The 64,783-nt window shown below is 42.7% G+C and overlaps 1 protein-coding gene across 1 annotated transcript; it reads right to left on the bottom strand.

Annotated features, from left to right (window-relative positions):
• Positions 1–22,220: 22,220 nt before the first annotated feature.
• Positions 22,221–50,962, bottom strand: LOC139763716 (uncharacterized). Its single transcript, XM_071690040.1, has 4 exons — positions 50,881–50,962; positions 25,403–25,569; positions 23,462–23,709; positions 22,221–22,410 (listed from the first exon to the last, which is right to left on the bottom strand). Exons 1-4 carry the CDS (start codon positions 50,960–50,962, stop codon positions 22,221–22,223), a joined length of 687 nt encoding a protein of 228 aa, XP_071546141.1.
• Between the last annotated feature and the right edge of the window lie 13,821 nt (positions 50,963–64,783).

Here is a 64,783-nt window from a genome sequence, read left to right as displayed (position 1 = left end):
GAGAAGAGAGAGGCATTTGGACGATTTTTGCAGGGAAAAAATGCAAATGAGTGGGAGATGTATAAAAGAAAGAGGCAGGAGGTCAAGAGAAAGGTGCAAGAGGTGAAAAAGAGGGCAAATGAGAGTTGGCGTGAGAGAGTATCATTAAATTTTAGGGGGAATAAAAAGATGTTTTGGAAGGAGGTAAATAAAGTGCGTAAGACAAGGGACCAAATGGAAATTTCAATGAAAGGGGGCTAATGGGGAGGGGATAACAAGTGGTGGTGATGTGAGAAGGAGATGGAGTGAGTATTTTGAAGGTTTGTTGAATGTGTTTGATGATAGAGTGGCAGATACAGGGTGTTTTGGTCGAGGTGGTGTGCGAAGTGAGAGGGTTAGGGAAAATGGTTTGGTAAACATAGAAGAAGTAGTAAAAGCTTTGCGGAAGATGAAAGCCGGCAAGGCAGCAGGTTTGGATGGTATTGCAGTGGAATTTATTAAAAAAGGGGGTGACTGTATTGTTGACTGGTTGGTAAGGTTACTTAATGTATGTATGATTCATGGTGAGGTGACTGAGGATTGGCGGAATGCTTGCATAGTCCCATTGTACAAAGGCAAAGGGAATAAGAGTGAGTACTCAAATTACAGAGGTATAAGTTTGTTCAGTATTCCTGGGAAATTATATGGGAGGGTATTGATTGAGAGGGTGAAGGCATGTACAGAGCATCAGATTGGGGAAGAGCAGTGTGGTTTCAGAAGTGGTAGAGGATGTTTCGATCAGGTGTTTGCTTTGAAGATTGTATGTGAGAAATACTTAGAAAAGCAAATGGATTTGTATGTAGCATTTATGGATCTGGAGAAGGCATATGATAGAGTTGATAGAGATGCTCTGTGGAAGGTATTAAGAATATATGGTGTGGGAGGGAAGTTGTTAGAAGCAGTGAAAAGTTTTTATCGAGGATGTAAGGTATGTGTACATGTAGGAGGAGAGGAAAGTGATTGGTTCTCAGTGAATGTGGGTTTGCTTCACGGGTGTATGATGTTTCCATGGTTGTTTAATTTGTTTTTGGATGGGATTGTTAGGGAGGTGAATGCAAGAGTTTTTGAAAGAGGGGCAAGTATGCAGTCTGTTGTGGATGAGAGAGCTTGGGAAGTGTGTCACTTGTTGTTCGCTGATGATACAGCGCTGGTGGCTGATTCATGTGAGAAACTGCAGAAGCTGGTGACTGAGTTTGGTAAAGTGTGTGAAAGAAGAAATTTAAGCGTAAATGTGAATAAGACCAAGGTTATTAGGTACAGTAGGGTTGAGGGTCAAGTCAATTGGGAGGTAAGTTTGAATGGAGAAAAACTGGAGGAAGGAAAGTATTTTAGGTATCTGTGAGTGGATCTGTCAGCGGATGGAACCATGGAAGCGGAAATTCCCTCTAAAGCCCAGTCCTCTGTTCATAACGCTACCTCGCTAATGCGGGAAATGGCGAATAGTACGAAAGAAAAAAAAAGAATATACCAGTTTGCATCAGCCTTCACTCCTGCCTGCAGTAGCATGCTTTCTGACATGTTTCATGAGCTCCTCTTCGCCAGCGGAACTACCTTGGCCCACCAGTGATGCTACTACGTTTGTGAATCAAGAACCATTGCAACACAAACCTCGCCAGGTGGTAGAGTGTCCCGCAGTGTATCGAGACAGACTTCCCCAGAACTTTTTTTAAAGGGGAAGTAAATGTTTATAGTTGTGTTACTGGAGTGATAGTTTTCATAAATGGTGCTTTGACAAGAAAATAGTGAAATTGGAAAAAATGTAGCTTAGACATTGAAGCTTATTGATACAGTGGTTAAATTGATGAGAACTACTATTGACGTTTGTGTAAATAAATTAAACATTTCCTTTTTCCATAGCCAGAGGTTGAACCATTATGTGACATTCATTTTTTCATTTCATTTCAACCTAGAAGTTTCAGTTTTCTAAATTGTTTCTTACATTTTTCATATGTATATATATGTATGTGTGTGTGTGTGTGTATGTGCGTGTGTGTGTGTATGTGTGTGTATGTGTATATATATATATGTATATTATCCCTGGGGATAGGGGTGAAAGAATACTTCCCACGCATTCCTCGCGTGTCGTAGCAAGCGACTAGAGGGGACGGGAACGGGGGGCCAGAAATCCTCCCCTTCTTGTATTTTTTTAACTTTCTAAAATGGGAAACAGAAGAAGTAGTCACGCGGGGAGTGCTCATCCTCCTCGAAGGCTCAGATAGGGGTGCCTAAATGTGTGTGGATGTAACCAAGATGTGAAAAAAGGAGAGATAGGTAGTATGTTTGAGGAAAGGAACCTGGATGTTTTGGCTCTGAGTGAAACGAAGCTCAAGGGTAAAGGGGAAGAGTGGTTTGGGAATGTCTTGGGAGTAAAGTCAGGGGTTAGTGAGAGGACAAGAGCAAGGGAAGGAGTAGCAGTACTCCTGAAACAGGAGTTGTGGAAGTATGTGATAGAATGTAAGAAAGTAAATTCTCGATTAATATGGGTAAAACTGAAAGTTGATGGAGAGAGATGGGTGATTATTGGTGCATATGCACCTGGGCATGAGAAGAAAGATCATGAGAGGCAAGTGTTTTGGGAGCAGCTGAATGAGTGTGTTAGTGGTTTTGATGCACGAGACCGGGTTATAGTGCTGGGTGATTTGAATGCAAAGGTGAGTAATGTGGCAGTTGAGGGAATAATTGGTATACATGGGGTGTTCAGTGTTGTAAATGGAAATGGTGAAGAGCTTGTAGATTTATGTGCGGAAAAATGACTGATGATTGGGAATACCTGGTTTAAAAAGCGAGATATACATAAGTATACTTATGTAAGTAGGAGAGATGGCCAGAGAGCGTTATTGGATTACGTGTTAATTGACAGGCGTGCGAAAGAGAGACTTTTGGATGTTAATGTGCTGAGAGGTGCAACTGGAGGGATGTCTGATCATTATCTTGTGGAGGCTAAGGTGAAGATTTGTATGGGTTTTCAGAAAAGAAGAGTGAATGTTGGGGTGAAGAGGGTGGTGAGAGTAAGTGAGCTTGGGAAGGAGACTTGTGTGAGGAAGTACCAGGAGAGACTGAGTACAGAATGGAAAAAGGTGAGAACAATGGAAGTAGGGGGAGTGGGGGAGGAATGGGATGTATTTAGGGAATCAGTGATGGATTGCGCAAAAGATGCTTGTGGCATGAGAAGAGTGGGAGGTGGGTTGATTAGAAAGGGTAGTGAGTGGTGGGATGAAGAAGTAAGAGTATTAGTGAAAGAGAAGAGAGAGGCATTTGGACGATTTTTGCAGGGAAAAAAATGCAGTTGAGTGGGAGACGTATAAAAGAAAGAGACAGGAGGTCAAGAGAAAGGTGCAAGAGGTGAAAAAAAGGGCAAATGAGAGTTGGGGTGAGAGAGTATCATTAAATTTTAGGGAGAATAAAAAGATGTTCTGGAAGGAGGTAAATAAAGTGCGTAAGACAAGGGAGCAAATGGGAACTTCAGTGAGGAGCGCAAATGGGGAGGTGATAACAAGTAGTGGTGATGTGAGAAGGAGATGGAGTGAGTATTTTGAAGGTTTGTTGAATGTGTTTGATGATAGAGTGGCAGATATAGGGTGTTTTCGAGGTGGTGTGCAAAGTGCGAGGGTTAGGGAAAATGATTTGGTAAACAGAGAAGAGGTAGTAAAAGCTTTGCGGAAGATGAAAGCCGGCAAGGCAGCAGGTTTGGATGGTATTGCAGTGGAATTTATCAAAAAAGGGGGTGACTGTATTGTTGACTGGTTGGTAAGGTTATTTAATGTATGTATGACTCATGGTGAGGTGCCTGAGGATTGGCGGAATGCGTGCATAGTGCCATTGTACAAAGGCAAAGGGGATAAGAGTGAGTGCTCAAATTACAGAGGTATAAGTTTGTTGAGTATTCCTGGCAAATTATATGGGAGGGTATTGATTGAGAGGGTGAAGGCATGTAGAGAGCATCAGATTGGGGAAGAGCAGTGTGGTTTCAGAAGTGGTAGAGGATGTGTGGATCAGGTGTTTGCTTTGAAGAATGTAAGTGAGAAATACTTAGAAAAGCAAATGGATTCGTATGTAGCATTTATGGATCTGGAGAAGGCATATGATAGACTTGATAGAGATGCTCTGTGGAAGGTATTAAGACTATATGGTGTGGGAGGCAAGTTGTTAGAAGCAGTGAAAAGGATGTAAGGCATGTGTACGTGTAGGAAGAGAGGAAAGTGATTGGTTCTCAGTGAATGTAGGTTTGCGGCAGGGGTGTGTGATATCCCCATGGTTGTTTTATTTGTTTATGGATGGGGTTGTTAGGGAGGTGAATGCAAGAGTTTTGGAAAGAGGGGCAAGTATGAAGTCTGTTGTGGATGAGAGAGCTTGGGAAGTGAGTCAGTTGTTGTTCGCTGATGATACACCGCTGGTGGCTGATTCATGTGAGAAACTGCAGAAGCTGGTGACTGAGTTTGGTAAAGTGTGTGAAAGAAGAAAGTTAAGAGTAAATGTGAATAAGAGCAAGGTTATTAGGTACAGTAGGGTTGAGGGTCAAGTCAATTGGGAGGTGAGTTTGAATGGAGAAAAACTGGAGGAAGTGAAGTGTTTTAGATATCTGGGAGTGGATCTGGCAGCGGATGGAACCATGGAAGTGGAAGTGGATCATAGGGTGGGGGAGGGAGCGAAAATTCTGGGAGCCTTGAAGAATGTGTGGAAGTCGAGAACATTATCTTGGAAAGCAAAAATGGGTATGTTTGAAGGAATAGTGGTTCCAACAATGTTGTATGGTTGCGAGGCGTGGACTCTGGATAGAGTTGTGCGCAGGAGGATGGATGTGCTGGAAATGAGATGTTTGAGGACAATGTGTGGTGTGAGGTGGTTTGATCGAGTAAGTAACGTAAGGGTAAGAGAGATGTGTGGAAATAAAAAGAGCGTGGTTGAGAGAGCAGAAGAGGGTGTTTTGAAATTGTTTGGTCACATGGAGAGAATGAGTGAGGAAAGATTGACCAAGAGGATATATGTGTCGGAGGTGGAGGGAACGAGGAGAAGAGGGAGACCAAATTGGAGGTGGAAAGATGGAGTGAAAAAGATTTTGTGTGATCGGGGCCTGAACATGCAGGAGGGTGAAAGGAGGGCAAGGAATAGAGTGAATTGGAGCGATGTGGTATACCGGGGTTGACGTGCTGTCACTGGATTGAATCAAGGCATGTGAAGCGTCTGGGGTAAACCATGGAAAGCTGTGTAGGTATGTGTATTTGCGTGTGTGTGGACGTATGTATATACATGTGTATGGGGGTGGGTTGGGCCATTTCTTTCGTCTGTTTCCTTGCGCTACCTCGCAAACGCGGGAGACAGCGACAAAGAAAATATATATATATATATATATATATATATATATATATATATATATATATATATATATATATATATATATATATATATATATTCGTATGAGTTCACGGGGAAATGATACCCTTTGAATACCAGCAAGAAAAAAGTTGGTTTTGAAATATTAGCAGAAGTTTGTGTTTTCGGCAGTGGGAGGTGCAGGGTAGGGTGGCTCTGTACACTGGCGATGAGCCATGCCATCAGGCGGGGCAGCTCTAGCAGCGGGAGGGTGGGGGAAGGGCAGTCACCCTTGGTGCTGAGTGCAGGTCTGTGGCCCGCACCAGGAGGCGGGCTTCCTGGATGGGCGGCACCTCGGGGCCACCCAACTTGGTGTTGTCTGTGTAGGAGTTGAGGAGGCGGCAGCCAGCCTCCGCCCAGCGGACACTACCTCCAGCCACTGACCTCGACCGTCTCCTGCAGAATCCGGTGACCAACGTTATTACCTCATGATATTAGGTACACATCTGTGTAAAGAAAACAGAAAAATGTATCTAAAAACTGAAGACGTTTCAGAAGACACAAGTTACTCTGACCCGGATATGAGGGCTCATGTCTCCTGTAGTTGAGGAATCATGTTACAAGAAAACTAGACATGGAAGACTGTGGAGTGGACATAGAAGGCCTCAACAAGAACTCCTGGTCCTCTAAAGTTGCTTCGGGGAAGAACCAACGTAACTTATTGCCATTAGGAGACTTCAGGTTGTATACATGAGGCTCCAGAAGGCCACACACTGAGAGGCCCCCAGGAAGGATCTGTGCAGCCCTGGTAGTGGCACTAGCACCTCAGACTGACGAAGCCTCGGCCAGGACGTAGGCACTGCAACTCTTGTGTGCAGGTTACCAAACTGCAACTCTTGTGTGCAGGTTACCAAACTGCAACTCTCGTGTGCAGTTTACCAAACTGCAACTCTCGTGTGCAGTTTACCAAACTGCAACTCTCGTGTGCAGTTTACCAAACTGCAACTCTCGTGGGCAGGTTACCAAACTGCAACTCTTGTGTGCAGGTTACCAAACTGCAACTCTCGTGTGCAGTTTACCAAACTGCAACTCTCGTGTGCAGTTTACCAAACTGCAACTCTCGTGTGCAGTTTACCAAACTGCAACTCTCGTGGGCAGGTTACCAAACTGCAACTCTCGTGGGCAGGTTACCAAACTGCAACTCTCGTGGGCAGGTTACCAAACTGCAACTCTCGTGGGCAGGTTACCAAACTGCAACTCTCGTGGGCAGGTTACCAACTGATTCAGGCATCACAGACGCTACCATAATGCCTCTGATTCATGCAAACAAGACGCCACCAGAATGCCTCTGATTCATACACCCCAGACGCTACCATAATGCCTCTGATTCATGCAAACAAGACGCCACCAGAATGCCTCTGATTCATACACCCCAGACGCTACCATAATGCCTCTGATTCATGCAAACAAGACGCCACCAGAATGCCTCTGATTCATACACCCCAGACGCTACCATAATGCCTCTGATTCATGCAAACAAGACGCCACCAGAATGCCTCTGATTCATACACCCCAGACGCTACCATAATGCCTCTGATTCATGCAAACAAGACGCCACCAGAATGCCTCTAATTCATACACCCCCAGACGCTACCAGAATGCCTCTGATTCATACATCTCAGACGCTACCAGAATGCCTCTGATTCATGCAAAAAAGATGCCACTATAATGTCTGATTTATGCACCCCAGAGGCCACGAGAATGTCTCTAGTTCATACACTCTAGACGCCACAAGAATGTCTCTGACTCATGCAAACAAGACGCCACCATAATGTCTCTGATTTATGCACCTCAGATGCCACCAGAATGTCTCTGATTCAAGCACCCCAGACACCACCAGAATGTCTCTGATTCATGCAAACAAAACGCCACCATAATGTCTCTGATTTATGCGCCTCAGACACCACCAGAATGGCTCTGATTCAAGCACCCCAGACACCACCAGAATGTCTCTGATTCATGTAAACAAGACGCCACCAGAATGCCTCTGATTCATGCAAAAAAGACGCCACTATAAAGTCTCTGATTTATGCACCCTAGAGGCCACGAGAATGTCTCCGATTCATTCATCCCAGACACCACCAGAAAGTCTCTGATTCATGCACCCCAGACACCACCAGAAAGTCTCTGATTCATGCACACCAGACACCACCAGAACGCGTCTGATTCATGCAAACAAGACGCCGCCATAATATCTCTGATTTATGCACCCCAGAGGCCACGAGAATTTCTCTGATTCATGCACCCCAGACACCACCAGAATATCTCTGATGCATGCACCCCAGAGGCCACGAGAATGTCTCTGATTCATGCACCCCAGACACCACCCGAATGCCTCTGATTCAGGTACCCTAGATGCCACCAGAATGCCTCTGATGCATGCACCTCAGAGGCCACCAGAATGCCTCTGATTCATGCACCACAGACACGACCAGAATGCCTAATTCATGCACTCCAGACGCCACCAGAATGCTTCTGATGAATGCACACCAGACGCCACCAGAATGCCTCTGAATCATTCACCCGAGACGCCAACAGAATATCTCTGATTCATGCAATCCAAACGCCACCAGAATGTCTGATTCCTGCATCTCAAAGGCCACCAGAATGCCTCTGATTTATACACCCCAGACACCATCAGAATGCCACTGAATCATGCAACCGAGACACTAACAGAATATCTCTGATTCATGCAACCCAGACATCATCAGAATGCCTCTGAATCATGCGCCACAGACGCCAACAGAATGTCTCTGATTCAAACACCCTAGACGCCACCATAATGTTTCTGATTCAAGAACCCCTCACGCAACCAGATTGTCTCTGATTCATTCACCCCAAACGCCACCAGAATGCCTCTGGTTCATGCAACCCAGAGGCTACCAGAATGTTTCTGATTCATGCACCTCAGACGCCAACAGAATGTATCTGATTCCTGCATCCCAAAGGCCACCAGAATGTCTCTGATTCATGCACTCAAGAGGCAACCAGAATGCCTCTGATTCATGCATTCCAGACGCCACCAGAATGCTTCTGAATCATACATCCCAGACACCACCAGATTGTTGCTGATTCATGCACCCAAGAGGCTACCAGAATGTCTGATTCATGCACCACAGAGGCCACCAGAATGTTTCTGATTTGTGCACCTCAGACGTCAACAGAATTTCTCTGATTCATGCATCCGGGACGCCACCAGAATCTCTGCTTCATGCACCCCACACACCACAAGATTGTCTCTGATTCATTCACCCAAAACGCCACCAGAATGTCTCTGATTCATGCACCCCAGAGGCTGCCAGAATGTTTCTGATTCATGCACCTCAGACGCCAACAGAATGTCTCTGATTCCTGCATCCCAGAGGCCTCCAGAATGTCTCTGACTCATGCACTCAAGAGGCAACCAGAAGGTCTCTGATTCATGCACTTTAGACGCCACCAGAAGGTCTCTGATTCATGCACCCAAGAAGCAACCAGAATGCCTCTGATTCATGCAATCCAGACGCCACCAGAATGCTTCTGAATCATACATCCCAGACACCACCAGAATGTTTCTGATAAAAGCACCCCAGTAGGCACCAGAGTCTGATACATGCACCTAGTACGCCACCAGAATGTCTGATTCATGCACCCCAGACGCCACCAGAATGCCGCTCATTCATGCACCTCAGACGCCATCAGAATGTCTCAGATTCATGCAACCCATACGCCACCAGAATGTCTCTGAATCATGCACCTACACGCCAACATAATGTCTGATTCATGTACCCTAGACGTCATGAAAATGTCTCTGACTCATACACTCCAGTCACCCCCAGAATGTCTGATTCATATACCCGAGATACCGCCAGAATGGATCTGATAGATGTACTCAAGTTACCCCCAGAATATCTCTGATTCATGCACCACAAACGCCACCAGAATGCCACTCATTCATGCACTTCAGACGCCATCAGAATGTCTCTGATTCATGCACCCCAAACGCCACAAGAATGTCTCTGAATCATGCGCTCCAGAGGTAAACAGAATGTGTTTGATTCATGAACCCCAGATGCCACTAGAATGTCTCTGCTTTATACGTCCCAGACGCCAGCAGAATGCCTCTGATTCATGCACCTCAGACGCTACCATTATGTCTCTAATTCATGCACACCAAAGGCCATAAGAATGTCTCTGATTCATGCACCTTATACGCCACGAGAATATCTCTGATTCATGCACCCCAAACACCATCAGAATGACTCTGATTCATGACACCCCAGAGGCCAACAGAATGTCTCTGATTCATGCACCCCAGATGCCACCAGAATGTGTCTGATTCACGCATTCTGGGCGCCACCAGAATGTCTCTGATTCATGCACCCGAGACGCCGCCAGAATGCCTCTGATTCATGCAGCCAAGACGCCACCAGAGTGACTCTGATTCATGCACCCAAGAGGCCATAAGAATGTCTCTTGCACCCGAAACGCCACCAGAATGCCTCTGATTCATGCACCCAAGAGGCCACCAGAATGCCTCTGATCCATGCACCCCAGAGCCACCAGAACGTTTCTGATTCATGCATCCTAGAAGCCACCAGAATGCTCTGATTCATACACCCAAATGCCACCAGAATGTCTCTGATTCATGCACCCTTGACGCCACGAGAATGCCTCTCACTCATACACCCCAACCGCCATCAGAATGCCTCTGATTCAAGCAACCTAGGCGCCAGTAGAATATCTTTGATTCATGCACACCAGGTTACCAAAATGTCTAATTCATGCACTCGAGACGCCAACAGAATGTCTCTAATTCATGCACCCCAGACGCTACCTGGAGGCCACCAGAATTCCTCTGATTCATGCTTCCCAGATGCCATCACAATGTCTCTGAATTATGCACCCAGAAGTCATCACAATGTCTCCGATTCATGAACCCTCGATGTCATCAAAATGTCTGATTCATGCCCCTCAGACGCCACCAGAATATTTAACATCCAAGTATCCCAGATATCACCAGAATGTCTCTGATTCATGCACCTCAGTCGACACCAGTATGCCTATGATTCATCCCTCTTAGGCAGCACCAGAATGTGTTTGATTCATGAACTCAGATGCCCCGAAAATGTCTCTGATTCATGCATCCCGGACGCCAGCAGAATGCTCTGATTCATGCACCCCAAATGGTGACAGAATGCCTCTGATTCATTCACCCCAGAGGTCACCAGAATGCCTCTGAATCATGCATCCCAGACACTACCAGAATGTCTATGATTCATGAACTCCGGATGCCATCATAATGTCTCTGATTCATGCAGCCCAACGGACACCAGAATGTCTGATTCTTGCACCCAAGAAGCCAACATAATGTCTTTGACTCAGGCACCCAAGAGGCCACCAGAATGCCTCTGAATCATGCACAACATAGGCCACGAGAATGCCTCTGATTCATGCACTCTAGAGGCCATCAGAATACCTCTGATTCAAGCAAGCCAGACGCCACTAGAATGCCTCTGATTCATGCACCCCAAACGCCAACAGAATGTCTCTGATTCATGCACCCCAGACGCCGCCAAAATGTCTCTGCTTCATGCACCCGAGATGCGACCAGAATATCTCTGATTCACGCACCCACAGACGCCACCATTATGTCTCTGATTCATGCGCCCCAGACGCCACCAAAATGCCTCTTATTTCTTCACCGCAAACACCACCAGAATGTTTTCGATTCATGCACCCCAGACGCCACCATAATGTCTCTGATTCATGCACACCAGACGCCACCAGAATGTCTCTGATTCATGCACCCCAGACGTCATCAGAATGTCTCTGATTCATGCACACCAGACGCCACCAGAATGTCTCTGATTCATGCACCCCAGACGTCATCAGAATGTCTCTGATTCATGCACCCTAGACGCCACCAGAATGTCTCTGATTCATGCATCCAAGTGGCCACCAGAATGCCTCTGATTCATGCACCCCAGACTCCATCAAAATATAGCCGGTTCACGCAACCCAGAGGACACCACACTGACTCTGATTCATGCACCCCAAACGCCAGCAGAATGCCACTGATTCATGTACCCCAGACGCCACCAAAATATCTCTGAATCATGCACGCCAGAGGCCACCAGATTGTCTCTGATTCATGCACCCCAGACGCTACCACAATGTCTCTGACTAATGCGCTCAAGACGCCACTTGAATGCCTATGGTTCATGCAACTTAGACGCTACCAGAATGTTTGATTCATGCACCTCAGACGCCACTAGAATGTCTGATTCATGCGCTCCAGACGTCACCAGAATGTGTCTGCTTCACACATCCAAGACGCCCCAGATAGTCTCTGATTCATGCAACCTAGATGGCATCACAATATCTCTGATTCATGCGCCCCAGACGCCAACAGAATGACTGATTTGTGCAGCCCAGACGCCACCAGAATGTCTCTGGTTCATGCACCCCAGACGCCACCCGAATGTCTCTTATTCATACACTCCAGACACAACGAGAATGTCTCTGATACAAGCACCCTAGACGCCAGTAGAGTATCTTTGATTCATGGAAACATGAGGCCACCAATATGTCTGATTCATGCATCTTAGACGCCACTAGAATGTTTCTGGTTCATTTACCTCAAAGGCCACCAGAATGCCTCTGATTCATGCACTCCAGACGCCACCAGAATGCCTCTGATTCATGCACCAAATTGCCAGAAGAATGTCTCTGATTCATGCACACTAGACACCCCAAAATGTCACTGATTCATACACCCGACAGGCCACGAGAATGCCTCCGATTCATGCACCCCAGAGGCCACATGAATGTCTTTGATTCATGCACTTCAGACACTACTATGTCTCTGATTCCTGCACCCCAGACGCCACCAGAATGACTGATTTGTACAACCCAGACGCCACCAGAACGTCTCTGATTCATGCACCCCAGAGGCCAACAGAAAGTCTCTGATTCATTCACCCCAGACGCAAACAGAATTTCTCTGATTTATGCACCCCAGATACCATTAGAATGCCTCTGATTCGTGCACCGTAGACGACATCAGAATGAGTCTGGTTCATGCACCCCAGAGGCCACAAGAATGCCTCTGACTTATGCACCCCAGATGCCACCAGAATGTCTCCGATTCATGCACCCTAGTCGCCAGTAGAAAGTCTGTTTGATGCACACCAGATTGCCTCTGATTCATGCTCCCAGACACCAAGAAAAAGTCTTAGTATCAAGCACCTTAGATGCCGGTAGAATGTCTGACTAATGCACACCAGAGGCCACCAGAATGTCTTTGATTTATGCACCCCAGATACCACCAGAATGCCTCTGATTCCTGCACCACAGACGCAATCAGAATGTCTCTGGCTCATGCAACCCTGAAGCCACAAGAATGTAACTGTTTCATGTGCTCTATACACCACGAGAATGTCTCAGATTCAAGCACCCTAGACGCTAGTAGAATGTCTCTGATTCATGCTCACCAGAGGCAACCATAATGTCTGATTCATGCTCACCAGAGGCAACCATAATGTCTGATTCATGCCCCCGAGACTCCATCAGTGTCTCTGATTCATACACCCCAGACGCTATTAGTATGCCACTGATTTATGCACCCCAAACGCCAAAAGAAGGTTTCCAATTCATGCACCCCGGATGCCATCATAATGTCTCTCATTTATGCACACCAGAGGCCACTAAAATAACCATGATTCATGCACCACAGACGCCACCAGAATGTCTCTGATTCATCCATTCAAGAGGCCACTAAAATGCCTCTGATTCATGCACCCTAGACCCCACCATAATGTCTCTGAATCATGCACTCCAGAGGCCATCAGAATGTCTCTGATTCATGCAACCTAGACGCCACCAGGATGTCTCTGATTCATGCACCCTAGAGGCCACAAGAATGCCTTTGATTACTGCACCCCAGATGCCGCCAGAACATTTCTGATTCATGCATCCCACACGATAGTAAAATGACTGATTTGTGCATCCCAGACGGTACCAGAATGTCTCTGGTTCATGCACCACAGAGGCCAGAAGAATACCTCTGATTCATGCACCCCAGACTTCACCAGAATGTCTCTGATTCAACCACCCTAGACGCCACGAGAATGTCTCGTTAATGCACGCCATATTGCCTCTGATTCATGCACCTCATACGCCACAAGATTGTCTCTGATTCATGCACCGCCAGACGCCACCATAATGTCTCTTATTTATGTACCCGGAGACCATCAGAATGTCTCTGATTCATGCACCAGAGACGTCACCAAAATGTCTCTGAGTCAAACACTCCAGATGCCACCAGATTGTCTGTGATTCATGCACCCCAGATGCTACTGCAAAGTCTCTAATTAATGCGCTCAAGACGCCACTTGACTGCCTCTGATTCATGCAACTCAGACGCTACCAGAATGCCTGATTCATGCACCCCAGACCCCACCAGAATGTCTCTGATTCATGCACTCCAGACGCCACCAGAATGTGTCTGCTTCATACATCCAAGACGCCCCCAGATAATCTCTGATTCATGCACCCAAGATGGCACCACAATATCTCTGATTCATGCGCCCCAGACGCCAACAGAATGACTGATTTGTGCAGCCCAGACGCCACCAGAATGTCTCTTATTCATACACTCCAGACACAACGAGAATGTCTCCGATACAAGCACCCTAGACGCCGGTAGAGTATCTTTGATTCATGGAAACATGAGGCCACCAATATGTCTGATTCATGCATCTTAGACGCCACTAGAATGTTTCTGGTTTGTTCATTTACCTCAAAGGCCACCAGAATGCCTCTGATTCATGCACTCCGGACGCTACCAGAATGCCTCTGATTCATGCATCGAATTGCCAGAGGAATGTCTCTGATTCATGCACTCCAAACGCCACCAAAATGTCACTGATTCATGCACCCGACAGGCCACGAGAATGCCTCTGATACATGCACCCCAGAAGCCACAAGAATGTCTTTGATTCATGCACTTCAGACACTACTATGTCTCTGATTCATGCCACCCAGACGCCATCAGAATTTGTCTGATTCATGCATCCGAGATGCCACCAGAATATCTCTAACTCATACACCCCAGACGCCAATAGCGCCTCTGATTCATGCACCCCAGAGGCCAACAGAAAGTCTCTGATTCATTCACCCAGACACCACCAGAATGTCTCTGATTTATGCTCCCCAGATACCACCAGAATTACTCTGATTCGTGCACCGTAGACGCCATCAGAATGAGTCTGGTTCATGCATCCAAGAGGCCACAAGAATGCCTCTGACTCATGCACCCCAGATGCCACAAGAATGTCTTTGATTCATGCACCCTAGTCGTCGGTAGAATGCCTGTTTGATGCACACCAGATTGCCTTTGATTCATGCTCCCAGACAGCAAGAAAAAGTCTTAGTATCAAGCACCTTAGATGCTGGTAGAATGTCTGATTAATGCACACCAGAGGCCACCAGAATGTCTCTGATTTATGCACCCCAGATACCACCAGAATTACTCTGATTCGTGCACCACAGACGCCATCAGAATGTCTCTGGTTCATGCAACCCAGAGGCCACAAGAATGTTTCATGTACCCCATACACTACGAGAATGTCCCAGATTCAAGCACAGTAGACGTTAGTAGAATGTCTCTGACTCATGCTCACCAGAGGCAACCATAATGTCTGATTCATGCACCCGAGATGCCATCAGTGTCTCTGATTCATACACCCCAGACGCCATTAGTATGCCACTGATTTATGCACCCCAAACGCCTAAAGAAGGTCTCCAATTCATGCATCCCGGATACCATTATAATGTCTCTTATTCATGCACACCAGAGGCCACTAGAATAACCATGATTCATGCACCACAGACGCCACCAGAATGTCTCTGATTCATCCATCCAAGAGGCCACTAGAATGCCTCTGATTCATATATCTTAGACCCCTACCATATTGTCTCTGAATCATGCACTCCAGAGGCCACAAAAATGTCTCTGATTCATGCAACCTAGACGCCACCAGGATATCTCTGATTCATGCACCCCAGACGCCAACAGAATGTCTATGATTCATGCACCTCACACGCCACCAGAATGTCTCCGATTCATGCAACCCGGACGCCACCAGAATATCTGTGATTCATGCACGCGAGACGCCACGAGAATGACTCTGATTCATGCACCTCCAGACACCACCATAATGTCTCTGATTTATGTAACCCGGAGGCCATCAGAATATCTCTGATTCATGCACCACAGACGTCACTAGTATGCCTGTGATTCATGCACCCCAAACGCCAACAGAATGCCTTTGATTCATGTACCCCAGACGCCAACAGAATGTCTCTGATTCATGCACCCCAGATGCCACCAGAATGTCTGATTCATGCACCCCAACGGCACCAGTATGTTCCTGATTCATCCATACAAGAGGCCACTAGAATGCCTCTGATTCAGGCACCCTAGACCCCACCATAATGTCTTTGAATCATGCACTCCAGAGGCCACCAGAATGTCTGATTCATGCAACCTAAACGCTAACAGGATGTCTCTGATTCATACACCCCAGATGCCAACAGAATATCTCCGATTCATGCACCCCAGAGGCCACTAGAATGCCTCTGATTCATGCACCCCAGATGCCACCAGAACATCTCTGATCCATGCACCCCACACGATAGCAAAATGACTGATTTGTGCACCACAGACGCCACCAGAATGTCTCTGGTTCATGCACCACAGAGGCCAGAAGAATACCTCTGATTCATGTAGTCCAGACTCCACCAAAATGTCTCTGGTTCATGTACTCTAGACGCCAGTAGAATGTCTTGTTGATGCACACCAGATTCCCTCTGATTCATGAATCTCATACACCACCAGAATGCCTATAATTCATGCACCCGAAACGCCGCTAGAATGTCTCTTATCCATGCACTGCAGACGCCACCAGAATGACTCTGATTCATTCACCTCAAATGCCTGCAGAATGTCTCTGATCCATGCACCCCAGACGCCATCAGAATGTCTCTGATTTATGCATTCCAGTCATCACTGGAATGCCTCTGATTCATGCACACCAATGGCCACAAGAATGCCTATGAATCATGAACCCCAGATGCCAACAGAATGCCTGTGATTCATGCACCTCAGACACCATCAGAATGTCTTTGATTCATGTACCCCAGACGCCACCAGAATTTCTCTGATTCATGCACCTAAACGCCACTAGAATGTCTCCGATTGATGCACCACAGACGCCACTAAAATGCCTTTGATTTATGCACCCCAAAAGCCATCAGAGTGCCTGTGATTCAAGCATCCTACACGCCATCAGAATGTCTCTGATTCATGCTTACCAGAGGCCACCAGAATGTCTGATTTATGCACACAAGACGTCACCAGTGTATCTCTGGTTCAAGCACCTTAGACGCCACCAGAATGTCTCCGATTCATGCACCCCAGAAATCAACAGAATACCTCTTATTCATGTACCCCAGAGACCACCAGAATACCTCTGATTCATGCACCCCAGACGCCACCAGAATGTCTCTGTTTCATGCACCTAAGATACCACCAGAATGTCTCTGATTCATGCGCCCCAGATACCACCATAATGCCTCTTATTCATGCACCACAGACACAACTAGAATTTTTTCTGAATCATGCACTCAGACGCCACTATAATGTTTCTGATTCATGCACAACAAAGGACACCTGATTGTCTCTGATTAATGCACCCTAGACGCCACCAGAATGTCTCTGTTTCATGCATCTCAGATGCCACCAGAATGTCTCTGATTCATGCACCCCAGACGCCAACAGAATGTCTCTAATTTATGCACCCCAGATACCACCAGAATGCCTCTGATTCGTGCACCACAGACGCCATCAGAGTGTCTCTGGTTTTTGCAACCCAGAGGTCGCAAGAAAGTCTCAGATTCAAGCACCCTTGACGCTAGTAGAATGTCTCCGATTCATGCTCACCAGAGGCATCCATAATATCTGATTCATGCACCCGAGACGCCATCAGTGTCTTTGATTCATACACCCCAGACGCTATTAGTATGCCACTGATTTATGCACCCCAAACGCCAAAAGAAGGTCTCCGATTCATGCACCCTGGATACCATCATAATGTCTCTCATTCATGCACACCAGAGGCCACTAGAATAACTCTGATTCATGCACCACAGACGCCACCAGAATGTCTCTGATCCATCCATCCAAGAGGCCACTAGAATGCCTCTGATTCATGCACCTTAGACCCCAACATAATGTCTCTGAATCATGCACTCCAGAGGCAACCAGAATGTCTCTGATTCATACAACTTAGACACCAACAGGATGTCTGATTCATGCACCCCAGACGCCAACAGAACGTCTCTGATTCATGCACCCCAGAGGCCACCAGAATGTCTCTGATTCATGTACCACTGATGCCACCAGAACATCTGATTCATGCATCCCACACGATAGCAAAATGAGTAATTCATGTACCCCAGACGCCACCAGAATGTCTCTGGTTCATGCATCACAGAGGCCAGAAGAATACCTCTGATTCATGCAGTCTAGACTCCACCAGAATGTTTCTGATTCATGCACCCTAAACGCCGGTAGAATGTCTCGTTAATGCACACCAGATTGCCTCTCATTCATGCACCTCATACGCCAACAGAATGTCTATGATTCATGCATCCCAGACGCCACCAGAATATCTGTGATTCATGCACGCGAGACACCACGAGAATGCCTCTGATTCATGCACCTCCAGACGTCACCATAATGTCTCTGATTTATGTAACTCGGAGGCCATCAGAATGTCTCTGATTCATGCGCCCCAAACGCCACCAGAATGTCTTTTATCCATGCACTCCAGACGCCACTAGAATGACTCTGATTCATTCATCTCAAATTCCTGCAGAATGTCTCTGATCCATGCACCCCAGACTCCACTAGAATGCCTCTGATTCATGCACACCAGAGGCCACAAGAATGCCTATGAATCATGAACCCCAGATGCCAACAGAATGCCTGTGATTCATGCATCTCAGACACCATCAGAATGTCTTTGACTCATGCACCCCAGACGCTACCAGAATGTCTCTGATTCATGCACCCCAGACGCCACCAGAATGTCTCTGATTCATGCACCCCAGACGCCACCAGAATGTCTCTGATTCATGCACCCAAGACGCCACCAGAATGCTCCAGATTCATGCACCTAAACGCCACTAGAATGTCTCCGATTGATGCACCACAGACGCCACTAAAATGCCTTTGATTTATGCACCCCAAAAGCCACCAGAGTGCCTGTGATTCAAGCATCCTATACGCCATCAGAATGTTCTCTGATTCATGCATACCAGAGACCACCAGAATGTCTGATTCATGCACCCAAGACGCCACCAGAGTGTCTCTGAAAGCACCCTAGACGCCACCAGCATGTCTCTGATTCATGCACCCCAGAGACCACCAGAATACCTCTTATTTATGCACCCCAGAGACCACCAGAATACCTCTGATTCATGCACCCCAGACGCCACCAAAATGTCTCTGTTTCATGCGCCTAAGATGCCACCATAATGTTTCTGATTCATGCACAACAAAGGACACCAGAATGTCTCTGATTAATGCACCCCAGACATCGCCAGAATGTCTCTGTTTCATGCACCTCAGATGCCACCAGAATTTCTCTGATTCATGCACTCTAGACGCCAGCAGAATGATTCTGATTCATGCACCACAGACGCCACTAGAAAGTCTCTCGTTCATGCACTCCAGAGGCCAGAAGAATTCCTCTGTTTTTTTTCACCCCAGACGCCACCAGAGTGTTCTTGGTTCATGCACCCCAGACGCCCCCAGAATGTCTCTGATTCATATTACCCCAGAGGCCACCAGATTGTCTCTGATTCATGCACCCAAGAAACCACGAAAATGTCTCTGATTCAAGCACCCCAGACACAAGTGGAATATTTATGTATTTATGCACACCAGCGGCCACCAGAATGTCTGATTCATGCATCTCAGACACCACCAAAATGTCTCTGATTCATGGATCCCAGACGCCACCTGAATGCCTCCTGGCTCATGCATTCAAACGCTACAAGAATGTCTCTGATTCATCCACCCCAGACACCACCAAAATATCTGATCCATACACCCAAGAGGCCACCAGGTTGCTTTTGAATCATGCACCTCAGAGGCCACCGGAATGTCTCTGATTCATGCACCCCAGTCACCGCCAATATGTCTCTGATTCATGCACCCCAGAGGCCACCAGAATGCTTTTGATTCATGCACCCCAGACGCCACCAGAATGTCTCTGATTCATGCACCCCAGACGCAACCATAATGTTCTTGATTCATGCACCCTAGACGCCCTCAGAATGTCTCTGATTCATGCACACCAGAGACCAGGAAAGTGTCTGATTCATGCACCCTAGACGCCAACAGAATGCCTCTGAATCAAGCAATTCAGAGGCTACCAGAATGTCTCTTATTAATGCAACCCAGACGCCTCCAGGATGTCTCTGATTCATGCACCCAAGACTCCACTAGAATGTCTCTGATTCATGCAACCCAGATGCCACCAGATTGTCTATGATCCATGCACCCCAGACGCCATGACAATGTCTCTGATTCATGCACCCCAGACGCCACCAGAATGTCTTTGCTTCATACATCGCAGACGCCTCCAGAATGCCTCCGGTTCATGCACACCAAAGACCACAAGAATGTCTGATTCATGCACGCCAGAGGCTACCAGAAAGTCTCTGATTAATGGACCCCAGAGGCCACCAGATTGCCTCTAATTCATGCACCTTAGACGCCACCAGAATGCCTCTGATTCATGCACCCCAAACGCCAGTAGAATGTCTCTGATTCATGCACCCTAGACGCCAGTAGAATGTCTCTGATTCATGCACCCTAGACGCCACCAGAATATCTCTGATTTATGCACCCCAGAGACCAACAGAATGTCTCTGATTCATGCACACCAGAGACCACCAGAATACCTCTGATTCGTGCACCACAGACGCCACCATAATGTGTCTGATTCATGCACTCCAGACGCCCTCAGAATGTCTTTGATTCATGGAATCCAGACGCCACCAGAATGTCTCTGATTCATGCACCCCAGACGCCGCTAGAATGTCTCTGATTCATGCACCCAGACGCCACCAGAATGTCTCTGATTCATGCACCCCAGACACCACCAGAATGTGTCTGATTCACGCACCCCAGACGCCACCAGAATGTCTCTGATTCATTCACCCCAGACGCCATCAGAATGTCTCTGATTCATGCACTCCAGACGCCACCAGAATGCCTCTGGTTCATGCACCGAAGACGCCACCAGAATCTCTCTCGTTCATGCACCCCAGAGGCCACCAGAATGCCTCTTATTCATGCAACCCAGACGTCAACAGAATTTCTCTGAGTCATTACTCAGACGCCACCATAATGTTTCTGGTTAATACACCCCAGAGGATACCGGAATGCCTTTGACTGCAGCACCCCAGACGCCGCCAGAATGTCTGTGATTCATGCCCCTAGATGCCATCAGAAAGTCTCTGATTAATGCACCCCAGACGCCAGCAGAATTACTCTGATTCATGTATTCCAGACGCCATCAGAATGTCTCTGGTTCATGCACCCCAGATTACCTCTGATTCATGCACCCAACAAACGACGAGCATATCTCTGATTCAAGCACCCTAGACGCCAGTGGAATATCTCTGATTTATGCACCCTAGACGCCACCAAAATGTCTGATTCATGTACCCCAGACGCCACCAAAATGTCTCATTCATGTACCCCAGACGCCACCAAAATGCCTCTGATCCATATATTCAAACACCGCAAGGATGTCTCTGATTCATGCACCCCAGACACCACCAAAATGTCTCTGATTAATGCACCACAGAGGTCACCAGAATGCTTTTGATTCATGCATCCCAGACGCCACCATAATGTCTCTGATTTATACACTCCAGACGCCACCAGAATGTCTGATTCCTGAACCCCCTCCCCCCCCCCCAGCCGCCAAAAGAATGTCTCTGATTCATGCACTCCAGTCGCCACCAGAATGTCTCTGGTTCATACAATCCAGAGACCACCAGAATGCCTCTGATTCATGCATCTCAGAGGTCACCAGATTGTCTGCCCAAACGCCAGCAAAATGTCTCTGATCTATGCAAACTAGACTCCACCAGATTACCTCTGAATTATGCACCACAGATGCCACCAGGAGGTCTCTATTTGAAGCTCCCACGAGAAGGCCTCTGAATCATGTACTCAGAGGCCACCAGAATGCCTCTGATTCATGTACCCTAAGGCATCAGAAGGCCCCTGAATCATGTACCCAGAGGCCACCAGAATGCCTCTGATTCATGTACCCTAAGGCATCAGAAGGCCTCTGAATCATGTACCCAGAGGCCACCAGAATGCCTCTGAATCATGTACCCAGAGGCCACCAGAATGCCTCTGATTCATGTACCCTAAGGCATCAGAAGGCCTCTGAATCATGTACCCAGACGCCACCAGAATGCCTCTGATTCATGTACCCTAAGGCATCAGAAGGCCTCTGAATCATGTACCCAGAGGCCACCAGAATGCCTCTGAATCATGTACCCAGAGGCCACCAGAATGCCTCTGATTCATGTACCCTAAGGCATCAGAGGGCCTCTGAATCAATGCTCTGCAGAGGCCACCAGAAGGCCTGGGATTCATGCCACCAGATGGCAAGAGAAGGTTCCTGATTCATTTATCCTAAAGACCACCAGGCCTTTGAATCATGGACTGGAGAGGCCACCAGAAGGCCTATGATTTATGCACCCCAGAGGCCACGAGAAAGCCTCTGATTCATATGCCTCAGAGGCCACCAAAAGGTCTCTAGGTCATAACCTAAGAGGCCACCAGAAGCCCTATGATTCATGTATCTTAGAGGCCACCAGAAGGCCTCCGGTCCATGCATACTAGAATCCACGAGAAGGCCTCTGATTCCATCATCACAGGGGCTATAAGAATATGTGATTTATGCACCACAGAGGCCACTAGAACGTTTCTCATTCCTTCATCCCAGAGGCCATCAGACCTTTGATTCATGCACTCCATGCGCCACCAGGAGGACTCTCATTTATGCACTCCAGAGGCTATCAGACGGCCTCTGAATCATGCATCCATGAGGCCAACAGGAGGCTTCTGATTCATGCACCCCAGAGGCCACCGGAGGGTTTTTGATTCACTCATCCCAGGGGCCACCAGAGGGTCTCTTATTCATGCACCCCAGAAGCTACCAGTACACCTGTGATTCATGCACACCAAAGGCCACCAGAAAGCCTCTGAATCATGCACTAGAAGGCCTCAGGAAAGACTCCTCAACCCTAACCCATCCGGCGGGGCCTGACATTTTATGCACCCAACATTTACTGAAGATTTGAGAGAAACTCTTTGTGCCCCTGGAAGGATTCATATGGAAGGATTCCTATTCTCATAGAAATCATAAAAATAAGAAATGAATAGGAAGATTTTTGGTACCTTCAGAAGTGGAGCAGAGCTTCAAGATGGAATCATGTATTTCTATATTCATGATGAGTAAGCCTCAGAAGGACATATGTAGACCAGGAACTCCTGCCATGGGAAAAGTTTCAAGATGGATTTTTGTTTGCTCTAAATTCATTATTTTGAGAAATTCTGAAGAAGGATTCTCAAAATATGCCATATTAAAGTCTCGGGAAGAACCAGTTGCCCACAGCTCGGCGGGCTGTGACCACAAACAAACACTGAGGCAGCACAGAACATAGTATCTTGCTGGAAGTCTCCACAAACTTGCCCTCTCACATCTCGTCTCAAGAGTGACTCCTGCTGCCCTTCGTGTATAAGGAAACATTAAGGATTTGTACTCCGCTAGACGTGTCAGGATTTAGAAAACGTCACTAAAGAAATATACAGTCCCAGATCTTACAAGGTTCAGTCTTGTAGGAATAGATGCGGAACTTAACCGTACGTTCCTGGAGGCTAGTGGACTGCTAACATCTCAAGAAGTACTAATATACTATCATAACTCACTCCCGAGGTTGCTGATGGTGGAGGTTGATAGTAAGGTGTGACACAGTGACGGGAGCTGATGACTGAGCCAGCGCCGCATCTGTCATTCCTAAGGACACAAAGTACTGTCGAAGGAGAGCCCGCAGGTGCCGTCCCTCCTTCCGCAAGGCCTCGCCTTCGCTTCGAAGGGCCAAGCGTTCCAGCTGTACGTGGTGGTACTTACGCCAGAAGTTGTGCAGATCATCGTGGGTCTTGAGCACAGCATCTGCCTGTTACAGAGAGGAAAGCTTGAGTTAAAGTGGCAGGTCAAAGATAAAGTGGAAAGGCAAAGCTAAAGTGGAAGGTCAAGTTGGTGAAGTGAAAGGTAAGAGCTGACTGTTAGGTCAAGGATAAGGAGGAAGCCTTAGTTAAAGTGGCAGGTTGAAAATATAGTAGAAGGCTAGAGTCAGTGGTGGGTCAAATGGGTAAAGTGGAAGGCAAGAGATAAAGAGGTAGGTCAAGTGAGTAAAATGGAAGGCCAGAGTTAGAATAGTGGGTGTAAGGTAAAGAGCATGACCAAAGTTAAAGAAGTAGATCAAGAGTAAAGTGGAAGGCCAGATTTAAAGTGGTAGGTCATGTGGGTAAAGTGGAAGGCCAGAGTTAAAGTGGTAGATAATGGGTAAAGTTGATGGCCAGGTTTAAAGTGGTAGGTCATGTGGGTAAAGTGGAAGGCCAGAGTTAAAGTGGTAGATAATGGGTAAAGTTGATGGCCAGGTTTAAAGTGGTAGGTCATGAGTAAATTAGATGCCAGAAGTCAAGTGGTAGGTTAAGGGTAGAGTGGAAGGCAAGAGTTAAAGTGGTAGGTCATGAGTAATTTGGAAGGTCAGAGTTAAGGTGGTAGGTCAAGGGGAAAGTGGAAAGTTAGAGATGAAATGGTAGGTCAAGTGGGTAAAGTGGAAAGTTAAAGATGAAATGGTAGGTCAAGTGGGTAAAGTGGAAAGTTAAAGATGAAATGGTAGGTCAAGTGGGTAAAGTGGAAAGTTAAAGATGAAATGGTAGGTCAAGTGGGTAAAGTGGAAAGCCAGAGTGATAGTGGTAGGACAAGAGCAAAGAACCCGGGTAGGGTTAAAGTGGCAGGTCAAAGGTAAAGGGAAAGGCCAAGGTTAAAGTGGTAGGACAAGTGGGTAGAATAGAGGACTGAAGATAAAGTGGTAGGACAAGTGGGTAGACTAGAAGACTGAAGATAAAGTGGTAGGTCAAGGTTAAAATGGAAGGCCAGAGTTAAAGTGGTACGTCAAGGGTAAAGTAGATGACCAGGGTTAAGGTGGTAGGTCAGGGGTAAAGTAGATGACCAGGGTTAAGGTAAGTAGGTCAGGGGTGAAGTAGATGACCAGGGTTAAGGTGGTAGGTCAGGGGTGAGGTAGATGACCAGGGTTAAGGTGGTAGGTCAGGGGTAAAGTAGATGACCAGGGTTAAGGTAAGTAGGTCAGGGGTAAAGTAGATGACCAGGGTTAAGGTAAGTAGGTCAGAGGTGAAGTAGATGACCAGGGTTAAGGTGGTAGGTCAAATGAGTAAAGTTGAAGACCAGACTTAAAGTGGTGGGGTAAAATAAAGTGGAAGGCCAGAGTTACAGTGGTAGGTCAGGTCAGGGAGAAACTGAAAGACTACAGTTGAAGTGGTATATAAGATGGTAAAGTAGAAGACTGAAGTGGTAAGTCAAGTGGGTAAAGAGGAAGGCCAGATTTAAAGTGGTGGGAGAAATGGGTGAAGTAGAAGGCCAGAGTTGAAGTTGTATGTTATAAACCAATGGGAGGCCAGAGTAGGTAAATGGAAGACAAAGGTTAACAAGGGTGAACTGAACTACCAGGATTACGGTGCAGTTAACAAGAGTGAACTGAACTACCAGGATTACGGTGCAGTTAACAAGAGTGAACTGAACTACCAGACAGTGAGAGCGGGTTGCAGATGGTATGGGAACTTTACCTCCTGCAGAACGAAGTCAGGTAACGGCTCCAGCGTGTCATGTAGACCCAGGGTGTGGGCGGCCTCGTGGGCGGCTTCCTCATGATTAAGAAGTTCGCTAATCCTTGATAACTGATCTCGACCAATCGTCGCTCCACCACTGCTGGTGCGTCGGCCTGACAGACATTCTGCAACGTGCCAGCACGATCGTTAAGATAGTGGTGAACAAGATAACAAGGCACAGTGGTTATAAGATAGTGGTGAATAAGATAACAAACAACGGATAGTGGTTATAAGATAGTGGTGAACAAGATAACAAACAAGGGACAGTGGTTATAAGATAGTGGTGAATAAGATAACAAACAACGGATAGTGGTTATAAGATAGTGGTGAACAAGATAACAAACAACGGACAGTGGTTTTAAGATAGTGGTGAACAAGATAACAAACAACGGATAGTGGTTATAAGATAGTGGTGAACAAGATAACAAACAAGGGACAGTGGTTATAAGATAGTGGTGAATAAGATAACAAACAACGGATAGTGGTTATAAGATAGTGGTGAACAAGATAACAAACAACGGACAGTGGTTTTAAGATAGTGGTGAACAAGATAACAAACAAGGGACAGTGGTTATAAGATAGTGGTGAACAAGATAACAAACAACGGATAGTGGTTTTAAGATAGTGGTGAACAAGATAACAAACAAGGGACAGTGGTTATAAGATAGTGGTGAATAAGATAACAAACAACGGATAGTGGTTTTAAGATAGTGGTGAACAAGATAACAAACAACGGACAGTGGTTATAAGATAGTGGTGAACAAGATAACAAACAAGGGACAGTGGTTATAAGATAGTGGTGAATAAGATAACAAACAACGGATAGTGGTTATAAGATAGTGGTGAACAAGATAACAAACAACGGACAGTGGTTTTAAGATAGTGGTGAACAAGATAACAAACAACGGACAGTGGTTATAAGATAGTGGTGAACAAGATAACAAACAACGGACAGTGGTTATAAGATAGTGGTGAACAAGATAACAAACAAGGGACAGTGGTTATAAGATAGTGGTGAACAAGATAACAAGCAAGGAACAGCGGTTATAAACTAGTGGTGAACAAGATAACAAGCATGGAAAAGTGTTTATAAGATAGTGGTGAACAAGATAACAAGCAAGGGACAGTGGTTATAAGATAGTGGTGAGCAAGATAACAAGCATGGGACAGTGGTTATAAGATAGTGGTGAGCAAGATAACAAGCATGGGACAGTGGTTATAAGATAGTGGTGAGCAAGATAACAAGCATGGGACAGTGGTTATAAGATAGTGGTGAGCAAGATAACAAGCATGGGACAGTGGTTATAAGATAGTGGTGAGCAAGATAACAAGCATGGGACAGTGGTTATAAGATAGTGGTGAGCAAGATAACAAGCATGGGACAGTGGTTATAAGATAGTGGTGAGCAAGATAACAAGCATGGGACAGTGGTTATAAGATAGTGGTGAGCAAGATAACAAGCATGAGCAGTGGATTATAGATAGTGGTGAGCAATATAACAAGCATGGGACATTGATTATAAGATAGTGGTGAGCAAGATAACAAGCATGGGACAATGGTTATAAGATAGTGGTGAGCAAGATACAAGCAGGGACCAGTGGTTATAAGTAGTGGATGAGCAAGATAACAAGCATGAGCAGAGGATTATAGATAGTGGTGAGCAATATATACAAGCATGGGACATTGGTTATAAGATAGTGGGTGAGCAAGATAACAAGCATGGGACAGTGGGTTATAAGATAGTGGGAGAGCAAGATAACAAGCATGGGACAGTGGTTATAAGATAGTGGTGAGGCAAGATAACTAGCAGTGGGACAGTGGTTATAAGATAGTGGTGAACAAGATAACAAGAATGAGAGAGTGGCTATAAGATTATGGTGAACAATGAAACAATCATATGATGCTGGTTATAAGATAGTGGTGAACAAGATAAAAAGCAAGTACATCGGATAAACGATAGTGGTGAACAAGATAACAAAAATAGGACAGTGGGTATAAGACAGTGATGAACAAGATAACAAGGATGGAACAGTGGTTATAAGATAGTGGTGAGCAAGATAACAAGCATGGGATACTGGTTATAAGATAATGGTGAACAAGGCAACAAGCATGGGACAATGGTTAAAAGATAGTGATGAACAAGATAATGAGCATGGGATAATTCTTATAAGATAGTGGTGAGCAAGATAACAAGCAAGTGACAGTGGTTATAAGATAGTGATCAAAAAGATAACATGCATGGGACAATGTTATAAGATAGTGGTGGGCAAGATTACAAGCATGGGATACTGGTTAAGATAGTGGTGAAAAGATAACAAGCATGGGACAGTGGTTGTAAGATATCGGTGAACAGATAACAAGCATGGGACAGTGATTATAAGATAGTGGTGAGCAAGATAACAAGCATGTGACACTGGTTATAAGATTGTGGTGAACAATATAACAATCATGGGATACTGGTTATAAGATAGTGGTGAACAACATAACAAGCAAGGGACAGTGGTTATAAAATAGTAGTGAACAAGATATCAAGCATGGGATAGTGGTTATAAGATAGTGGTGAGCAAGATAACAAGCATTGGAGACTAGTTGCAAGATAGTGGTCAACAAGATAACAAGCATGGGACAGTGATTAAAAGATAGTGGCGAGCAAGATAACAAGGGTGGGGCAGTGGATATAAGAGAGTGGTGAACAAGATAGCAAGCCTAGGACAGTGGTTATATGCTTGTGGTGAACAAGATAACAATCAGGGGACAGTGATTAGAAGATAGTGCTGAACTAGATAACAAGATTGGAAAAGTGGTTATAAGATTATGGTGAACAATGAAACAATCATATGATGCTGGTTATAAGATAGTGGTGAACAAGATAAAAAGCAAGGTACATCGGATAAACGATAGTGGTGAACAAGATAACAAAAATAGGACAGTGGGTATAAGACAGTGATGAACAAGATAACAAGGATGGAACAGTGGTTATAAGATAGTGGTGAGCAAGAAAACAAGCATGGGATACTGGTTATAAGATAGTGGTGAACAAGATAACAAGCAAGGGACAGTGGTTATAAGATAGTGATGAACAAGATAATGAGCATGGGATAATTCTTATAAGATAGTGGTGAGCAAGATAACAAGCAAGTGACAGTGGTTATAAGATAGTGATCAAAAAGATAACATGCATGGGACAATGTTATAAGATAGTGGTGGGCAAGATTACAAGCATGGGATACTGGTTAAGATAGTGGTGAAAAGATAACAAGCATGGGACAGTGGTTATAAGATATCGGTGAACAGGATAACAAGCATGGGAATGTGGTTTTAAGATAGTGGTGAACAATATAACAAGCAAGGGACACTGGTTATAAGATAGTGATGAACAAGCTAACAAGCAAGGGATACTGTTTATAAGGTATTGGTGAACAAGATAACATGCATAGGACATTGTTTTTAAGATCGTGGTGAAGATAACAAGCACAGTACAGTTTTTATAAGATAGTGGTGAGCAAGATAACAAGCATGGGACAGTAGTTATATGATGGTGATCAACAAGATCACATGCATGGAAGAGTGGTTATAAGATAGCGGTGAAGAAGATAACAAGCATGAGAGAGTGGTTATACGATAGCGGTAAGCAAGAGAACAAGCATGGGACAGTTGTTTTAAGATAGTGAAGAGATTTATAGAAAGCATGGGACAGTGGCTATAAGATAGTGGTGAACAAAATAACAAGCATGAGAGAGTGGTTATAAGATAGGGGTGAGCAAGACCACAAAAAATGGAAAATGTTTATAAGATAGTGATGAGCAGATAACAAGCATGAGACAGTGATTATAAGATAGTGATGAGCAGATAACAAGCATGAGACAGTGATTATAAGATAGTGATGAGCAGATAACAAGCATGAGACAGTGGTTATAAGATAGTGATGAGCAGATAACAAGCATGAGACAGTGGTTATAAGATAGTGATGAGCAGATAACAAGCATGAGACAGTGATTATAGAATAGTGGTGAGCAAGATAACAGGAAGGGGACAGTGATTACAGGATAGAGTTGAGGAAGATAACAAAAAGGCGACAGTGGTTATAAGATAGTGGTGAGGAAGATAAGAGGCATGGGACAATGGTGAAAAGATAGTTGTGATGAAGATAACATCCTTGGGTCAGTAGTTTTAAGAGAGTCATGAGTAAGATAAAAACCATGGGACAGTGGTTATGAGATAGTGGTAAGCAAGATAAGAAACTTGGTACACTTGTTATAATAAAGCGATGAGTAAGATAGCAAGAATGGGAGAGCGGCTATCAGATAGTGGTGAGCAAGATAACAAGCAGGGGAGAGTCTTTATAAGACAGTGGCGAGAAAAATAACAAGCATGAGAGAGTGGTTATAAGATAGCTGTGGGCAAGATAACAAGTAGGGGAGAGTGGTTATAAGATAGTTGATGAGCACGATAACAAGCATGGAACAGTGGTTATAAGATAGTGGTGAGCCAGATAACAAGCAGGGAACAGTACTTATAAGATAGTGGTGAGCAAGATAACAAGCATGGGACAGTGGTTATAAGATAGTGGTGAGCCAGATAACAAGCAGGGAACAGTACTTATAAGATAGTGGTGAGCAGGATAACAAGCATGGGACAGTGGTTATAAGATAGTAGTGGGTAAGATAACAATTATAGGACAGTGGTAATAACACAGTGTGAGGAAGATAACATGCTTGAGACAGTGGTTATAAGAATGTGGTGAGCAAGATAACAAGCATGGGATAGTGGTTATGATACAGTGGTGACCAAGATAACAAGCATGGGACAGTGGTTATAAGATAGTGGTGAGCAAGATTGCAAGAAGAAGATAAGCGGATAGTGGTTATAAGCTAGTGGTGTGCAAGAAAGCAAGCATGGGACAGTGGTCATAAGATAGTCGTGAGCAAGATGACAAACATGGGACAGTGGTGATATGATAGTGGTGAGGAAGATAACAAGCATGGGACAGTAGTTATGAGACAGTTGTAAACAAGATAACAAGTAAGGGACACTGATTATATGATAGTGGCGAGCAAGATAAGAAGGGGACAGTGGTTATAAGATAGTGATGGGTAAGAAAACAAGCATGGGATACTGGTTATAAGATATTGGTGAGCAAGGTGAAAAGAAGGGGACATTGATTATAAGATAGTGTCGAGCAAGACAACAAACAGGGGATGGTGGTTATGAAATAGTGGTGAGCAAGATAAGCATGGTCAATGGTGATACGGTAGTAATGAGCAAGATAACAAGCATGGGACAGTAGGTTATCAAATAGTGGTGAACAAGATAGCAAGCTGGGGACAGTGACTCTGAGATAGTGGTTAGCAAGATAATAAGCAGGGACTGTGGTTATAAGATAAATGTGAGCAAGATAGGCGATGGTTATCAAATAGTGGTGAGGAAAGTAACAACTATGGGACAGGGGTTATAAGACAGTGGTGAGCAAGATGACAAGCATGGGAAAGTGGTTATTAGATAGTAGTGATGAAGATAACAACCTTGGCTCAGTGGTTATAAGATAGTGGTGAGGCAGATAAAAACCATGGAATAGTGGATATAAGATAGTGGCGATCACGATAGCAAACAAGATAACAAACTTGGTACAATTGTTATAAGATAGCGGTGAGCAAGATAACAAGCATGGAACAGTAGCCATAAGAAAGTGATGAGTAAGATAACAAGCATGGGACAGTGGTCATAAGATAGTGGTGAGCAAGAAAACAAGCAGGAAACAGTGGTTATAAGATGGGGTGAACAAGATAACAAACATAGGATAGTGGTTATAAGATAGTGGCGATGAAGATGAAAAGCGTAGGACAGTGGTTATAAGATAGTGTTCATGAAGATAACTACCATGGGATAGTGGCTATAAGGCAGAGAGAGCAAGATTAAAAACATGGCACAGTGGTTATAAGGTAGTGGTGAGTAAGATGACAAACATGAGACACTTGCTATAAGATAGTGGTGAGCAAGATAACAAGCATGGGACAGTGGTTATAAGATAGTGGTGGGAAAGATAACAAGCATTGGACACTGGTTATAAGTTTGTGGTGAGTAAGAAACAAGTAAAGGACTGTGGTAAACAAGATAACAAGCATGGGACAGTGGTTATAAGATAGTGGTGAGCAAGATAACAACCATGGGAAAATGGTTATAAGGTAATGGTGAGCAAGAGAGTAAGCATTGGACAGTCGTTATAAGATAGTGTTGAGCAAGATAAGCATAGGATAATAGTTATAAGATAGTGGTGAGGACGATAACATGCATAGGAGAGTGGTTATAAGATTATGTTCAGCAACATAGCAAGCATGTAACAGTGGTTATATGATACTGTTGAGCAAGATAACAAGCATAGGACAGTGGTTATAAGATAGTGGTGAGGAAGATAATAAGCAATGGACAGTAGTTATAAGATAATGGTGAACAAGATAACAAGCATGAACAGTGCTTATAACGTAACAGTAGCATTCAGAGTTGACCTCAACAACAAAGTAATAATAATGATGATAATAATAATGATGATAATAATAATGATGATAATAATAATGATGATAATAATAATAATGAGAGTTGGGGTGAGAGAGTATCATTAAATTTTAGGGAGAATAAAAAGATGTTCTGGAAGGAGGTAAATAAAGTGCGTGAGACAAGGGAGCAAATGGGAACTTCAGTGAAGGGCGCAAATGGGGAGGTGATAACAAGTAGTGGTGATGTGAGAAGGAGATGGAGTGAGTATTTTGAAGGTTTGTTGAATGTGTTTGATGATAGAGTGGCAGATATAGGGTGTTTTGGTCGAGGTGGTGTGGCAAAGTGAGAGGGTTAGGGAAAATGATTTGGCAAACAGAGAAGAGGTAGTAAAAGCTTTGCGGAAGATGAAAGCCGGCAAGACAGCAGGTTTGGATGGTATTGCAGTGGAATTTATTAAAAGAGGGGGTGACTGTATTATTGACTGGTTGGTAAGGTTATTTAATGTATGTATGACTCATGGTGAGGTGCCTGAGGATTGGCGGAATGCGTGCATAGTGCCATTGTACAAAGGCAAAGGGGATAAGAGTGAGTGCTCAAATTTCAGAGGTATAAGTTTGTTGAGTATTCCTGGTAAATTATATGGGAGGGTATTGATTGAGAGGGTGAAGGCATGTACAGAGCATCAGATTGGGGAAGAGCAGTGTGGTTTCAGAAGTGGTAGAGGATGTGTGGATCAGGTGTTTGCTTTGAAGAATATATGTGAGAAATACTTAGAAAAGCAAATGGATTTGTATGTAGCATTTATGGATCTGGAGAAGGCATATGATAGAGTTGATAGAGATGCTCTGTGGAAGGTATTAAGAATATATGGTGTGGGAGGCAAGTTGTTAGAAGCAGTGAAAAGTTTTTATCGAGGATGTAAGGCATGTGTACGTGTAGGAAGAGAGGAAAGTGATTGGTTCTCAGAGAATGTAGTTTTGCGGCAGGGGTGTGTGATGTCTCCATGGTTGTTTAATTTGTTTATGGCTGTGTTTGTTAGGAAGGTGAATGCAAGAGTTTTGGAAAGAGGGTAAGTATGAAGTCTGTTGTGGATGAGAGAGCTTGGGAAGTGAGTCAGTTGTTGTTCGCTGATGATACAGCGCTGGTGGCTGATTCATGTGAGAAACTGCAGAAGCTGGTGACTGAGTCTGGTAAAGTGTGTGAAAGAAGAAAGTTAAGAGTAAATGTGAATAAGAGCAAGGTTATTAGGTACAGTAGGGTTGAGGGTCAAGTCAATTGGGAGGTAAGTTTGAATGGAGAAAAACTGGAGGAAGTAAAGTGTTTTAGATATCTGGGAGTGGATCTGGCAGCGGATGGAACCATGGAAGCGGAAGTGGATCATAGGGTGGGGGAGGGGGCGAAAATCCTGGGAGCCTTGAAGAATGTGTGGAAGTCGAGAACATTATCTCGGAAAGCAAAAACGGGTATGTTTGAAGGAATAGTGGTTCCAACAATGTTGTATGGTTGCGAGGCGTGGGCTATGGATAGAGTTGTGCGCAGGAGGATGGATGTGCTGGAAATGAGATGTTTGAGGACAATGTGTGGTGTGAGGTGGTTTGATCGAGTAAGTAACGTAAGGGTAAGAGAGATGTGTGGAAATAAAAAGAGCGTGGTTGAGAGAGCAGAAGAGGGTGTTTTGAAATGGTTTGGGCACATGGATAAATGAGTGAGGAAAGATTGACCAAGAGGATATATGTGTCGGAGGTGGAGGGAACGAGGAGAAGTGGGAGACCAAATTGGAGGTGGAAAGATGGAGTGAAAAAGATTTTGTGTGATCGGGGCCTGAACATGCAGGAGGGTAAAAGGAGGGCAAGGAATAGAGTGAATTGGATCGATGTGGTATACCGGGGTTGACGTGCTGTCAGTGGATTGAATCAGGGCATGTGAAGCGTCTGGGGTAAACCATTGAAAGCTGTGTAGGTATGTATATTTGCGTGTGTGGACGTGTATGTATATACAAACTGGGAGGTAAGTTTAAATGGAGAAAAAGCTGGAGGAAGTGAAGTGTTTTAGATATCTGGGAGTGGATTTGGCAGCGGATAGAACCATGGAAGCGGAAATGAGTCACAGGCTGGGGAAGGGGGCGAAGGTTCTAGAAGCGTTGAAGAATGTGTGGAAGGCGAGAACGTTATCTTGGAGAGCAAAAATGGGTACGTTCGAAGGTATAGTGGTTCCAACAATGTTATATGGTTGCGAGGCGTGGGCTATAGATAGGGGTTGTGCGGAGGAGGGTGTATGTGTTGGAAGTAAGATGTTTCAGGACAGTATGTGGTGTTAGGTGGTTTGATCGAGTAAGTAATGAAAGGATAAGAGAGAAGTGTGGAAATAAAAATTGTGGTTGAGAGAGCAGAAGAGGGTGTATTGAAATGGTTTGGTCACATGGAGAGAATGTGTGTGGAAAGATTGACAAAGAGGATATATGTGTCAATGGTGGAGGGAACGAGAAGTGGGAGACCAAACTGGAGGTGGAAAGATGGAGTGAAAAAGATTTTGAGCGATCGGGGCATGAACATACAGGAGAGTGAAAGGCGTGCAAGAAGTGGAGAGAATTAAAGCGATGCGGTATTCCGGGGTTGACGTGCTGTCAATGGATTGAACCAGGGCATGTGAAGCGTCTGGGATAAACCATGGAAAGTTTTGTGGGGCCTGGATGTGTAAAGGGAGCTGTGGTTTCGGTGCATTATTCATGACAGCTAGAGACTGAGTGTGAACGAATGTGGCGCGGAGGGAAGGGGTGGTGCTCTTTCATGTGCATCGGGGTGGCGGCGAGAATGGAAGAAGGCAGGAAGTATGAATATGTGCATATGCATACATGTATGTGTCTGTTTATGTATATGTACGTATACTTTGAAATGTATAGGTATGTATATGTGCGTGTGTGGGCGTTTATGTATATATATGTGTACGTGGGTGGGTTGGGCCATTCTTTCGTCTGTTTCCTTCCGCTACCTCACTAACGGGGGAGACAGCTACTACGTTTAATAAAAAAAAAGAAAAAATTAATCATGATGATGATAATGATAGTAAGAATAATAATGATAATGATAGCAATTATCATTATTATTAATATCATTATTATTATTATTATCATTATTATTATTATTATTATTATTATTATTATTATTATTATTATTATTATTATTATTATCAATATCATTATTATCATTATTATTATTATTATCATTATCATTATTATTATTATTATTATTATTATTATTATTATTATTATTATTACAATTATCATTATTATCATTATTATTATTATTATTACTATTATCATTATTATCATTATTGTTATTATCATCATTTTTTTTTTTTTTGTCGCTGTCTCCCGCGTTTGCGAGGTAGCGCAAGGAAACAGACGAAAGAAAAGGCCCAACCCACCCCCATACACATGTATATACATACGTCCACACACGCAAATATACATACCTACACAGCTTTCCATGGTTTACCCCAGACGCTTCACATGCCTTGATTCAATCCACTGACAGCACGTCAACCCCGGTATACCACATCGCTCCAATTCACTCTATTCCTTGCCCTCCTTTCACCCTCCTGCATGTTCAGGCCCCGATCACTCAAAATCTTTTTCACTCCATCTTTCCACCTCCAATTTGGTCTCCCTCTTCTCCTCGTTCCCTCCACCTCCGGCACATATATTCTCTTGGTCAATCTTTCCTCACTCATTCTCTCCATGTGCCCGAACCATTTCAAAACACCCTCTTCTGCTCTCTCAACCACGCTCTTTTTATTTCCACACATCTCTCTTACCCTTACGTTACTTACTCGATCAAACCACCTCACACCACACATTGTCCTCAAACATCTCATTTCCAGCACATCCATCCTCCTGCGCACAACTCTATCCATAGCCCACGCCTCGCAACCATACAACATTGTTGGAACCACTATTCCTTCAAACATACCCATTTTTGCTTTCCGAGATAATGTTCTCGACTTCCACATATTCTTCAAGGCTCCCGGAATTTTCGCCCCCTCCCCCACCCTATGATCCACTTCCGCTTCCATGGTTCCATCCGCTGCCAGATCCACTCCCAGATATCTAAAACACTTCACTTCCTCCAGTTTTTCTCCATTCAAACTCACCTCCCAATTGACTTGACCCTCAACCCTACTGTACCTAATAACCTTGCTCTTATTCACATTTACTCTTAACTTTCTTCTTTCACACACTTTACCAAACTCAGTCACCAGCTTCTGCAGTTTCTCACATGAATCAGCCACCAGCGCTGTATCATCAGCGAACAACAACTGACTCACTTCCCAAGCTCTCTCATCCCCAACAGACTTCATACTTGCCCCTCTTTCCAAAACTCTTGCATTCACCTCCCTAACAACCCCATCCATAAACAAATTATCATCATTGCTATTATTATTATTATTATCACAATTGTTATAATAATGATAATAATAATAATAATGATAATAATAATAATAATAATAATAATAATAATAATAATAATAATAATAATAATAATAATAATAATAATAATAATATAATAATGATAATAATAATAATAATAATAATAATAATAATAATAATAATAATAATAATAATAATAATAATAATAATAATAATGATAATAATAATAATAATAATAATTATTATTATTATTATTATTATTATTATCATTATTATTATTATTATTATTATTATTATTATTATTATTAGTATTATTATTATCATTATTATTATCATTATTATCATTATCATTGTTAATATTGATATTATCAATATTATTATCATTATTACCATATATATATATATATATATATATATATATATATATATATATATATATATATATATATATATATATATATATGAAAGCCGGCAAGGCAGCAGGTTTGGATGGTATTGCAGTGGAATTTATTAAAAAAGGGGGTGACTGTATTGTTGACTGGTTGGTAAGGTTATTTAATGTATGTATGACTCATGGTGAGGTGCCTGAGGATTGGCGGAATGCGTGCATAGTGCCATTGTACAAAGGCAAAGGGGATAAGAGTGAGTGCTCAAATTACAGAGGTATAAGTTTGTTGAGTATTCCTGGTAAGTTATATGGGAGGGTATTGATTGAGAGGGTGAAGGCATGTACAGAGCATCAGATTGGGGAAGAGCAGTGTGGTTTCAGAAGTGGTAGAGGATGTGTGGATCAGGTGTTTGCTTTGAAGAATGTATGTGAGAAATACTTAGAAAAGCAAATGGATTTGTATGTAGCATTTATGGATCTGGAGAAGGCATATGATATAGTTGATAGAGATGCTCTGTGGAAGGTATTAAGAATATATGGTGTGGGAGGCAAGTTGTTAGAAGCAGTGAAAAGTTTTTATCGAGGATGTAAGGCATGTGTACGTGTAGGAAGAGAGGAAAGTGATTGATTCTCAGTGAATGTAGTTTTGCGGCAGGGGTGTGTGATGTCTCCATGGTTGTTTAATTTGTTTATGGATGGGGTTGTTAGGGAGGTAAATGCAAGAGTCTTGGAAAGAGGGGCAAGTATGAAGTCTGTTGGGGATGAGAGAGCTTGGGAAGTGAGTCAGTTGTTGTTCGCTGATGATACAGCGCTGGTGGCGGATTCATGTGAGAAACTGCAGAAGCTGGTGACGGAGTTTGGTAAAGTGTGTGGAAGAAGAAAGTTAAGAGTAAATGTGAATAAGAGCAAGGTTATTAGGTACAGTAGGGTTGAGGGTCAAGTCAATTGGGAGGTGAGTTTGAATGGAGAAAAACTGGAGGAAGTGAAGTGTTTTAGATATCTGGGAGTGGATCTGTCAGCGGATGGAACCATGGAAGCGGAAGTGGATCATAGGGTGGGGGAGGGGGCGAAAATTTTGGGAGCCTTGAAAAATGTGTGGAAGTCGAGAACATTATCCCGGAAAGCAAAAATGGGTATGTTTGAAGGAATAGTAGTTCCAACAATGTTGTATGGTTGCGAGGCGTGGGCTATGGATAGAGTTGTGCGCAGGAGGATGGATGTGCTGGAAATGAGATGTTTGAGGACAATGTGTGGTGTGAGGTGGTTTGATCGAGTAAGTAACGTAAGGGTAAGAGAGATGTGTGGAAATAAAAAGAGCGTGGTTCAGAGAGCAGAAGAGGGTGTTTTGAAATGGTTTGGGCACATGGAGAGAATGAGTGAGGAAAGATTGACCAAGAGGATATATGTGTCGGAGGTGGAGGGAACGAGGAGAAGAGGGAGACCAAATTGGAGGTGGAAAGATGGAGTGAAAAGGATTTTGTGTGATCGGGGCCTGAACATGCAGGAGGGTGAAAGGAGGGCAAGGAATAGAGTGAATTGGAGCGATGTGGTATACAGGGGTTGACGTGCTGTCAGTGGATTGAATCAAGGCATGTGAAGCGTCCGGGGTAAACCATGGAAAGCTGTGTAGGTATGTATATTTCCGTGTGTGGACGTGTGTATGTACATGTGTATGGGGGGGGTTGGGCCATTTCTTTCGTCTGTTTCCTTGCGCTACCTCGCAAACGCGGGAGACAGCGACAAAGTATAAAAAAAAAAATATATATATATATATATATATATATATATATATATATATATATATATATATATATATATATATATATATATATATATATATATATATATATATATTATTATTATTTTGCTTTGTCGCTGTCTCCCGCGTTAGCGAGGTAGCGCAAGGAAACAGACGAAAGAATGGCCCAACCCGCCCACATACACATGTATATACATACATATCCACCCATGCACAATATACATACCTATACATCTCAATGTACACATATATATATATACACACACAGACATATACATATACACACATGTACATAATTCATACTGTCTGCTTTTATTTGTTCCCATCGCCACCTCGCCACACATGGAACAACAATCCCCTCCCCCCTCATGTGTGCGAGGTAGCGCTAGGAAAAACACCAACGGCCCCATTCGTTCAAACTCAGTCTCTAGCTGTCATGTAATAATGCACCGAAACCACAGCTCCCTTTCCACATCCAGGCCCCACGCACTTTGCATGGTTTACCCCAGACGCTTCACATGCCCTGGTTCAATCCACTGACAGCACGTCGACCCAGGTATACCACATCGTTCCAATTCACTCTATTCCTTGCACGCCTTTCACCCTCCTGCATGTTCAGGCCCCGATCACACAAAATCTTTTTCACTCCATCTTTCCACCTCCAATTTGGTCTCCCACTTCTCCTCGTTCCCTCCACCTCTGACATATATATCCTCTTGGTCAATCTTTCCCCACTCATTCTCTCCATGTGACCAAACCATTTCAAAACACCCTCTTCTGCTCTCCCAACCACACTCTTTTTATTTCCACACATCTCTCTCACCCTTACATTACTTACTCTATCAAACCACCTCACACCACATATTGTCCTCAAACATCTCATTTCCAGCACATCCACCCTCCTGCGCACAACTCTGTCCATAGCCCACGCCTCGCAACTATACAACATTGTTGGAACCACTATTCCTTCAAACATACCCATTTTCGCTATATATATATATATATATATATATATATATATATATATATATATATATATATATATATATATATATATATATATATATATATATATATATATTTTTTTTTTTTTTTTTTCATACTATTCGCCATTTCCCGCGATAGCGAGGTAGCTTTAAGAACAGAGGACTGGGCCTTTGAGGGAATATCCTCACCTGGCCCTCTTCTCTGTTCCTTCTTTTGGAAAATTAAAAAAAAAAAAACGAGAGGGGAGGATTTCCAGCCCCTCGCTCCCTTCCCTTTTAGTCGCCTTTTACGACACGCAGGGAATACGTGGGAAGTATTCTTTCTCCCCTATCCCCAGGGAAAATATATATATATATATTTTTTTTTTTTTTTTTTTTTTTTTTTTTATACTTTGTCGCTGTCTCCCGCGTCTGCGAGGTAGCGCAAGGAAACAGACGAAAGAAATGGCCCAACCCCCCCCATACACATGTACATACACATGTCCACACACGTGTATACATACCTACACAGCTTTCCATGGTCCACCCCAGACGCCTCACATGCCCTGATTCACTCCACTGACAGCACGTCAACCCCTGTATACCACATCGCTCCAATTCACTCTATTCCTTGCCCTCCTTACACCCTCCTGCATGTTCAGGCCCCGATCACACAAAATCTTTTTCACTCCATCTTTCCACCTCCAATTTGGTCTCCCTCTTCTCCTCGTTCCCTCCACCTCCGACACATATATCCTCTTGGTCAATCTTTCCTCACTCATTCTCTCCATGTGCCCAAACCATTTCAAAACACCCTCTTCTGCTCTCTCAACCACGCTCTTTTTATTTCCACACATCTCTCTTACCCTTACGTTACTTACTCGATCAAACCACCTCACACCACACATTGTCCTCAAACATCTCATTTCCAGCACATCCATCCTCCTGCGCACAACTCTATCCATAGCCCACGCCTCGCAACCATACAACATTGTTGGAACCACTATTCCTTCAAACATACCCATTTTTGCTTTCCGAGATAATGTTCTCGACTTCCACACATTTTTCAAGGCTCCCAAAATTTTCGCCCCCTCCCCCACCCTATGATCCACTTCCGCTTCCATGGTTCCATCCGCTGACAGATCCACTCCCAGATATCTAAAACACTTCACTTCCTCCAGTTTTTCTCCATTCAAACTTACCTCCCAATTGACTTGACCCTCAACCCTACTGTACCTAATAACCTTGCTCTTATTCACATTTACTCTTAACTTTCTTCTTCCACACACTTTACCAAACTCAGTCACCAGCTTCTGCAGTTTCTCACATGAATCAGCCACCAGCGCTGTATCATCAGCGAACAACAACTGACTCACTTCCCAGGCTCTCTCATCCCCAACAGACTTCATACTTGCCCCTCTTTCCAGGACTCTTGCATTCACCTCCCTAACAACCCCATCCATAAACAGATTAAACAACCATGGAGACATCACACACCCCTGCCGCAAACCTACATTCACTGAGAACCAATCACTTTCCTCTCTTCCTACACGTACACATGCCTTACATCCTCGATAAAAACTTTTCACTGCTTCTAACAACTTGCCTCCCACACCATATATTCTTAATACCTTCCACAGAGCATCTCTATCAACTCTATCATATGCCTTCTCCAGATCCATAAATGCTACATACAAATCCATTTGCTTTTCTAAGTATTTCTCACATACATTCTTCAAAGCAAACACCTGATCCACACATCCTCTACCACTTCTGAAACCGCACTGCTCTTCCCCAATCTGATGCTCTGTACATGCCTTCACCCTCTCAATCAATACCCTCCCATATAATTTACCAGGAATACTCAACAAACTTATACCTCTGTAATTTGAGCACTCACTCCTATCCCCTTTGCCTTTGTACAATGGCACTATGCACGCATTCCGCCAATCCTCAGGCACCTCACCATGAGTCATACATACATTAAATAACCTTACCAACCAGTCAACAATACAGTCACCCCCTTTTTTAATAAACTCCACTGCAATACCATCCAAACCTGCTGCCTTGCCGGCTTTCATCTTCCGCAAAGCTTTTACTACCTCTTCTCTGTTTACCAAATCATTTTCCCTAACCCTCTCACTTTGCACACCACCTCGACCAAAACACCCTATATCTGCCACTCTGTCATCAGACACATTCAACAAACCTTCAAAATACTCATTCCATCTCCTTCTCACATCACCACTACTTGTTATCACCTCCCCATTTACGCCCTTCACTGAAGTTCCCATTTGCTCCCTTGTCTTACGCACCCTATTTACCTCCTTCCAGAACATCTTTTTATTCTCCCTAAAATTTACTGATAGTCTCTCACCCCAACTCTCATTTGCCCTTTTTTTCACCTCTTGCACCTTTCTCTTGACCTCCTGTCTCTTTCTTTTATACTTCTCCCACTCAATTGCATTTTTTCCCTGCAAAAATCGTCCAAATGCCTCTCTCTTCTCTTTCACTAATACTCTTACTTCTTCATCCCACCACTCACTACCCTTTCTAAACAGCCCACCTCCCACTCTTCTCATGCCACAAGCATCTTTTGCGCAATCCATCACTGATTCCCTAAATACATCCCATTCCTCCCCCACTCCCCTTACTTCCATTGTTCTCACCTTTTTCCATTCTGTACACAGTCTCTCCTGGTACTTCCCCACACAGGTCTCCTTCCCAAGCTCACTTATTCTCACCACCTTCTTCACCCCAACATTCACTCCTCTTTTCTGAAAACCCATACTAATCTTCACCTTAGCCTCCACAAGATAATGATCAGACAACCCTCCAGTTGCACCTCTCAGCACATTAACATCCAAAAGTCTCTCTTTCGCACGCCTGTCAATTAACACGTAATCCAATAACGCTCTCTGGCCATCTCTCCTACTTACATAAGTATACTTATGTATATCTCGCTTTTTAAACCAGGTATTCCCAATCATCAGTCCTTTTTCAGCACATAAATCTACAAGCTCTTCACCATTTCCATTTACAACACTGAACACCCCATGCATACCAATTATTCCCTCAACTGCCACATTACTCACCTTTGCATTCAAATCACCCATCACTATAACCCGGTCTCGTGCATCAAAACCGCTAACACACTCATTCAGCTGCTCCCAAAACACTTGCCTCTCATGATCTTTCTTCTCATGCCCAGGTGCATATGCACCAATAATCACCCACCTCTCTCCATCAACTTTCAATTTTACCCATATTAATCGACATATATATATATATATATATATATATATATATATATATATATATATATATATATATATATATATATATATATATATATATATATATATATATATATTTATGTATATATATATATATATATATACATATATATATATATATATATATATATATATATATATATATATATATATATATATATATATATATATCCCCTGGGGATAGGGGAGAAAGAATACTTCCCACGTATTCCCTGCGTGTCGTAGAAGGCGACTAAAAGGGAAGGGAGCGGGAGGCTGGAAATCTTCCCCTCTCGTTTTTTTTTTTTTTTTTTCTTCCAAAAGAAGGAACAGAGAAGAGGGCCAGGTGAGGATATTCCCTCAAAGACCCAGTCCTCTGTTCTTAACGCTACCTCGCTATCGCGGGAAATGGCGAATAGTATGAAAGAAAAAAAGATATATATATATATATATATATATATATATATATATATATATATATATATATATATATATATATATATATATATATATAAGTTTGCACTTTCGTGTAATAATCACATCATCAGGGGAGACACAAGAGAGAAATATAACAGTCAGTTGATATACATCGAAAAGACGAAGCTAGGACGCCATTTGGTAAACATGTGATTGTCCAAAACATACAACGAGCGTTCATAAACTTATCATTTTACAAATCTTATCAACAATAAAGTTATCTAATTTGTAAAGACCATCACTAATATTACGATTATAATTCTTTGTGTATTTAATAATAGAAGATTCAATGATATTTCTCTTGGTAATAGAGTTAGAGTTAACAACTGATCATTCATTTTATCTTCTAAATGATAACAGAACATATTATAAACTTAGTAAAAATCCCTTAGAAGCAGTTAATTCTCACTTCAATAAAGAAATGAAGTTGTTGTTGAAAGGTAACATTTCTCTTATCAAAAATTTGTCATCTTTGTCCCCTTCATTATCATATATGTATGGACTTATCAAAACACATAAACAAAATTTCCCAGCAAGACCTATAATGAGTTCAGTAGGCTCCATCACATATAGATTGTCAAAATGGTTAGTTTCCTTATTAAGCCCTTTAGTGGGTAAGGTATCAAATTCTAATATCATGAACAATGTAGATTTAGCCAACAAGCTAAACAATATCAATATTAATTTTGATTTCAAACTAGTTAGCTTTGATGTTTCCTCACTTTTCACTAAAGTTCCACTTAATGACCTTTTAGAATATCTATTTGATGTCTTGGATGATATTCATTTACCTGTTTCAAAGTCTAATTTCATTGAACTGATAAAATTGTGTATAAAAGACTGTGTATACAATTAAATGGGGATTATTATGCTCAAAAATTTGGTATGGCAATGGGTAACCCTCTTTTACCTGTCCTAAGTAATCTTTATTTGGAATTTTTTGAAACAAAATTACTAATGGATATCTTACCTTCAAATGCAATTTGGTTTAGGTATGTAGATGATGTTCTTTGTGTTTGGCCAACAAATGAAAATTTACAAATATTTCTCCCCTTACTTAACAATTTAGTACCTTCCATCAAATTTACTGTAGAAAATGAAAATAATAGCATGTTACCATTTTTAGATTGCATGATTCATAGACAAGGAAACAAGTTTAAGTTTAGCATATACAGAAAACCTACCAATGTATGCTCATATATCCATTATTACTCATCTCAACATGACAGAGTTAAATTATCATCATTTCAATCTATGTTCCTTAGGGCATTACGTATTTGCAGTCCAGAGTTTATTGATGATGAGTTTGAGAAGATATATTCTATTGGATCTAAGTTATAGTACCCTAGATCTTTCATTGATAAATCCCTTAAGTTAGCAAAGAAATCTTTTTATAGAGTTGAGCCCAAACCTCCCATTGACACCAAGAATCTTTAACTTCTCCCTTTTGATAATAATTTCACTTTGCTTCCCATGCTGCTTAAATCCTTTAATGTAAATGTTGCCTTTAACAACAGCAATACTATAAAGAATATCTTAATCAGGAATTCACCAGAAAATTCTCTTGGTTGCATCTATAAAGTTCCTTGTGGAAACTGTGATAAATATTATGTTGGTCAGACTGATAAGGATCTTTCTGTTAGAATTAAGCAACATAAATATAGTATAAGAACGGGACAAGAATCAAATGCCTTGTTTAATCATGTTAAAAACTATGATTATTGTAATGACTGGAGTAACGCCATCTCAGTTATTAACTCTAACTCTATTATCAAGAGCAATATCATTGAATCTTCTATTATTGAATACACAAAGAATTATAATCTTAATATTAGTGATGGTCTATACAAATTAGATAACTTTATTGTTGATAACATTTGTAAAATGATAAGATCATGAACGCTCGTTGTATGTTTTGGACAATCACATGTTTACCAAATGGCGTCCTAGCTTCGTCTCTTCGATGTATATCAACTGACTGTTATATTTCTCTCTTGTGTCTCCCCTGATGATGTGATTATTACACAAAAGTGCACTTGGGAACTTTTCGTGTCTCATTTTCCCCGTGGACTCATAGGAATATATATATATATATATATATATATATATATATATATATATATATATATATATATATATATATATATATATATATATATATATCCCTGGGGATAGGGGATTAAGAATACTTCCCACGTATTCCCTGCGTGTCGTAGAAGGCGACTAAAAGGGGAGGGAGCGGGGGGCTGGAAATCCTCACCTCTCGTTTTTTTTTTTTTTTAATTTTCCAAAAGAAGGAACAGAGAATTGGGCCAGGTGAGGGTATTCCCTCAAAGGCCCAGTCCTCTGTTCTTAATGCTACCTCGCTAACGCGGGAAATAGCGAATAGTTTAAAAGAAAAAAGAAGATATATATATATATATATATATATATATATATATATATATATATATATATATATATATATATATATATATATATATATATATATATATATATATATATATATATATTCTTTTTTTTCTTTCATACTATTAGCCATCTCCTGCATTAGCGAGATTGCGGTAAGGACAGAGGAATGGGTCTTTGAGGGAATATCCTCACATGGCCCACTTCTCTGTTCCTTCTTTTGGAAAATTTAAGAAAAAAAGAAATGATAGGGGAGGATTTCTAGCCCCCCGCTCCCTTCCCTTTTAGTCGCCTTCTACGACACGCAGGGAATACGTGGGAAGTATTCTTTCTCTCCTATCCTCAGGGATAATATATATATATATATATATATATATATATATATATATATATATATATATATATATATATATATATATATATATATATATATATATATATATATATATATATATATATATATATGTATATATATATATATATATATATATATATATATATATATATATATATATATATATATATATATATATATATATATATATATATATATATATATATATATATATATATATATATATATATATATATATATATATATATATATATATATATATATATATATATATATGGAAAAAGGTGAGAACAATGGAAGTAAGGGGAGTGGGGGAGGAATGGGATGTATTTAGGGAATCAATGATGGATTGCGCAAAAGATGCTTGTGGCATGAGAAGAGTGGGAGGTGGGTTGATTAGAAAGGGTAGTGAGTGGTGGGATGAAGAAGTAAGATTATTAGTGAAAGAGAAGAGAGAGGCATTTGGACGATTTTTGCGGGGAAAAAATGCAATTGAGTGAGAGATGTATAAAAGAAAGAGACAGGAGGTCAAGAGAAAGGTGCAAGAGGTGAAAAAGAGGGCAAATGAGAGTTGGGGTGAGAGAGTATCATTAAATTTTAGGGAGAATAAAAAGATGTTCTGGAAGGAGGTAAATAAAGTGCGTAAGACAAGGAGCAAATGGGAACTTCAGTGAAGGGCGCAAATGGGGAGGTGATAACAAGTAGTGGTGATGTGAGAAGGAGATGGAGTGAGTATTTTGAAGGTTTGTTGAATGTGTTTGATGATAGAGTGGCAGATTTAGGGTGTTTTGGTCGAGGTGGTGCGCAAAGTGAGAGGGTTAGGGAAAATGATTTGGTAAACAGAGAAGAGGTAGTAAAAGCTTTGCGGAAGATGAAAGCCGGCAAGGCAGCAGGTTTGGATGGTATTGCAGTGGAATTTATTAAAAAAGGGGGTGACTGTATTGTTGACTGGTTGGTAAGGTTATTTAATGTATGTATGACTCATGGCGAGGTGCCTGAGGATTGGCGGAATGCGTGCATAGTGCCATTGTACAAAGGCAAAGGGGATAAGAGTGAGTGCTCAAATTACAGAGGTATAAGTTTGTTGAGTATTCCTGGTAAATTATATGGGAGGGAATTGATTGAGAGGGTGAAGGCATGTACAGTGCATCAGATTGGGGAAGAGCAGTGTGGTTTCAGAAGTGGTAGAGGATGTGTGGATCAGGTGTTTGCTTTGAAGAATGTATGTGAGAAATACTTAGAAAAGCAAATGGATTTGTATGTAGCATTTATGGACCTGGAGAAGGCATATTATAGAGTTGATAGAGATGCTCTGTGGAAGGTATTAAGAATATATGGTGTGGGAGGCAAGTTGTTAGAAGCAGTGAAAAGTTTTTATCGAGGATGTAAGGCATGTGTACGTGTAGGAAGAGAGGAAAGTGATTGGTTCTCAGTGAATGTAGGTTTGCGGCAGGTGTGTGTGATGTCTCCATGGTTGTTTAATTTGTTTATGGATGGGGTTGTTAGGGAGATGAATGCAATAGTTTTGGAAAGAGGGGCAAGTATGAAGTCTGTTGTGGATGAGAGAGCTTAGGAAGTGAGTCAGTTGTTGTTCGCTGATGATACAGCGCTGGTGGCTGATTCATGTGAGAAACTGCAGAAGCTGGTGACTGAGTTTGGTAAAGTATGTGAAAGAAGAAAGTTAAGAGTAAATGTGAATAAGAGCAAGGTTATTAGGTACAGTAGGGTTGAGGGTCAAGTCAATTGGGAGGTAAGTTTGAATGGAGAAAAACTGGAGGAAGTAAAGTGTTTTAGATATCTGGGAGTGGATCTGGCAGCGGATGGAACCATGGAAGCGGAAGTGAATCATAGGGTGGGGGAGGGGGCGCAAATCCTGGGAGCCTTGAAGAATGTGTGGAAGTCGAGAACATTATCTCGGAAAGCAAAAATGGGTATGTTTGAAGGAATAGTTGTTCCAACAATGTTGTATGGTTGCGAGGCGTGGGCTATGGATAGAGTTGTGCGCAGGAGGGTGGATGTGCTGGAAATGAGATGTTTGAGGACAATGTGTGGTGTGAGGTGGTTTGATCGAGTAAGTAATGTAAGGGTAAGAGAGATGTGTGGAAATAAAAAGAGCGTGGTTGAGAGAGCAGAAGAGGGTGTTTTGAAATGGTTTGGGCACATGGAGAGAATGAGTGAGGAAAGATTGACCAAGAGGATATATGTGTCGGAGGTGGAGGGAACGAGGAGAAGTGGGAGACCAAATTGGAGGTGGAAAGATGGAGTGAAAAAGATTTTATGTGATCGAGGCCTGAACATGCAGGAGGGTGAAAGGCGGGCAAGGAATAGAGTGAATTGGATCGATGTGGTATACCGGGGCTGACGTGGTTTCAGTGGGTTGAATCAGGCATGTGAAGCGTCTGGGGTAAACCATGGAAAGTTGTGTGGGGCCTGGATGTGGAAAGGGAGCTGTGGTTTCGGGCATTATTACATGACAGCTAGAGACTGAGTGTGAACGAATGGGGCCTTTGTTGTCTTTTTCTAGTGCTACCTCGCACACATGAGGGGGGAGGGGGATGGTATTCCATGAGTGGCGAGGTGGCGATGGGAATGAATAAAGGCAGACAGTGTGAATTGTGTGCATGGGTATATATGCATGTGTCTGTGTGTGTATATATATGTGTACATTGAGATGTATAGGTATGTATATTTGCGTGTGTGGACGTGCATGTATATACATTGTGTATGAGGGTGGGTTGGGCCATTTCTTTCGTCTGTTTTCTTACGCTACCTCGCAAACGCGGGAGACAGCGACAAAGCAAAAAATAAATATATGTGTATATATATATATATATATATATATATATATATATATATATATATATATATATATATATATATATATATATATATATATATATATATATATTGGAAAGGATCACAATTTTGCGCGTGATCAAGATACTCCTATGAGTCCACGGGGAAAATGAAACACGAAAAGTTCCCAAGTGCACTTTCGTGTAATAATCACATCATCAGGGGAGACACAAGAGAGAAATATAACAGTCAGTTGATATACCCTTAGAGCATGTGTATAACCCTAGAGCATATGTATACCCCAAGAGCATGTGTATAACCCCAGAGCATGCGTATACCCCTAGAGCATATGTATAACCCTAGAGCATGTGTATACCTCTAGAGCATGTATATAACCTTATAGCATGTGTATAAACCTAAAGCATATGTATAACCCTAGAGCAGGTATATACTTCTAGAGCATGTGCATAACCATAGAGCATATGTATAACCCTAGAACAGGTGTATAACCCTAGAGCGTGTGTATACCCCTAGAGCATATGTATAACCTTATATCATGTGTATAACCCTAAAGCATGTGTATAACCTTAGAGCATATGCATAACCCTAGAGCATATGTATACCCCTATGGCATGTATTTAACCCTAGAGCATGTGTATACCCCTAGAGCATGTGTATAACCCTAGAGCATGTGTATAACCCGAAACATTTGTATACCCCTAGAGCATGTGTATAACCCTTGTTCAAGTGTGTAACCCAAGAGCATGTATATACCCCTGGAGCATGTGTATAACCCTAGAGAATGTTTATCCCCCTAAAGCATGTGTATAACCCTAGAGTATGTTTATCCCCCTAAAGCATGTGTATAACCCTAGAGCATGTGTAAAACCCTAGATGATGTGTATGATACTAGATCATGTGCATAATATTAAAGCATGTGTATACCCCTAGAACATGTGTATAACCCTAGAGCATGTGTATACCCCTAGAACATGTGTATAACCCTAGAGCATGTGTATACCCCTAGAACATGTGTATAACCCTAGAGCATGTGTATACCCCTAGAACATGTGTATAACCCTAGAGCATGTGTATACCCCTAGAACATGTGTATAACCCTAGAGCATGTGTATACCCCTAGAACATGTGTATAACCCTAGAGCATGTGTATACCCCTAGAACATGTGTATAACCCTAGAGCATGTGTATACCCCTAGAACATGTGTATAACCCTAGAGCATGTGTATACCCCTAGAGCATGTGTAAAGCTCTACAGCATGTGTATACCCCTAGAGCATTTGTATAATCCTAGAGCATTTGTATAACCCTAAAGTATGTGTATACCCCTAGAGTATGTGTATAGCACTAGAGCATGTGTATAAACCTAGAGAATGTGTATACCCCTACAGCATGTGTATAACCCCAGAGCATGTTTATACCTTTAGAGCACGTGTATAACCCTAGAGAATATGTGTACCCCTAGAGCACGTATTTAAACCTAGAGCATGTGTAAAACCGTAGAGGATGTGTATACTCTTAGAGCATGTGTATAACCCTAGAGCATGTGTATACACTTAGAGCTTGTGTATAACTCTAGAGCATGTGCATAACTCTAGAGCATATGTATAATCCTAGAGCATGTGCATACTCCAAGAGCATATGTAAACCCCTAGAGAATGTGTATAACCCTAGAGAGTGTGTATACCCCTAGATCATGTGTATACCCCTGGAGCATGTGTATAACCCTAGGGTATGTGTATACACTTAAAGCTTGTGTATAACTCTAGAGCATGTGCATAACTCTAGAGCATATGTATAATCCTAGAGCATGTGCATACTCCAAGAGCATATGTAAACCCCTAGAGCATGTGTATAACCCTAGAGAGTGTGTATACCCCTAGATCATGTGTGTACCCCTGGAGCATGTGTATAACCCTAGAGTATGTGTATACCCCTAGATTATGTGTATACCCCTAGAGCATGTTTATATCCTAGAGCATGTTTATAACCCTAGATCATGTTTATATCCCTAGAGCATGTGTATAACCCTTGAGCATGTTTATACCCCTAGGGCATGTGTACGTATATACTGACCTCTCGAGTGTGTCGTGTGCAGGATGCGGGGTAGCGTGAGGGGCATGGTGCTCTGCGATGTCTCCTGGAGGTTGTCCACCATCTTGAGCCTCACCTGCAGGAGACAATGGCTCAATAGTGACACATATACAGCGCACACATATACCCATAACCCAACATGGATATAGAAATGTTTAACATTAGAAGATGTCCATAACCCAACATGGATATAGAAATGTTCAACAAGACAAGATGTCCATAACCGAACACGGATACAGAAATGTTTAACATAAGATCTCCATAACCCAATATAGATATAGAAATGTGATACAGGAAATGAGAGAAGACAATGAGCATGAAGAGGGAACACAAGAATTTGTGGCTGATCACTTAACTCAGAGCATGATGAGAGGGATACGATCCTGGGGACATTGTAACACAGATAGTGAATGAGGGTTGTGGATACGATTAACTGGTAGAGACAGAACGTTCAGGATACTTATAGGCCGACAGATGAAAGATTTAGAAAAGTGCAGAGAAAACAGTGTCAGTTTTTGGTAGTGTAATGGAAGAGTGCAGTGAGCCACAGAGATACAGATTGACGAATCAAAACTGATGTGTTAACAAGTCACGAGCTGGCACTAGGAGGGGGCAAACGTAAATGTTTAAATATTTTTTGGATAGCGTGAAGATCATACACCACATGAAGAAGAGAAGAAATGTGCATCAAAATATGATTATGTGGTTATAATCAAGACATAAGAGGCTTTTAAGTCATCTAGCAAGAAGGTACATGAGCAGGCAAAGGAATTTGAAAAGAAGATGCAATTCAATGAGGGTATTAATGACACTTGATACACAAGGGATACAGTCGGATGGCAAATGATGGGAGACACCAAATGAGGCAAGAGGACGGAACGCACCCGCCGACAGGTCAGGAATGTTGGGTGATAGTAATGTCACACAAAGATATTGTATACGTGATAGAACTGAAGGAAGGGAATTGTTGAAGTAGTGGAATCACAGCATAATGGAGAGACATGATCTCACCTGTTCTGTCCCGAGGGGTACATGATACTAAGGAGGGGAAAAGACAATGGAGGAAGAGGTTTAGCTTTCTCAATAAGAGATACACCTAAATTTCAGGAAACAGTAGCAGATGACCCATTCAGACAGTACGTAATGGAAAAGGTAACTGTAGAAAAGAAGTGCACAGCAGTGTTGATGTTACAGGATCCTTCGTAGAATTGTAACTATCCAGAGCAAATGTACAATGACAACAATGCGGCTCTCGGCCAATATATTAGGTAACTGACTTAGGCTGATATACGTGCAGAATGGAAAAAAGGTGAGAGCAAAATGACGTAAGGGGAGTGGGGGAGGAATGGGATGTATTTAGGGAAGCGGTGATAGCTTGCACAAAAGATGCTTCTGGCATGAGAGAGGTGGTAGGTGGGGACATTAGAAAGGGTAGTGAGTGGTGGGATGGAGAGGTAAGATTATCAGTGAAAGAGAAGAGAGAGGCATTTGGACGATTTTTGCAGGGAAATAATGCAAATGACTAGGAGATGTATAAAAGAAAGAGGCAAGAGGTCAAGAGAAAGGTGCAAGAGGTGAAAAAGTGGGCAAATGAGAGTTAGGGTGAGAGTGTATCATTAAGTTTTAGGGAAAATAAAAAGATGTTTTGGAAGGAGGTAAAAAAAGTGCGTAAAACATGAGAACAAATGGGAACATGGGTGAAGGGGGTAAATAGGGAGGCAATAGTAAGAAGTGGTGAAGCGAGAGGGAGATGGAGAGAGTATTTTGAAGGTTTGTTGAATGTGTTTGATGATAGAGTGGCAGATATAAGGTGTTTTGGTCGAGGTGGTGTGCGAAGTGAGAGCGTCAGGGAGAATGATTTGTTAAACAGAAAAGAGGCAGTGAAAGCTTTCCGGAAGATGAAAGCCGACAAGAGGGCGGGATTGGATGGGATTGCTGAGGAATTTGTTAAAAAAGAGAGTGACTGTGTTGTTGACTGGTTGATGGGGTTATTCAGTGTATGTCTGGTTCATGGTGAAGTGTCTAAAAATTGGCGGAATGCATGCATAGCGCCACTGTACAAAGGCAAAGGGGATAAAGGTGAGTGTTCAAATTACAGAGGTATAAGTTTGTTGAGTATTCCTGGTAAATTATATGGGAGGGTATTGACTGAGAGGGTCAAGGCATGTACATAGCATCAGACTGGGGAAGAGCATTCTGGTTTCAGAAGTGGAAGAGGATGTGTTGATCAGTTGCTTACGTTGAAGAATGCATGTGAGAAATACAAAGAAAAACAAATGGATCTGTATATAGCAATTATGAATCTGGAGAAGGCATATGATAGAGTTGATGGAGATGCTCTGTGGAAGGTATTAAGAGTATTTGCTGTTGGATGTAAGTTGCTAAAAGCAGTGAAAAGTTTTTAAAAAAGGATGTAAGGCACGTATGCGAGTAGGAGGAGAGGAAAGTGACTGGTTCTCAATGAATGTTGGTTTGCGGGGGGGATGCGTGATGTCTCCATGGTTGTTTAATTTGTTTATGGATGAGGTTGTCCGGGAGGTGAATGCAAGAGTTTTGGAAAGGGAGGCAAGTATGCAGTCTGTTGTGGATGAGAGAGCTTGGGAAGGGAGTCAGTTGTTGTTTGCTGATGATACAGCGTTGGTGGCTGATTCGCTCCAGAAACTGCAGAAGCTGGTGACTGAGTTTGGTAGAGTGTGTGAAAGATGAAAGCTGAGAGTAAATGTGAATAAGAGCAAGGTTATTAGGTACAGTAGGGTTGAGGGACAAGTCAATTGGGAGATAAGTTTGAATGGAGAAAAACTGGAGGAAGTGAAGTGTTTTAGATATCTGGGAGTGGATTTGACAGCGGATAGAACCATGAAAGAGAAAGTGAATCATAGGGTGGGGGAGGGGGCGAAGGTTATGGGAGCGCTGAAGAATGTGTGAAAGTCGAGAACATTATCTCCGAAAGCAAAAATGGGTGTGTTTGAAGGAATAGTGGTTCCAACAATGTTATATGGTTGCAAGGCGTGGGCTATGGATAGAGTTGTGCGCAGGAGGGTGAATGTGCTGGAAATGAGATGTTTGAGGACAATATGTGGTGTGAGGTGGTTTGATCGAGTAAGTAATAATAGGGTAAGAGAGATGTGTGGTAATAAAAAGAGTATGGTTGAGAGAGTAGAAGAGGGTGTTTTGAAATGGTTCGGTCTCATGGAGAGAATGAGTGAGGAAAGAGTGACCAAGAGGATATGTGTGTCAGAGGTGGAGGGATCAAGGAGAAGTGGGAGATGAAATTGGAGGTGGAGGGATGGAGTGAAAAAGATTTTGAGTGATCGGGGCCTGAACATACAGGAGGGTGAAAGGCGTGCAAGGAATAGAGTGAATTGGAACGATGTGGTGTACCGGGGTCTACGTGATGTCAATGGATTGAACCAGGGCATGTGAAGCGTCTGGGGTAAACTATGCAAAGTTCTGTGGGGCCTGGATGTGGAGACGGAGCTGTGGTTTCGGTGCATTATTGCATGACAGCTAGAGACTGAGTGTGAGCGAATGGGGCCTTTGTTACCTTTTCCTAGCGCTACCTCGTGCACATGAGGGGGGAGGGGGTCGTTATTTCATGTGTGGCGGGGTGGCGATGGGAAAGAATAAAGGCAGACAGTATGAATTATGTACATGTGTATATATGTATATGTCTGTGTGTGTGTATATATATGTATACGTTGAGATGTATAGGTATGTATATTTGCGTGTGTGGACGTGTATATATGTACACGTGTATGTAGGTGGGTTGGCCCATTCTTTCGTCAGTTTCCTTGCGCTACCTCGCTAACGCGGGAGACAGCAACAGAGCAAAATATTAATAATAATGATTATATATATATATATATATATATATATATATATATATATATATATATATATATATATATATATATATATACATATATATTTTCTTTTCTTTCTTTTAAACTATTCGCCATTTTCCGCGTTAGCGAGGTAGCGTTAAGAACAGAGGACTGGGCCTTTTTTGGAATATCCTCACCTGGCCCCCTCTGTTCCTTCTTTTGGAAAAGAAAAAGAAAACGAGAGGGGAGGATTTCCAGCCCCCCGCTCCCTCCCCTTTTAGTCGCCTTCTACGACACGCAGGGAATACGTGGGAATAAAAAGAGCGTGGTTGAGAGAGCAGAAGAGGGTGTTTTGAAATGGTTTGGGCACATGGAGAGAATGAGTGAGGAAAGATTGACCAAGAGAATATATGTGTCGGAGGTGGAGGGAACGAGGAGAAGAGGGAGACCAAATTGGAGGTGGAAAGATGGAGTGAAAAAGATTTTGTGTGATCGGGGCCTGAACATGCAGGAGGGTGAAAGGAGGGCAAGGAATAGAGTGAATTGGAGCGATGTGGTATACCGGGGTTGACGTGCTGTCAGTGGATTGAATCAAGGCATGTGAAGCGTCTGGGGTAAACCATGGAAAGCTGTGTAGGTATGTGTATTTGCGTGTGTGGACGTATGTATATACATGTGTATGGGGGTGGGTTGGGCCATTTCTTTTGTCTGTTTCCTTGCGCTACCTCGCAAAAGCGGGAGACAGCGGCAAAAAAAAAAAAAAAAAAGAATATATATATATATATATATATATATATATATATATATATATATATATATATATATATATATATTCCTATGAGTCCACGGGGAAAATGAAACACGAAAAGTTCCCAAGTGCACTTTCGTGTAATAATCATATCATCAGGGGAGACACAAGAGAAAATATAACAGTCAGTTGATATACATCGAAGAGACGAACTTGGACGCCATTTGGTAAACATGTGATTGTCCAAAACATACAACGAGCGTTCATAAACTTATCATTTTACAAATCGTATCAACAAAATAATAAAGTTATCTAATTTGAATAGACCATCATCAATATTAAGATTATAATTATTTGTGTATTTAACAAATAGAGGATTCTATGATATTTCTCTTGGTAAGAGAGTTAGAGTTGATAACTGAGATGGCGTTACTACAGTCAATACAATGATTATGTGACATTCATTTTTTCATTTCATTTCAAGCTAGAAGTTTCAGTTTTCTAAATTATTTCTTACATTTTTCATATGTATATATATGTATATGTGTGTATGTGTGTATATGTGCGTATGTATGTGTATATATGTGTATATGTATATATGTATATGTATATATGTATATATTATCCCTGGGGATAGGGGTGAAAGAATACTTCCCACGCATTCCTCACGTGTCGTAGATGGCGACTAGAGGGGACGGGAGCGGGGGGCCAGAAATCCTCCCCTCCTTGTATTGTCTAACTCTCTAAAATGGGAAACAGAGGAAGGAGTCACGCGGGGAGTGCTCATCCTCCTCGAAGGCTCAGACTGGGGAGTCTAAATGTGTGTGGATGTAACCAAGATGTGAAAAAAGGAGAGATAGGTAGTATGTTTGAGGAAAGGAACCTGGATGTTTTGGCTCTGAGTGAAACGAAGCTTAAGGGTAAAGGGGAAGAGTGGTTTGGGAATGTCTTGGGAGTAAAGTCAGGGGAAAGTGAGAGAACAAGAGCAAGGGAAGGAGTAGCACTACTCCTGAAACAGGAGTTGTGGCAGTATGTGATAGAGCTTAAGGAAGTAAATTCTCGATTAATATGGGCAAAACTGAAAGTTGATGGAGAGAGATGGGTGATTATTGGTGCATATGCACCTGGTCATGAGAAGAAAGATCATGAGAGGCAAGTGTTTTGGGAGCAGCTGAATGAGTGTGTTAGTGGTTTTGATGCACGAGAACGGGTTATAGTGATGGGTGCTTTGAATGCAAGGGTGAGTAATGTGGCAGTTGAGGGAATAATTGGTATACATGGGGTGTTCAGTGTTGTAAATGGAAATGGTGAAGAGATTGTAGATTTATGTGCTGAAAAAGGACTGGTGATTGGGAATACCTGGTTTAAAAAGCAAGATATACATAAGTATACGTATATAAGTAGGAGAGATGGCCAGAGAGCGTTATTAGATTACGTGTTAATTGACAGGCACGCGAGAGAGAGACTTTTGGATGTTAATGTGCTGAGAGGTGCAGCTGGAGGGATGTCTGATCACTATCTTGTGGAGGCTAAGGTGAAGACTTGTATGGGTTTTCAGAAAAGAAGAGTGAATGTTGGGGTGAAGAGGGTGGTGAGAGTAAGTGAGCTTGGGAACGAGACTTGTGTGAGGAAGTACCAGGAGAGACTGAGTACAGAATGGAAAAAGGTGAGAACAATGGAAGTAAGGGGAGTGGGGGAGGAATGGGATGTATTTAGGGAATCAGTGATGGATTGCGCAAAAGATGCTTGTGGCATGAGAAGAATGGGAGGTGGGTTGATTAGAAAGGGTAGTGAGTGGTGGGATGAAGAAGTAAGATTATTAGTGAAAGAGAAGAGAGAGGCATTTGGACGATTTTTGCAGGGAAAAAATGCAATTGAGTGGGAGATGTATAAAAGAAAGAGACAGGAGGTCAAGAGAAAGGTGCAAGAGGTGAAAAAGAGTGCAAATAAGAGTTGGGGTGAGAGAGTATCATTAAATTTTAGGGAGAATAAAAAGATGTCCTGGAAGGAGGTAAATAAAGTGCGTAAGACAAGGAAGCAAATGGGAACTTCAGTGAAGGGCGCAAATGGGGAGGTGATAACAAGTAGTGGTGATGTGAGAAGGCGATGGAGTGAGTATTTTGAAGGTTTGTTGAATGTGTTTGATGATAGAGTGGCAGATATAGGGTGTTTTGGTCGATGTGGTGTGCAAAGTGAGAGGGTTAGGGAAAATGATTTGGTAAACAGAGAAGAGGTAGTAAAAGCTTTGCGGAAGATGAAAGCCGGTAAGGCAGTAGGTTTGGATGGTATTGCAGTGGAATTTATTAAAAAAGGGGGTGACTGTATTGTTGACTGGTTGGTAAGGTTTTTTAATGTATGTATGACTCATGGTGAGGTGCCTGAGGATTGACGGAATGCGTGCATAGTGCCATTGTACAAAGGCAAAGGGGATAAGAGTGAGTGCTCAAATTACAGAGGTATAAGTTTGTTGAGTATTCCTGGTAAATTATATGGGAGGGTATTGATTGAGAGGGTGAAGGCATGTACAGAGCATCAGATTGGGGAAGACCTGTGTGGTTTCAGAAGTGGTAGAGGATGTGTGGATCAGGTGTTTGCTTTGAAGAATGTATGTGAGAAATACTTAGAAAAGCAAATGGATTTGTATGTAGCATTTATGGATCTGGAGAAGGCATATGATAGAGTTGATAGAGAAGCTCTGTGGAAGGTATTAAGAATATATGGTGTGGGAGGCAAGTTGTTAGAAGCAGTGAAAAGTTTTTATCGAGGATGTAAGGCATGTGTACGTGTAGGAAGAGAGGAAAGTGATTGGTTCTCAGTGGATGTAGGTTTGCGGCAGTGGTGTGTGATGTCTCCATGATTGTTTAATTTGTTTATGGATGGGGCTGTTAGGGAGGTGAATGCAAGAGTTTTGGAAAGAGGGGCAAGTATGAAGTCTGTTGTGGATGAGAGAGCTTGGGAAGTGAGTCAGATGTTGTTCGCTGATGATACAGCGCTGGTGACTGAGTTTGGTAAAGTGTGTGAAAGAAGAAAGTTAAGAGTAAATGTGAATAAGAGGAAGGTTATTAGGTACAGTAGGGTTGAGGGTCAAGTCAACTGGGAGGTAAGTTTGAATGGAGAAAAACTGGAGGAAGTAAAGTGTTTTAGATATCTGGGAGTGGATCTGGCAGCGGATGGAACCATGGAAGCGGAAGTGAATCATAGGGTGGGGGAGGGGGCGCAAATCCTGGGAGCCTTGAAGAATGTGTGGAAGTCGAGAACATTATCTCGGAAAGCAAAAATGGGTATGTTTGAAGGAATAGTGGTTCCAACAATGTTGTATGGTTGCGAGGCGTGGGCTATGGATAGAGTTGTGCGCAGGAGGGTGGATGTGCTGGAAATGAGATGTCTGACGACAATGTGTGGTGTGAGGTGGTTTGATCGAGTAAGTAATGTAAGGGTAAGAGAGATGTGTGGAAATAAAAAGAGCGTGGTTGAGAGAGCAGAAGAGGGTGTTTTGAAATGGTTTGGTCACATGGAGAGAATGAGTGAGGAAAGATTGACCAAGAGGATATATGTGTCGGAGGTGGAGGGAACGAGGAGAAGTGGGAGACCAAATTGGAGGTGGAAAGATGGAGTGAAAAAGATTTTGAGTGATCGGGGCCTGAACATGCAGGAGGGTGAAAGGAGGGCAAGGAATAGAGTGAATTGGATCGATGTGGTATACCGGGGTTGACGTGCTGTCAGTGGATTGATTCAGGGCATGTGAAGCGTCTGGGGTAAACCATGGAAAGTTGTGTGGGGCCTGGATGTGGAAAGGGAGCTGTGGTTTCGGGCATTATTGCATGACAGCTAGAGACTGAGTGTGAACGAATGGGGCCTTTGTTGTCTTTTCCTAGTGCTACCTCGCACATATGAGTGGGGAGGGGGATGGTATTCCATGTGTGGCGAGGTCGCGATGGGAATGAATACAGGCAGACAATGTGTATTGTGTTCGTGGGTATATATGTATGTGTCTGTGTGTGTATATACATGTGTACATTGAGATGTATAGGTATATATATTTGCGTGTGTGTACGTGTATGTATATACATTGTGTATGGGGGTGGGCTGGGCCATTCTTTCGTCTGTTTCCTTGCGCTACCTCGCAAACGCGGGAGACAGCGACAAAGCAAAATAAAAAAAAATAAATATATATATATATATATATATATATATATATATATATATATATATATATATATATATATATATATATATATTTTTTTTTTTTTTTTTTTTATACTTTGTCGCTGTCTCCCGCGTTTGCGAGGTAACGCAAGGAAACAGACGAAAGAAATGGCCCAACCCCCCCCCATACACATGTATATACATACGTCCACACACGCAAATATACATACCTACACAGCCTTCCATGGTTTTCCCCAGACGCTTCACATGCCCTGATTCAATCCACTGACAGCACGTCAACCCCGGTATACCACATCGCTCCAATTCACTTTATTCCTTGCCCTCCTTTCACCCTCCTGCATGTTCAGGCCCCGATCACACAAAATCTTTTTCACTCCATCTTTCCACCTCCAATTTGGTCTCCCTCTTCTCCTCGTTCCCTCCACCTCCGACACATATATCCTCTTGGTCAATCTTTCCTCACTCATTCTCTCCATGTGCCCAAACCACTTCAAAACACCCTCCTCTGCTCTCTCAACCACGCTCTTTTTATTTCCACACATTTCTCTTACCCTTACGTTACTCACTCGATCAAACCACCTCACACCACACATTGTCCTCAAACATCTCATTTCCAGCACATCCATCCTCCTGCGCACAACTCTATCCATAGCCCACGCCTCGCAACCATACAACATTGTTGGAACCACTATTCCTTCAAACATACCCATTTTTGCTTTCCGAGATAATGTTCTCGACTTCCACACATTCTTCAAGGCCCCCAGAATTTTCGCCCCCTCCCCCACCCTATGATCCACTTCCGCTTCCATGGTTCCATCCGCTGACAGATCCACTCCCAGATATCTAAAACACTTCACTTCCTCCAGTTTATCTCCATTCAAACTCACCTCCCAATTGACTTGACCCTCAACCCTACTGTACCTAATAACCTTCCTCTTATTCACATTTACTCTTAACTTTCTTCTTCCACACACTTTACCAAACTCAGTCACCAGCTTCTGCAGTTTCTCACATGAATCAGCCACCAGCGCTGTATCATCAGCGAACAACAACTGACTCACTTCCTAAGCTCTCTCATCCCCAACAGACTTCATACTTGCCCCTCTTTCCAAAACTCTTGCATTTACCTCCCTAACAACCCCTTCCATAAACAAATTAAACAACCATGGAGACATCACACACCCCTGCCGCAAACCTACATTCACTGAGAACCAATCACTTTCCTCTCTTCCTACACGTACACATGCCTTACATCCTCGATAAAAACTTTTCACTGCTTCTAACAACTTGCCTCCCACACCATATATTCTTAATACCTTCCACAGAGCTTCTCTATCAACTCTATCATATGCCTTCTCCAGATCCATAAATGCTACATACAAATCCATTTGCTTTTCTAAGTATTTCTCACATACATTCTTCAAAGCAAACACCTGATCCACACATCCTCTACCACTTCTGAAACCACACTGCTCTTCCCCAATCTGATGCTCTGTACATGTCTTCACCCTCTCAATCAATACCCTCCCATATAATTTACCAGGAATACTCAAAAAACTTATACCTCTGTAATTTGAGCACTCACTCTTATCCCCTTTGCCTTTGTACAATGGCACTATGCACGCATTCCGCCAATCCTCAGGCACCTCACCATGAGTCATACATACATTAAATAACCTTACCAACCAGTCAACAATACAGTCACCCCCTTTTTTAATAAATTCCACTGCAATACCATCCAAACCTGCTGCCTTGCCGGCTTTCATGTTCCGCAAAGCTTTCACTACCTCTTCTCTGTTTACCAAATCATTTTCCCTAACCCTCTCACTTTGCACACCACCTCGACCAAAACACCCTATATCTGCCACTGTATCATCAAACACATTCAACAAACCTTCAAAATACTCACTCCATCTCCTTCTCACATCACCACTACTTGTTATCACCTCCCCATTTGCGCCCTTCACTGAAGTTCACATTTGCTCCCTTGTCTTACGCACTTTATTTACCTCCTTCCAGAACATCTTTTTATTCTCCCTAAAATTTAATGATACTCTCTCACCCCAACTCTCATTTGCCCTTTTTTTTCACCTCTTGCACCTTTCTCTTGACCTCCTGTCTCTTTCTTTTATACATCTCCCACTCAATTGCATATATATATATATATATATATATATATATATATATATATATATATATATATATATATATTATCCCTGGGGATAGGGGAGAAAGAATACTTCCCACGTATTCCCTGCGTGTCGTAGAAGGCGACTAAAAGGGGAGGGAGCGGGTGGCTGGAAATCCTCCCCTCTAGTCTTTTTTTTATTTTCCAAAATAAGGAACGGAGAGGGGGGTCAGGTGAGTATTTTCCCTCTGAGGCCCAGCCCTCTGTTCTTAACGCTACCTCGCAAACGCGGGAATTGGCGAATAGTATAAAAAAATAAAATATATATATATATATATATTGAGAGGGTGAAGGCATGTACAGAGCATCAGATTGGGGAAGAGCAGTGTGGTTTCAGAAGTGGTAGAGGATGTGTGGATCAGGTGTTTGCTTTGAAGAATGTATGTGAGAAATACTTAGAAAAGCAAATGGATTTGTATGTAGCATTTATGGATCTGGAGAAGGCATATGATAGAGTTGATAGAGATGCTCTGTGGAAGGTATTAAGAATATATGGTTTGGGAGGAAAGTTGTTAGAAGCAGTGAAAAGTTTTTATCGAGGATGTAAGGCATGTGTACGTGTAGGAAGAGAGGAAAGTGATTGGTTCTCAGTGAATGTAGGTTTGCGGCAGGGGTGTGTGATGTCTCCATGGTTGTTTAATTTGTTTATGGATGGGGTTGTTAGGGAGGTAAATGCAAGAGTCTTGGAAAGAGGGGCAAGTATGAAGTCTGTTGGGGATGAGAGAGCTTAGGAAGTGAGTCAGTTGTTGTTCGCTGATGATACAGCGCTGGTGGCTGATTCATGTGAGAAACTGCAGAAGCTGGTGACTGAGTTTGGTAAAGTGTGTGGAAGAAGAAAGTTAAGAGTAAATGTGAATAAGAGCAAGGTTATTAGGTACAGTAGGGTTGAGGGTCAAGTCAATTGGGAGGTGAGTTTGAATGGAGAAAAACTGGAGGAAGTGAAGTGTTTTAGATATCTGGGAGTGGATCTGGCAGCGGATGGAACCATGGAAGCGGAAGTGGATCATAGGGTGGGGGAGGGGGCGAAAATTCTGGGGGCCTTGAAGAATGTGTGGAAGTCGAGAACATTATCTCGGAAAGCAAAAATGGGTATGTTTGAAGGAATAGTGGTTCCAACAATGTTGTATGGTTGCGAGGCGTGGGCTATGGATAGAGTTGTGCGCAGGAGGATGGATGTGCTGGAAATGAGATGTTTGAGGACAATGTGTGGTGTGAGGTGGTTTGATCGAGTGAGTAACGTAAAGGTAAGAGAGATGTGTGGAAGAAAAAGAGCGTGGTTGAGAGAGCAGAAGAGGGTGTTTTGAAGTGGTTTGGGCACATGGAGAGGATGAGTGAGGAAAGATTGACCAAGAGAATATATGTGTCGGAGGTGGAGGGAGCAAGGAGAAGAGGGAGACCAAATTGGAGGTGGAAAGATGGAGTGAAAAAGATTTTGTGTGATCGGGGCCTGAAAATGCAGGAGGGTGTAAGGAGGGCAAGGAATAGAGTGAATTGGAGGGATGTGGTATACCGGGGTTGACGTGCTGTCAGTGGATTGAATCAAGGCATGTGAAGCGTCTGGGGTAAACCATGGAAAGCTGTGTAGGTATGTATATTTGCGTGTGTGGACGTATGTATATACATGTGTATGGGGGGGGGGGGGGCATTTCTTTCGTCTGTTTCCTTGCGCTACCTCGCAAACGCGGGAGACAGCGACAAAGTATAAAAAAAAATATATATATATATATATATATATATATATATATTTTCTTTTTTTTTTTCTTTCAAACTATTCGCCATTTCCCGCATCAGCAAGGTAGCGTTAAGAAAAGAGGACTGGGCCTCTGAAGGAACATCCTCACCTGGCCCCCTTCTCTGTTCCTTCTTTTGGAAAATTAAAAAAAAAAGAAAGAGTGGAGGATTTCCAGCCCCCCGATCCCTCCCCTTTTAGTCGCCTTCTACGACACGCAGGGAATACGTGGGAAGTATTCTTTCTCACCTATCCCCAGGGATATACATATATATATATACATATATATATATATATATATATATATATATATATATATATATATATATATATATATATATATATATATATATATATATATATATATATATATATATATATATATATATATATATATATATATAGGGGTGAAAGAATACTTCCCACGTATTCCTCGCGTGTCGTAGAAAGCGACTAGAGGGGACGGGAGCGGGGGGCCGGAAATCCTCCCCTCCTTGTATTAACTTTCTAAAATGGGAAACAGAAGAAGGAGTCACGCGGGGAGTGCTCATCCTCCTCGAAGGCTCAGAGTGGGGTGCCTAAATGTGTGTGGATGTAACCAAGATGTGAAAAAAGGAGAGATAGGTAGTATATTTGAGGAAAGGAACCTGGATGTTTTGGCTCTGAGTGAAACGAAGCTCAAGGGTAAAGGGGAAGAGTGGTTTGGAAATGTCTGGGGAGTGAAGTCAGGGGTTAGTGAGAGGACAAGAGCAAGGGAAGGAGTAGCAATACTCCTGAAACAGGAGTTGTGGGAGTATGTGATAGAATGTAAGAAAGTAAATTCTCGATTAATATGGGTAAAATTGAAAGTTGATGGAGAGAGGTGGGTGATTATTGGTGCATATGCACCTGGGCATGAGAAGAAAGATCATGAGAGGCAAGTGTTTTGGGAGCAGCTAAATGAGTGTGTTAGCGGTTTTGATGCACGAGACCGGGTTATAGTGATGGGTGATTTGAATGCAAAGGTGAGTAATGTGGCAGTTGAGGGAATAATTGGTATGCATGGGGTGTTCAGTGTTGTAAATGGAAATGGTGAGGAGCTTGTAGATTTATGTGCTGAAAAAGGACTGATGATTGGGAATACCTGGTTTAAAAAGCGAGATATACATAAGTATACTTATGTAAGTAGGAGAGATGGCCAGAGAGCGTTATTGGATTACGTGTTAATTGACAGGCGTGCGAAAGAGAGA

This window comes from Panulirus ornatus, chromosome 47 (assembly GCF_036320965.1).
Source record: "Panulirus ornatus isolate Po-2019 chromosome 47, ASM3632096v1, whole genome shotgun sequence".
Classification (NCBI taxonomy): Eukaryota; Metazoa; Arthropoda; class Malacostraca; order Decapoda; family Palinuridae; genus Panulirus; species Panulirus ornatus.
This window is presented reverse-complemented; position numbering and strand designations above follow the sequence as displayed.

Bases quoted from the DNA above. Each gene is read 5' to 3' on its own strand.
- LOC139763716 (XM_071690040.1), bottom strand. From the start codon at position 50,962: ATGGTGGACAACCTCCAGGAGACATCGCAGAGCACCATGCCCCTCACG. The intron at 23,710-25,402 runs GTAAAGTTCCCA...TCTCTGTAACAG, and splicing joins CTGACTTCGTTCTGCAGGAG to GCAGATGCTGTGCTCAAGAC. The intron at 22,411-23,461 runs GTGAGTTATGAT...ATATTCTTATAG, and splicing joins CACCATCAGCAACCTCGGGA to CCCCTGTGATGATGGAATCA.